This window comes from Amblyomma americanum, chromosome 11 (assembly GCF_052857255.1).
Source record: "Amblyomma americanum isolate KBUSLIRL-KWMA chromosome 11, ASM5285725v1, whole genome shotgun sequence".
NCBI lineage: Eukaryota > Metazoa > Arthropoda > Arachnida > Ixodida > Ixodidae > Amblyomma > Amblyomma americanum.
This window is the reverse complement of record NC_135507.1, coordinates 88,572,389-88,644,311: the sequence shown is the minus strand read 5'-3', so window position 1 is coordinate 88,644,311 and position 71,923 is coordinate 88,572,389. Positions and strand designations below refer to the sequence as shown.

Sequence of the window (71,923 nt, the reverse complement as noted above, 5' to 3'; positions counted from 1 at the left end):
CGAACGCCCGAGGTATGCGTCGCTCTCCACCAGCGAGGTCACGAGTTTGACGCTTCGCGCGCGCGCCGCCGTGGCTACACAGGGCAGCCCGAGTTCTTTCCTAGAAGGCGGCAGCTGGCAAAGTCGTCGCGCAACATGCGCCGTGCCACCGTCCCAGACGAAAGCGCCCACTAGGGACGCAAGCCGATTCGCGGTACGGCGCGACATCACAGCTACGCGGGCCACGTAGTGCGCAAAGGCGCGCGCGCGGCACTTTAGAACGGCTATCTTTGCCTCCATGAGGGGCTGAACTGCGCCGACGTCACTAGCGCACTCGTTCTGCGCGCGACAACTTCATCCCACGTCCGGGACGACACACCGCTCTGCTCGAAAAGGACCCCCAGCACCCGGACCCCGTCCACGAAAGGAATGGGCACCGGTAGGGGATCACTGAACGCTCCAAAACGAAGGGCCCGGCTTTCGCTGGCGTTGAGCTCGGCGCCGGACAGCGCCGCGTAAGTGTTAAACACGGCCAGGGAGCCCTCAAAACTCCGCGTGTCTCGGACCAAAATGGAAATATCGTCGGCATTGGCCGAGACGACGATCGTTTCCTGTCCTGTCATTGAAAAGCCGCGCATGCGTTCGTTGGAGGCAACGCTGCGCAGCAGAGGGTCCAAAGACAGGACAAACAGCGCCGGAGAGAGAGGGCATCCTGGTGCACGCCCCGTGTCACCGGAAAGGGAGCGGTGACCGTCCAAAAAGTTTTTTTTTCAAATCAAATCAAATTATCAAATAAACTTCAGAAGGCAGCTAGGCACCACACACCGCAGAGTCGAAGCATAACTCCAGAGGCACTCTAAGTAATTGCATTCAGTTCCCAAAAAAGTAGTCGTACAGCACAAATTTTTGCGTAGTCAGCTTGAAGATTTTATTGAAAACCACTCCTGCAGCCGTCAGCGACGAAGTGCTAAAGTTGTTCATCGAAATGTAGATCAAGTTGTAGAAAGCAATTAAATTTTAGCAAGGAATAGTGATTACTTTCGCTGCTCACTTTAATATATTCAAGTTGACACGTGCGTAAGAAAAGAACTTTTTTTTGCGATGTCAGTGCATGCACATTTATGATCTCTCCTGTTTCAAAACAAAAATGAACCTTGGTTTTGACGAAAAGAAGTGGCGCAGTAACTATCTCGCATATCTCGGTGGATACCCGAACAATGCTTTAAAGGAAGAGATAAACAAAGGAGGCAAAGAAGAAAGAGGTGCAGTAGTGGAGGTCTCCGGAATAATTTCGACAACCTGGAGACTTTAACGTGCACTACAACATCCTGCGATCTGGAGAGCTCGAGCCGAGTTGAGCGGACGCGCTTCACATGGGCTCTGTGAATTTCCTGTTTTATTCTACCAATTACCATTCATGGGGCCCAAAATTCCTACCTCACGCTTTCGTGAACACCCAAGGGACCTTTTACGAGGACTTCTTCACCCGTGAGTACGCTGTCTTTTGCACAAGCAGCTTACGAAGCCCTGAGGCGGAGTCGCCGCACTAAGCATGATCCCCCTCGGCGGCGCACGGCGGAGCGGCGTTCCACGTCAACGCATCATATGGCCGACGCCGCTGCTTTGCCATCCAGCCGCATCGAGTCGTGCTCGCTGCCGACGGCACCAGAGGGAGTACACAAACTGGCCGACATGGAAACTCAGGACTCTATACCCGGAATTTCTAACACACACACCGGAGGAGGGCCTATACCGCACGGGACGCCGCCAGACGACCGTACTCCAACTCGTATTCCAACTGGACGACACGAGACATGACTGAAGCCTGCCCGAAGGCCACGCCATTGTTCAGGAAGATCTATGCACGAAAAAAACTATTCGTTCGAACCCGACCACGGCGGCTGCGTTTTTATGGAGGAAAAACGCGAAGGCGCCCGTGTGCTGTGCGATGTCAGTGCACGTTAAAGATCCCCAGGTGGTCGAAATTATTCCGGAGCACTCCACTACGGCACCTATTCTTCCTTTCTTCTTTCACTCCCTCCTCTATCCCTTCCCTTACGGCGCGGTTCGGGTGTCCAAAGATATATGAGACAGATACTGCGCCATTTCCTTTCCCAAAAAAACTAATTATTATTATTATTATTATAATGGAGGCACAAGCACACAAACCTGTAGAAAGATCACGACCCACACGCCCCGTAACATTATCGAGGCTGCCGCATGATAATTACAAGACCGCATTACCTCTACGCGTAGCTGTGACGCTGCATATCAATTCCGGTAGGTCCCTACTTGCTGCTTTACAATTCAAGCCCAGCCGCCGATTAACCCACGACGCCAGGGTCAGATTCAAGCCGGAGTAAAGCATCGCTTTTCTGAGCAGCCCGGATCCGGACCTCACTGAACAGATATGCAACATCCAGGCAATAAATCTAGGAGGAAAGTAATATTCAATGAATGATTAAACAGCCTCACCAGACAACTCATGTAAAGGCATCATTACCGGCGCCTTACCGACACCAACAGAAGAAGAATTGCTAAACTGCACGGAAACATGTCCCCAACAAAGAAACGTCATTCACGCAAGGCCTTTCGGCACAAAGGGGGCATGTCTATATACCTTTGAATGCAAAGCAGTACCACGGTTTGTCTACCTCAGTGGCACAGAATACAGGTGCAAGCGATTCCTACCAGTGATGCAGGCCTGCGGATGCTGCCTGAAAACAGGAAACCGTGCTGACATTTGCCCCACTCCGCACGAGAAAAGGTGCTACAATTGAGGAATACGCAATCCTCCACTAGGATATGTCGATTGCAAGAAGCACTGCATCGTCTGCGACATATCCAACCACTCCACCATTGACACACTGTCTGGCAAGACAGAAAAATTACACCAAAAGAGGGAAAAAGACGGGAAAAACTGATGAAGCCGCAATCCGACGCAATCCTTAAGGAGAAATTGCTGTACAGAGCACACTTCTAGATGTGCAGAAGAAGCAACAGACTGCGCTTAAACACAAGACTGAGCATGAGCACAAGTATTATCGACCCATGAATGAGCATCGGCCCAAATTGAACCAAACCCGAGTCGACCGGCCGGGAGAACCGCAAAGATATAGCAACAGCACAACACCGTCGGTGAAAGAGAATTAGACGAACGGTCGAAGCAAGGGACTCGCCGTCCATCCAAAGAAACCTTGGAACCGGCGCACAGAAGAATGGTCATCCCTCCCACCGCTGAGGAAGCAGAACCCAGTGGTCACCCCTGCCGCCCGGACACCTTTGGAGCAGGCCATGGAGACCGAGAACCATTATCAGTCGCACAAACAAGATAACAGAAACCACACGGAAGAACACAGTGTGGACACCATGAGCGCCGCACTTAGTCTTTCGAGCCTAGTGGTACCAAGACGTACGCCACCGAGCCGCGGGCCTCTACTTCGAAAGCCAGTGAATCCGCAGCCCGCATCCGGAGAACTCAGGAGGTCAAAAGGGTGAGTGGCCCATCAAGCAGCCTCCACTAGTACAACTTATGCAACCCCTGACCCCTCTCTCACACCTCATGAGGGTGGGAGGGGGGAAGCAATACATACGTTCCGCTGAATTTCGATCAGAAATCACTAGCATAATCAACACTATAGCTGCTGAACTCGGAGCGATGCAGCAACAGCTCAGACAAGCTCAGGCACAGCTGATACAGTCAAAGACTGATAGGATAGAAGCTACGATCAACACACGCATGGAAAAACAAGAAGCCGGCATCAATAAGCTTTTTGAACTTGTACCGCTTGAGGAATTGCCTCTCAAGCAGCGCGCAGTTCAATACGCTGCCTGTCCTCATCCAGTATCTCCAAACCAGCAACATGGCACAGAACAATAGCACGCAAAAAAGTCGGCGGCGACGCCAGTCTACTACACCAACAGAAACAATTATATGGCAGTAGCCGCCGCGGTCGCTGAGTGGTTGTGGCGCTCGGCTGCTGGCCCGAAAGACGCGGGTTCGATCCCGGCCGCGGCGGTCGAATTTCGATGGAGGCGAAATTCTAGAGGCCCGTGTACTGTGCGATGTCAGTGCACGTTAATGAACCCCAGGTGGTCGAAATTTCCGGAGCCCTTCACTACGGCGTCCCTCATAGCCTGAGTCGCTTTGGAACGTTAAATCCTCATAAACCAAACTGTAAACCAATTTAGAGAATCGCCTAACTGCTAGCCTCAGCGGAGTAACACTCCAAACAGCTGAATACAGACACTAAACCATTGAATATGCCATGCTTAAAGAAATTAGGTTTCGAGCTGTTTATGTTGGACGAACACAAGTCACCCTAGAGCAGATGGCATCTAGCGTCTTGTGCTCGGCAGCAAAATTTGCCATTAAAGAAATTTTCTTTTCACTCGTGGTGAACCACCGAGCTTCGCTACACGCATTGTAGACGTTCAGGTTCACCGATCTGCAAGAACACAGGTTGCAATGAATGAATGCAACCTTCGCATGATAAGCTCATGATTATTTCACTCACGTAGGGGCTGAGGATTTTCGCTATGTCTTTTGCTCCTTAAATCAAATGGTTTTAAGCAGGAATCCACATGTCTCAAAAACTGAAAGTTAATGTGATGATCTTAGCAGCAGACACAATGTTTTAAAATGCGAATATGAGGCGAGGGTGGCGAAGAAATTTGCACTCCATCATGTCCACGAAGTTTCGGCCCCTCAGTGATAAAAGCACTCGACTGCTGAGCCAGACCACCCGGGATCGATCAAGTCGGCTGAAGCATCGTTTCGATGGAGCCAAAACTCGAAAGGCGCTTATGTGTTGTGCGATGTCAGTGTACGTTAAAGATCCACATGTGCTATAAATTATTCTGGAGCCCTCCACTACGGTAACTCTATTTCTTGTTTCCCTGCCACTTTCCTCCTTTCCCTTACGGTGCGGTTGGGGTGTCCACCGAGATGAGGCAATTACTGCACCGTTTCCTTTCCTCAAACAGCCTATTTTTGAAAGGCCAATTTTCATTGTACAGCGCACGGCTGTTTTTTTTTTTTTTGCTGTTCGTCGTCAACGGGGTAAAGCACAATGAAGAATAAAAATAAGATCTCCGCTTCGCCTAAATCCCAGGTTCCAATTTGACATTGATTAAAAATTCGATGCAGCGCCGCCAGTACACAATCATCATTGAAAGCAAGCAGTTAGGTGTTGAATTTGTTGAGCAAAAGCCTCCTACTGAACTATTAATATTTTGTGCGCTGGATGGATTGGCTAGCGGTACCTAATCAAGTAAGCTCTGGCTCTATTTGCGTTGAAAGCTTGTCACCTGTCCGCTTTGTTCAACGCGGCTTAAAAAAAACTTGTGTTGATGTTCGCCAACAGTTTGTTTTGCAATGAATTGTCTCGGCCTGATATATTATGAGCTTCCATTTATACCTTTTTTGTTCACATTGCTTGCTGGTCAGGCGTTCAAATAAAGTTCCATTTTTGTATTCAATAAACGTATGTAGCTATGGCTAGCCAGCCTGTCTTCGTAAACTTTATTTTTATAAACTCTTCCGGAACTTGTGGTCACTTAAGTTCACCTTGCAAATATGGTGCTATAGTTTCAAAGTGTCCGTGCGGTCGGTTGGGGATTCCTTGGCGCACCATTACGCAGATATCGGCGCGCTCTTCGCGTGACGTCCCTTCATCGCACATAATCCGTGACGCAGATTAGTGGCCCTTAAAACTAAGTTTTCCTTTAATGTCTTTTGCGCACACTGCTCTGCGACATGTTTGTACAAATCCTTTGGTCATCCTCCTGGACGAACATCCTCCTTTGTGAAGAAGTTAAGGGCCCGGCTCCGACCGAAGGGACCCCGGTTCACTTACGCTTGACAACCTCTCGAAGCAAAAGCTTTACTAGCCTAGCGGCGCCGATTTCGCTGCGTCTGCACGAATAACGTTGAACAGGTGGAGAGGAGCTCCGTAATAAACCTCGTGACGTACCACGTCACTCGCAGCAGCTGCAGTCGCGCGCTCCGCCGTCGTCGCGGCAGGAGAGGTAGGGGGTGGGCCTTGTGTCAACTGCTCATACTCGAGCAGCGCCGCGCCCATTCGCGAGCGCGGATGCGAGCGCATACGCTGCAGCAGCGAGCCGCCGTCCGGTGCGCGGTGAAGCCTGTCAATGTGATTCAGTGCACTGCGCGCTGCTTGGAGCTCCAGTGGCCACGCTCCTGCCTCGGGCAACGTTGCGGCGCACTGCTAGTTTTTGGGCAGGGCTAGACACACGTGCAGGGAGTTGCGGTGCTGGAGCTCGAGTTTCTTCCAGCACGGCTTGAACACCGTGACGAGCGGCAGCGCATAGAGCAGACAGGCCTGTCTGCAGATGAAGAGGATCACCGCCGCCGTGCACAAGCTCACGGCTCGAGGCCAGGGCATCTCCCATCAAGCCGCGCTGCGGCTATACAATGCCGCAGCTTTGGGGGCGTTGCTCTGTTGGAATTTAGAGATGGACTTGCAAAGAGGGGGAGGGAGGGATAGGCGGGAGTTGCGGTGATGAACGGTGAAGTCATGGAATGTGAGGAATAGGTAATGCGATGTTAGTCAGCGCCTTGATGTCTTCTCAAATCAAGTTTTGACATCGGTCATATTTCATGGCAGTTGACACTCGTGCATGTATTTCATTTATTTTCTTATTACACCGTACTTGTAGTGACAAGTAGCACCGTTTGCAATCCACTTTTGCAACATAACTTACGCTGGCTCTATAAAACACAATTAGACGGCTGCACCTCGCACTATCCGTAGACATTGCAATGGCATCCTGACGATGGTAAAATAAAAAAAGAACTGCATGAAAGTACACTCATTCTACATTCAGACCGAACACAGACCTTAGGAAGCGACCTTGCCCTACTTTGCTTTCGCCTACGAACAGCAGTTAAGGAGGCAACCCTGCGGAACCCTTTCCCCTCGTACACTGCAGGGAGGCCATGATGACAACGCTCGACGCAATGTTGCAGGACGCCACCGACGGGGACAACCTCGACGTCGTCGCCTACCTGGGGCCTTATTCTGAGTATGTGTCATAATAAAGAGCGTCATATTCTGCCACAGCGGCCGCACCTGATTGGTCGAAACGCCGGAAGCGGATGTCGGTTCGGTTGCGACTGTGAGCGGCGGCAGTATGCCAGTGCGTTGCGGTTGGCGCAGCGAAACGTCGAGCTTTCGCTATCCCTCTTTACAGACAAATGGAACGACACCAATGCGATAGAAGAAACATTCACCCATAAATTTATCTGCACATCGGATTCCACTGTAAAGGGGTAATATGAAAGGTGCCTTTTTTTTTTGCCCATTGGACTTGATTTGTATAGTTCAGATGCTCTTTTCTGCACTGTAAAGCGTGATCTCTAGGGCTTTGGCAGTGCCACGATACTTTTCTTTGCTTTATCCAACATTATCTAGAAACTTTGCTGAACGTATTTAGATAAGGGCAGTTTCAAAACTGCGAACCCAAAATTGTTTGCCTCCTTGGCGGTGGCGCTGCGGTCGCTTTGGGATGGGCGCGTCGTCTGCTACTTCCTGCTTGAGGAGCTTCAGCAGACGTTGGGTGACTCGCATGCTACAGAAACGTATTCATAATGAATACAAACGTAAATTGAGCCTTCGCCTCTTCTGTATTATTGAAACAAGACGGCTTTTTGGCATTTAAAACGATAACTTTAGCCAACACTTGGAAGACGCGTTGGCAAACAGCTTATCACATGTGTATTAGGTACGCATTCATGAAGTAAAGCTACCGTGCTCCCTTATCGATCACTTAACTTATAGAATATGACTCAACAACCGGGATGATCATATTTTGATCTCGACTGATTAAAATAGGGAAAGTGGCTGGAAAAAAAAGTGCTTATGGAGCAAGAAAAAAATAGAAAAAGCATTTAGTGTCTTTTTAAGCTTTTTGCCAGGTTTTCTTCATAGAGACTGAACTTTTAGTGATCTAATCAATGGAGAAAAGTTTGCAGTCTACTTTACACTACAGCATATTGCACACGCCAGGCACCCAAGCTAGGAGGGGGTACGTCGTTGTGTCTGTGATTTTGCCGCGTGGAACCGCGGAAAGAAGGGCTTTGAGTTTCGGCCGAAATCTATAGCCAAAAGCTCAAGCCCGAGCATCCTGGCCTCTCGTACCGCAGGCGTGGAGCGCACGCGAGCTTTGCAATACGTATACGTGCGCGGCTTGAAGCAGCCACGTTGGGCGCAGACGACGCAATGCCCAAGCCAGGGTAGATCAGTTGCCCCAAACTCTCCAATGACCAAGCGCAGCCAATCTGCCTAGCGCGGAGCAGATAAAACCATGAAAAATAACATGGTACTGTCAAAACCCTAGAGATGGCGATCGCGTCTCTTTGAGATGAAAGCTGCAAAGAAAGTGGGGCCGATTCCCGGGGGCCAGTTTTCACACTGCCCTTAACTAAAAACGTTCGTTTAGAGTGCAGTGCGGAGAAGAAACTCGATGTCATGCCCGGCTGCGCATTCGAGACGAGTAGCTCACCGACGATTGACACCAATATCGATCGACGTCGGCGCCACGCAGAATACGAGCCAGCTACACCGCGCGTCTGTGTTTGGACACCCATTCGCCACTGTGGACTGAGTGAAAACGTTGTCGCCGCAACTTCGCGTCGTACAATAATTATTCGCCTACTATGTCAACAGAACTCTGAACTTGTTCGTGAAGGAGTGACAAGATACGAGCGACGTCAGCCCCGAAGAGAAGTAGTGCATGTCGTTAGTGTAAACTCATTTTATGAGCGCTAATATAACCATGCGTTTGTATTCATGAATTTTATTCCAAGGCGAAAGCTTTATATATCCTATTAATTAAAAGCCAGTAGTGTGCATTGCGGCACAAACAATAGGAAAGCCATGGAGATGGCAAGAAGTGGAGAAAGAGAGAGAGAGAGAGAGACAAGTTTAGTTGCCACAGGTGTCGGGAATTAGGACAGGTGGGTCCTGTGTGGCCCCCAGGTGGAGGCTACGTCCTGGGCCGACGAAATGAGAGCAAGTTGATTGATCTTGTCGGGCTAGGTGAGGAGTTGGTCCCAGCTTTCCGCGCATAATGCTGCCAGGAGGGCCCGTTCCGTGGGGGCAGGATATTTTCCCATCCCCAAAATATGTGCACCTGAGCGGCGGGCTATCCGTGGTGGCAATTTCGGGATGTGGGCTCGTATTCCTCATCGGTGAGTAGTGATAGTCTTTAGTGTCTAAGAATTGAGTGAGTCGGCAATCTGCGGAGCAGGGTGGTCTGTGCTCGGTCGAGTTGGAAAACGGCGTCTCGTCTCGTTACGTAAATTGATGATGCCGGCAAAAGTCAGGGGGCTTCAGTGAGGGCGCTTGGATCCGTCGGGCTACAGCTCGGATTGTTAATCCCTGGGCAAGTCGCCCGGTCCTTTCTTTTGAAGACTATCCAGTGTGGGCGGGAACACAGATGAGGTTAATATTGTGGTCGGGAGAACAGCCGCGCAGGATGCGTGCGGCAGGAATCCCGATGCAACCTACCGTGTAATTTAGGATTTCTCGTACTGAGTCAGTGAGGGCTCTGCGTGTATGGTGGTCAGCGATGGCCAGCGCTATCGCTGTCTAACCCGCTGCGGTGGGGTAGGGGGCGCGCACCACGGCGGTGGAGATAAGGGTAGACCGCAGCGGTGGCCGAGTGGTTGAGCATCCGCCTCGCGTGCGGGTGGTGCGGAGTTCGATCCCCAGTGCCCCGCGTACCCACCGGTGATACAATGGGTACAAACTTTCCCCTGACCTGGTGCTCGGCTATAGTAAGGGCAGAAATGCTTGGGAGAGTGACTTCGACCCCACCTTGAGTAATCAAAAAAAAGAAAGGGCCACAAATGGGCTTCTACCGCGCGAGGCGGATTAAACGTTGTTCACGGCGGAACATATCGCTGATCCATCAGAGCAACTAACCGTTATAATAAGGGTAGACCGAAGCGTGGCCTTATCGTAGAGCATCCGCCTCGCATTCAGGAGGTGCTGGGTTCGATCCCCAGTGCCGCCGGGTACCCACCGGCTTTTTTATGGGTACAAGATTTCCCCCGGCCTGGTGCTCGGCTCTTCAGGGTGAGATGCTTGGTAAAAGGGTCTTGACAACAGTTGCTCTGACGGATCAGCGATAAGTTCCGCCGTCAACAACGTTAAATCCGCCTCGTGCCCATTTGTGGCCCTTTTTTTTATGAATGATACCTTCTAACCACGTTGGCCGAAGGGGCACCACCGTTCGCAGCTGGGCGAGCACTCGGCGCGCGAGGGGCGCAGCGGAGCGAACTCCCCTAAAGGAAGCCGAGCGCCAGGCCGGGGGCCGCTTGTACCCATTTTTATCGGTAGGTGTCCGGCGGTGGGTTTCGAATCAACCACTTCCCGCAGCCGTGACGGGCGCCCAACCAACTAAGCAACGGCTGCACACGGACCACGTAGGTTGTGACATCTTGCCTTGCCGCGTCGACGTGTGTTGCGTGTTCGTAGGCACGAAAGAAATCACCGAGTGATCGGGCTTTGTGTTGACTGCGCGCTTCGTGTTGGCCAGGGAGCGCGAACGTTCTTGGGTAGTGGTTTACCAACGAGGCGGCTGTGTAGTGCACCTGGCCAGAAGTGGAGAGGGAAGCGACTCGAGCAGCTTCGCAGCGGGGAAACATTACTGGAGAGGGCGTCGCAGTAGAAAGGCTCTTCAGCACTATTGGGAAATATGACTGCAGGAGGCGTCGTAAGAGAAATACATATCGCACAGCATGCGTCGAGTGGTAAAGTACCGGAAGGGGGCGGAGCGTCGGAGGCAGCAGATACCAGCATCAGACTACTTGCAGCATGTCTTAGTCACGCCAGCGCTTACGCGATAGGAGTCATAAGTGTCTTTGCGAAGGGTTTCTTGGCGGCGCGCTCGTCACCGTCTCTTCAGACACCTGTGTCGATGGTGTGTGTACGATGCAGTGTAATGGAACGGCGACCACATCAACGTCTGCGACCTGCGAGGCGACCGGGCCTACGGTTACAGGAGGACGAGGGCGCCCACGAAGGTCTGTACGTCACCGGCTCCAAGGCACAGGAGGCGATAAGTGCTGCGCGACTGCTGCAGAGGCGGGCTGCACCACAGGCGATCCCCGCCATGGTACGAGCGCGGAAAAGCTATTTTCGAACGGTTGAGGCGTTGAACTACGCAAGCGATAAGCAGACATGAAGCAACAGAAGCGTGCGGCAGTCGAGTTGCGGGAACGTGAGAAGGATTCAATCCGGCAACGTCGTGAAAACGATCCGCAGTTGCTACAGCGTGAAGCGGAAGCAATGCTGCATAGGCATGAACAGGATGTCCAGGTAAACCATTTGAACCGCGGGATTTCAGAACTTTCTAATTCATTCACGTGAGAAGAATGAAGTGGCTCCGAGAAATTTTCTGCCCACCACTCTTTTCGTTGATAAGCATGTGATCTTTTCTTGAATACGACGCAATACCGCAGCGGTTTCTATTGTGTGCTCATTCTTGCTCAAAGCCGCCGGTAAGCGGTTTTTGGTCATTTTTGACGTGAGAGGTAGCTAATTATATCCAGAATGATCGCAGGCATGTTCTGAGAATTCGACATTGCTCGAGATTGCGCAGTTACCTTCCAGGCTCAATCGGAGTTTCTTTGCCAACTTTAAATTCCCCGCGGCCGAGAGACGCGGGAATCGTGTCTTTCGTACTCGGCGTCTCCGCAGCGGCAAAAGCGAGAGTCGAACTCGCAAACTATTAGACACCTTTAGCATACCGTTAGGGTGGCTAGACTGGGGAGGTGTGAAGATCGCGCGCTTTCCCTCGGCCGCGCGTGACCCCTCTGCGCATCGATGCTGCCAGGGGGAATGCGGCGCTGCAGCTTGCGGCGCGGTTAGCTCAGCCGCTCAGCCCCGTCGGCCTTGCACACGCCGTTGCAGTTTTAGTCAGTTCAGTTTGTTTCGTCGCCTGTATTGGAGTGTCTATAGCAGTGTCTTTTTATGCGAGGGCGAGATGCCTTCAAGAGCAAAAGTGGAAGTGGCTGTAGGCCATCACAGCTATGCTGGCGCGGCTGATATATTACATTGGAGGCTATGTGGCTAAGAGGGGTGTTTTGACAGCTCATTGTGAAGCCTGCAGAAGTTCCAGGGACTCCGGAACAGGGGGGGGGGGGAGAGGGGGGCGGTTGCCCACAAGCATTACATCGAGAGGGCAGCGCCCCCTCCTAAGTCTCCAACTTCTTGCACTCAGATCAGATTTCTGACAAACACTTCAATTTCAGGACGTTATAAATGTAAAGCACAGTGAGGCTGAGCTCGTTCACTTCATGCCCAGCCTTAAAACGTTTAACTTCATTAACCTAAACCAATCATGTCCCAGCAGAAATTGTTAATTGACTCAACTCTGTTCATGAGCATTATTACCAGCAGTATGAACAAACTTTTTTAATGCAGTCGATAACTCCTCATCTGTACATCTTGATATATATATATAAATATATATATATATATATATATATATATATATATATATATATATATATATATATATATATATATATATATATATATATATATATATATATATATATATATATATAAGAGAAGTGGCCACTTCTACAAAGACACTTTTTTTTATCAACGTTTCGACCGCGGTTCGGTCTTCTTCAGGACTGTAGTCTTCAGGACTGTAGTTCTTCATGACTACAGTCCTGAAGAAGACCGCGACCGCACCACGGTCGAAGCGTTGATAAATAAAATTGTCTTTGTAAGTGCCCACTTCTCTTAAATCTTTATTCTGCGGAGCCAACGCAACCTACGTTCGTAATATATATATATATATATATATATATATATATATATATATATATATATATATATATATATATATATATATATATATATATATATATATATATATATATATATATATATATAGATATATATATATATTGTCAGGACTCGGTAGAACCCTGAGGAGAGCTGAAGGTAGAACGGTTTGCTGGTTAACCAGAAAAAGTCCCTGCGCACTTCAGCTTCTTCTTGCCTCGCGCTCGTAGACCAAGTCTTCATCTTTGGCGTCTTCTTGCATGCGGCATTTGCCCCCCTCCTCAGGAAGCATCGTCTCGATGGTAACAAAAGGAAGTAGGAGGTCAAGATCGGTCCGAGTAGTACGGCTTCATAAATACAGCATGGACGACGTCGACTTGTTGCTGGCGTCGCATGGATGTCGATAACCCGTCCGGCACCACCTCATACGTGACGTCGGTTAAACGTCGCAGCACAACATAGGGCCCGAAGTACCGCCGTAATAATTTTTCGGAGAGTCCACGACGGCGAATAGGCGTCCAGACCCACACTTTGTCGCCAGGTTCATACATGACATGTCTGTGGCGAAGATTGTAGCGTCGTGCGTCAGCCTCCTGCTGAGTTCTGATGCGCACACGTGATAGTTGGCGAGCTTCCTCTGCGCGCTGTGCGAATTCCTCGGCGTCCTGATCGACATCGTCGCCGTCGGCATTCGGGAGCAGCATGGCATCTAGCATAGTTGTCACTGGTCGGCCATGAAGAAGGCTGAAAGGCGTCATGCGAGTGGTGTCTTGTTGTGCCGTATTGTAGGCGAACGTGACGTAGGGAAGAATTTTGTCTCAATTCTTGTGGTCTACGTCCGCGTACATACAGAGCATGTCTGCGATTGTCTTATTGGGGCGTTCCGTCAATCCATTGGTTTGGGGATGATAGGCCGTCACTTTACGATGACTGGTACCGCTGCGGCGGAGAACGGTTTCCAAAAGCTCGGCCGTAAAGGCAGTTCCTCGGTCAGTTAGAATAAGTGCCGGAGCGCCATGCCTGAGGACAATGTTCTCAACGAAGAACCGAGCTGCTTCGGCGGAGGTACCCCTGGGCAGAGCCTTTGTCTCCGCGTAGCGAGTTAGCTAATCGGTGGCGACAATTATCCATTTATTCCCGGCAGTAGACGTCGGAAATGGTCTCTGTAGGTCCATGCCAATTGGCTTGAAAGGTGTCTTTGGCACTTGAAGAGGGTGGAGTAGACCGGATGGTTTTTCAGCGGGTGATTTACGACGTTAGCAGTCTACGCACGTCCGTACATAGTGCTTCACTGTCGCCGGTAGTTTCGGCCAGTAGTATCCGCGCTGTACTCTAGCCAACGTGCGGGTGTAGCCTGGGTGGCCGGTGGCTGGCTCGTCGTGACACGCTTGCAAGATTTCCGTGCGAAGAGCTGTTGCGACGACGAGTAGATGACTGTTCCCCACAGGACGGAAGTTCTTCTTGTAAATTACGTCGTTGCAAAGAATGAATGACGAGAGGCTGCGGGCGAAAATCTTAGGCACATCCGTAGCTCGCTTCTAAAGAAACCAATAAGAGGCAGCAATTCCTGGTCCTCTCTCTGCTGTTGGGCAAGAGTTGCGTCATCTATGACTCCTAAAAAAGCAGTGACTTCATCGGTCATTGTGGAGAGTCCGACTGGTGCTCGCGAAAGGCAGTCAGCATCCGCATGCTTCTTTCCGGATTTTTAAATAACCGTCATGTCGAACTCTTGTAACCGAAGGCTCCAACGCGCGAGTCTCCCTGAACGGTCCTTTAAGTTCGTCAGCCAACAGAGAGAGTGACGGTAGCTAACGACTTGAAAGGGGCGAGCGTACAAGTAAGGGCGGAATTTCATAACCGCCCATACAACTGGAAGGCATTCTTTTTCTGTTGCCGAGTAGTTCGCTTCAGCTTTAGACATAGTCCTGCTGGCATAAGCAATCACTTTTTCCACACTATCCTGGCGCTGCACCAATACAGCACCTAAACCCACATTGCTTGCATCGGTATGAAGCAGAGTGGGGGCGTCGTCATCAAAGTGCGCCAGGACAGGTGGCGTCTGTAGGTGTCTCCGGAGTTCATTAAAAGCTTGGTGCTCTTCTTCACCCCAGCGAAAGACAGCGTTGTCGCGTGTCAGAGAAGTTAATGGCCAGGCAATTTGTAAGAAGCCAGCAATAAATCGACGGTAATAGGCGCAAAGCCCCAGGAAGCGCCTAAGCGTCTTTTTGTCCGTAGGTGTTGGGAACTTGGCGACTGCGGAGAGCTTTTCGGGATCAGGCTGGACACCTTCTTGGCTAAGAACGTGTCCTAAGAATTGCAGCTCCTCATAACCAAAGTGGCACTTCTCGGGTTTTAGTGTGAGGCCCGCAGATCGTATGGCCTGAAAAACAGCTACCAAACGGCATAGATGCTCCTCGAAGGTTGCCGAAAACACGATCACGTTGTCAAGATACACCAGGCATGTTTGCCACTTGAGTCCTGAGAGCACAGTGTCCATCAGCCTCTGAAATGTTGCTGGTGCCGAGCATAAACCGAATGGAAGAACCTTAAACTCATACAATCCGTCAGGAGTGATTAATGCTGTCTTCTCCCGATCCCTCTAATCTACTTCAATTTGCCAATATCCACTTTTCAAATCTATTGACGAGAAGTAACGTGCATTTTGTAGCCGATCAAGGGAATCATCGATGCCAGGGAGGAGGTACTCGTCTTTTTTGTACACTTGATTGAGCTTGCGGTAGTCAATTCAAAATCGCAAGCTGCCGTCCTTATTTTAACAAGTACCACGGTGGAAGCCCAGAGACTCTGTGACGGCTGGATAACGTCGTCTCGAAGCATTTCGGCCACCTGACGCTGAATAGCCTCGCGCTCTTTCGGAGCCACACGGTAAGGGTTTTGTCGAATCGGGCGAATCGCGTCATCCGTGATAATGCAATTTTTGGTCAAAGGTGTTTGGCCAACCCGCGATTCTGAAGCAAAACAGTCTCGAAAGTGATCTATGAGATCCAAAAAACATTCCCATTCTGAAGACGACAGATTTGGGCTCACATCGACTATGGGTGCGGGCGCCTTGCTCACTGATCCTTCCAGTTACAGCACGAAATAGTCTTGGTCACTTGGAACGCTATCGAAGAAGGCCACAGTTGTGCCTTTCGGAATTTGCTGTAGCTCGTCGCTGAAGTTTTTCTGCAGCACTTCGGCGTGCCCATTGGTCAAACTGACTAGTCCTCGAGCTAGAAACACCTCGGCTGAGTAGCAGGGTGACGGCCCGTTCGGCGACGCCATCGCCGGTATGCGCCACGTCGCACTTCAACAAGAGAGCACGATCGCAGAGGTAATGTCACCCCCTCATTGACAACTCGTAAGGGCATCAGTGGTACTTGCGCATAACCAAGGTCTCCATGATTTTTGGTGAAGGCAACGACATTGTCCCGAAAGCTGATCACATCCCCATGAAGGCGCAGACAGTCCATGCCCAAGATGAGGTCTTTGCAACAGTCTGAGAGGATAACGAAGCTGCCAATGAACACTGAGTTTCCAATCTCTATGCGGGCAGTGCACTTCCCTGTCGGTGCCAGTAGCTGACCCCCAGCACTTCTTATTACTGGCCCAGTCCATTCGGTTTTTACTTTGCGCAGCTTGTCAGCCAGTTTTTGACTAATGACCGAAAAATCCGCCCCGGTATCCACCAGAGCGTGTACCTCCAGCCCATCAATATAAACGGCGAGGTCAGCGCTAGCAACGTCGTCTGAGTTGCTCGCCTCTCTCGGCATTTGCGGCGGAAGTGCGGTAAGGTCGGCGCTGTCATTTTCGTCGTCGAGGCTGCTTATCTGGTCCGGCATGTTCGGCGCTAATATAGGCGGCATTTTCCGTGGTAGATCGGCAGCGTCAATGTGAAAAGAGGCGTCACAGTCATGGGTTGCGGTCGGCAGTTGCGGCGGTAGTGAGGGCTTTGAAACTTTTCGACTGGTTGCAACCTCCCCTCGCGAGGTTGCGGCGGTTAGTTTCCCCGGCGAGGGCTCGGGGTCCGTCGTCCGCTAACGTCAGCATCGCCACGACGCGTCGGTGAAGAATAACGCCGTGGAGATGGGGAGCGGCGGCGGAAGCCCGGTGAGTCGGCTTCCCTGCTGAGCGGCGGGTCCTCGAGTTGGGCACGGCCAGCGTCGAATTGGCGTCGAGCAGAACCAGGCGGAAAGGCCTGCCCCTCTTGGCGGTAGAGGCAGTACCGATACACATGGCCAGGTTGCCCGCAGAAGAAGCAGAGTGGTCGGCTGTCATAAGAGCACCACAGGTCAGTTCGGCGCGGCTGAGGGCGGTCGGAACGTGCCCACTGAAGCTCCTGGAAGAACCGCGTCTGCTGACGGCTCGCTGAGCTCGGTGGGGCGTGGTCTGGCGACGGACGACGAAGGACTTCCGCATAGCTCGCGGGTTGCGGCTCCGGCTAATAGTAAGGCGCCGTGTTGACGGCCGTGATGCTGTTGGGTTGGCACACGTGGTATGGTTCGCAAACGGCTGCCGCGCTGTCAACTGGATGAGACTCGTGGTATGGTGCAGACGGTGACAGAGCATGCCGGAGCTCTTTCCTAACGGCTGCTGCGACGGCCTCTGGTGACTGAACGCTCGTAGCAGTAATTCGCTGCAGCTCCTCAAGGACGTTTTCTCGAATGAGGTCTCGAAGAGTGTTCCCATTGGTTGCAGTGAGTGCCGCCGCAGTCGGTGGAACACCGGTGAAGGGTCGGTCGTACTGGCGGCACCGTTCTTGGAGGGCTCGCTCTATAGCTGTAGCGTCCTTGACGAACTCACTGGCGGTTTGAGGTGGGTTGCGCACCAAGCCGGCAAACACCTGCTCCTTGACGTCATGCATGAGATGTCGTAGCTTCCTTTGCTCAGTCATATCGGAGTCGGCACGGCGAAAAAGTCGAGCCATGTCTTCCGCAAACATAGCTACGCTTTCATTTGGCTTCAAGCAGGCGCAGCGCATTCTCTCGTCGATCAGTAGTGGCAAAAGTGTTCACCAGCTGGCGGCGGAAGTCATTCCATGTGGTCAAGCTGGCCTCGTGATTTTCATACTAAGTTCTAGCAGTATCCTGAAGTGCAAAATAAACATTGCAAAGCTTCTCGTCCGCGCTCCACTGGTTGAACTTGGCCACTTGTTCAAACTGGTCGAGCCAGTCTTCCACATCTTCAAACGCGTTCCCGCGGAAGCACTCCGGTACCTTGGGGTTGTGAAGAGTCACCGACGTAGGGGTGGGAGGTGCCATGGCTTGGAAGACCCGGCGAACTTTGACGTTTGAAGAGTCGCCCGGTAGATGGTTGTACTCCGGGGAAAGGCCTAGACGTCGGCGGCTAGCGCGATGGACAGGCGTGTCGATGTCCGGGACTCGCTGCAAACTGCCGGAAGGAGTCCTGTGCATACCCAGCACGCTCCACCAGTATCAGGGCTCGGTAGAACCCCGAGGAGAGCTGAAGGTAAAACGGTTTACTGGTTAACCAGAAAAAGTCCCTGCGCACTTCAGCTTCTTCTTGCCTCGCGCTCGTAGACCAAGTCTTCATCTTTGGCGTCTTCTTGCATGCGGCAATATATATATATATATATATATATATATAGTTGCCCATTTTAATTCAGGTTTTTATGCATTACAAATAAATACACTTTTGAACAGCGAAATATAAAAATATTAACAAAAAGCAAATAAAATTAATTAAACAATTAAACAAAAGACGGAATAAACATACAAACAACTAAAAAGCTCAAAAACCTGGTCCCCACTCGAAAAAAAACTTCCGGAGTCCCAGCAGAACAACATGTCTCTATGACAAAGGCAACGTACCCAAAGAACTTCCAGCTGAGGCAACTAATGAGTTGGACCTTGGGGGCCCTTTACAACCGTCAATATCATTCCATTCAGCTGAAGCGGCGGCAGAGATTCTACAGTCAATTGGTGATGTGCCAAAAATTGGTTGTTCTGAGCATTCTGTTGCGCTGACAGCATCAGTTGTACGCTTTTATTGCCTCGAGGATTCACTTTTCGCTTAAGGGTATGAGGATAGTGAGAAGGAAACGGAAATCACTTAAACCTTTTGTGTTGTAGATAAAATTCTGCAAATGTCGCCCCCCCCCCCCAGGTGAAAATTTAATAGATCTGCTTTCTAATGGCTTCATCTGGTCCCAGAAGGAAGCCGTAGACCTGGTTTGCTGCTGGTTTAAATGGTCTCTGTAAGGCACCCAATGGTGTTTTGCTTGGATCTACTGGTCCCAGGAGGAAGCCTTCTGGTTTTGAGCTGGGGTCTGCTGGTACCAGAAGGTAGCCAATTCTGGTTTTCTGCTTGTTGAAATGGGGCCTTCAATTGTAAATAAACAATTTCATAGCCAGATGTGTTGCATCACTGTCTAGAATCATCGGAAATTGCTTGCATGAGCGTCAAGATGGCATACATGCTACATGTTCGCAAGCGGCGACAAAAACTGGTTTGTACGTTGGGGCACCTTCAGCCAATGCGATTGCAGTAGCGAGGTCCTACGGCACGCATTACAGCGTGCTATTCTCGCCGTAGTGGCCGCGTTTCGATGGCGGCGCAACGCACACAGTCACTGCATGCTAAATGAACCCAGGTGGTTGAAATCACTCCGAAACCTTCCACTACGGCGTCGCTCACATACTGGGTAACGTCTCGAAATGCGCATGCACACCCGCCGTGGTGACTCAGTGGTTAGAGCGCTCGGCTACTGATCCGGATCGAGTACCCGTGTCCGAACCCGACCGCGGCGGCTGCGTTTTTATGGACGACAAACGCTAAGGCGCCCGTGTGCTGCGCGATGTCAGTGCACGTTAAAGATCCCCGAGTGGTCGAAATTATTCCGGAGGCCTACACTGCTGCGCCTCTTCCTTCCTTTCTTCTTTCACTCTCTCCTTTATCACTTCCCTTACGGCGCGGTTCAGGTGTCCGCCGATATATGAGCCAGATATTCCTTTCCACAAAAAGCAATTATTATTATTATTATTATGAACATGCACAAAACGCGCTTCAGTCCAGTTACGCAATTGGGATTGCGAAGCAGCACAATTCATAGGAATAATGATGCGAGTTGACGAAACATTATTTTATGGTAAAGATTCATTCTTTGGGACTCGCAGAAAACGCGCGGTAAGCGAAACAGGCTCATTTTCGCCTCAGTGACAAAAATTTAGCCTACGCGCAGCGCCCATTTCGCCTGCACACCTTACCGCGCCTCTGCCATCAGCGCCGCCACACGGCATCGGCTCGCTGCGGGGCCATGCTTCCCCGGCCGGCTTTCACACCTGCCCACGCTAGCCACCTTAATACCGTGTTGATGTTCGGAAGCACGCCCATCACATTGCGGCCGCGCTGATTGGTCCCGATGCGGCGGCAGACGAACGCGGCTGCCTAATGCCCCTCAATGAAACAAAGGTAGCGCAAAGCTTTGAACTTTCCGGCTTCCCTCCTGTCCTAGCGCGCCGCCGGATAATCGAACCTCCCATTGGCGGAGGCGCTGTGGCCACGTGTTAGCGCGCGCTTTTTTGCTCCGCAGCAGACGCCGGCGCCATTCCCGGGGCAGGAGCTGCGCTTCGTTTTCTTTGTGTGTAGCAGTTTTGGCGGGAAGTGTTTTTCCATCTTTTTTTTCGCGTTGCGGCGATGCCGAGCTTCTGTTGCGCGTATGGATGCAACAACCGAGGAGGGAGGGAAAAAATTTTTTGCAATTCCGTCCGGAAAACGCAACGCGGTTCGCCGAAAGGTTTGGCTGCACAGGATCGGCCGGGCACACTTCGACAATGTGCTGGATCCGCGACTTTGTGAGGTGAGTGGCCGTTCTTCAGTTGTCAGTCGTGTTTTTTTTTTTCGGGTGATTTGGTGCGAAGCGCGAGCGACTGCAGCCTTTCTTCGCAGTAAATGCGGTTTGGCATTTGGATTCGTTCGCTCGTAGACCACGAAAGCTGTGCTTCTTGTTGTCTTATGCCCACCGTGCCAGTTCTGCTAGAATCTGCTGGTGCACCTTTGATGTTGCGCGCATTCGTGGCGTGTCGACGTGGTTGCAGTCAGACTCGTTCGCAGGCTCGACTCGAAAGTTACGCTTCATATCGTTTGAGCCCACATGTTTACGTGGCTCGCGTTGGAGGTCTAGCTTCCATCTTGCGCACTGCTGCAGGAATTTTTGTTGCAGTTGGACTCCTTCGCTTACGATCCCCATACCAAAGAGGCGGTTCTCGCAGTTTGATACCCGCTGTACACGCTGCTCGCAATATAGGTCTAGCTTTGATGTTGCGCGCATTGCTTGCCGTATTTGTGTCGTTACAGGTGGAATCCATCGCTCACGAATTCGATAGTAAAAGGGCGGTTCTCGCTGTTTGAGCCTACGCTGTTCATACTGCTCGCGGTGCAGGTCTATCTCTCATGTTGGGCGCATCGCTGGGCGTATTTGTTTTGCTGCAGTTGGGCTCCGTCGCTCACGAACTCGACGCCAAAGGGGTGTTTATCGCTGTTGAAGCCCCCGCTGTTCATGCTGCTCGCTATTCAGATCTAGCTTCCAGGTTGCGCGCATTGCTGAACGTATTTGTCAGGCAGGCTTCATACCAAAATCGGGCATTACTATGCCTAGGCACAGTAAGGCAGCTATCGCCCGAATACTCGATATCTGTGTGGATAATAATTGAGAATGCAAGCGAGGACCTCCGTTAAACATAATTGTAGACATTTTGGGTTCAAGGCCGTCGTCGCTGCCGCGAATTCGTGCAAAAATCACGCTGCGTGGGACTTTGTGATGGGATAGGTGGTGTCAAATGAATCACCAACGCAGGGGTGCGCGCTGATATTGACGATTTCCAACGTCCGACTTCGGCAAAGTTCTTGTGGCCTTCTGTGGGGTCTGCTGACGTGTCAACACTTGTGCATGTTTAAGTTATGATAGCTCACGCTCTCTATATATTTTTCGTGCTTTGTATTGTTCCTCGCAAGGTTGTGTCATACAAAATCTTACTTTATTCGTCTTAGGATCACTTCACCGAAGACCAGTTTCGGAGCCAAGTCCTTCGGAATTACGGTATTAAGAAATTAAGGCCAGATGCAGTACCAAGCCTTTTTGTGCGTCAAACGCGGCCCACACCCAGGAAGCCTCCAGCTAAGCGTAAGATGATCGTGGTTTAGTTATTTATTCCTCATCTAAAAATATATAATGCTAACAATGTGCTTTGGAGCAGAATTGCCAGCAGAAAAAAAAAGTTGTGTGCCCCAGCATTGTTAGCTTTCGTGTCATATAGTCATTATTGCAAAACGGTGTGATATGTAATACCGTGGTAACTCGCGTGTAAATCTTGAACTCTACTCTCAGCACTACTGGTCTCGTTAGGGAACCTTAGCACAAAAGGCTAAGAACTTCAGTTCGGAGTAGCAGACGTCCGTTCTCTTCTTTGCGACTCTCCATCTTTGCCAGGTGGAGTCATGAGCAAAAGTACCGAACAAGCTCCAATTAAGTCCGGCCCCGCAGCAGGTCTTGCACCGGGAGAACATGCTGATGGTGAGTTATGCTATGCTCTGGCACTCTGAAATGCTAGATATGCGTCGTATCATGGCGAGCACATTTCGTTCTGGTTTTCAGATGAAATTCCATCATCTAAGCCCACCGTGCGCACCTCGCCTGGACCAGGACCTGTCGGCAGCTCCAGAGAGCTCCAGCTGTGTGTATTATACTTGCATGCAGGTACATACTTCGTGTGAACGGACGCCATAGCTTAATGTCTCGCCTTATTTTTTGCAGGTGCCACTCATGGCACGCAGCCAGGCTCACAGCAGGGTAGGACGCCGCGAAAGCACGCATTTATATTTGAAGCGCCAGTTAAACTTCTTTGCCCTCCTACCGATGGGAACGGGGTTAGCAGTACGAAGAGTACTTCAGGTCTTCGTCCGGCGACACGTTGCCGGTTGGGGCAGCAATTCCAACTTCTCAAAGCAAAACTTATTTATTAACGACGGGATGAAATACAAGGTGGTGATGACAAGGCAGTTTAAAGGAAAGGCTGATAAAAAAAAAGGCTGTTAAAAACGGCCGAGCTTGAGACTCGGCGCGCTCGTCCAACACGTTGTTTTCCACGGGTTTTAACCCCTTCGATAATTGGGCGGAGCTTTAGTAAATAAGCTCTCGGCCAATTTGAACCAATCGCAAAGCAATTGCATCGCATGTACAAGTGGGCGGAGCCCAGGGCTCACAGGTCCGCGCCCAGTGGACCCCGCTCCTCCTGAAACGTGCAGGACACGTGACCCCGCATACGCAGCTCGCTGCATGCGCATTCAACGTATAACTTTCCATGTAACTCATGTGAGTACTGCCCCTGGCGCCATAAGACGACGTCAGTCCGCAATCTCACGTCTCAATTTCTTGCAGCTGCTACTGTCTACACGCAGAACTGCTGTCAGGATTGTAAGGGTCAAATGGACCACATATTTCAGTTTCGAAGCAGAACTTTTTTTTTCGTACTCGTACTCGCTCTCTACGACAGGTGGACTAAGCGAAGACCCCGAACCAAATGGAGCCTTTTCCGGTTTCGCAGTGCATTGCTCACAAGCTGAACACGCCGATGGTGAGTTTGCCACACTTCTATGAGCGGGCTGTGCCTTGTTTCATGGCGTATGCCCTGCATGTGGCCCACAGATTTTGTGCCGTTGCACAGTGCATTCCGTGGACCTCAGGTGGACCATTTCCAACCAGCAACCGTATGGAGCTCAAGCCGTGAGTTCTATTTCTGTGTCACCTACTTTCTTCGAAATAATGCATTCAATTGTTGCGTTTCTATTCTTTGCAGCAGCCAACGCAGTCGTACAAACCAGCTGTCAGCCAGGTAAAGGACGGCGGTACTAAAGATTTTACTTTTAAGCAACAGTTGTTTTAAATTGCCATCACTTTCAATGTTCGTCTTTCATAGGTGGCGGCTGTACTCTGTACGCTCAAGATATTTCTTCCTCGTGTAGTGTCCCATCTTCCAATGACCAAGATACGAGCTATCAAACTGAAGGTAATCTGTTTGTATTCACGTTCCCCAGGACATTTTTTCTAAATACTGCTGTTCCCCATTTCTCCACCAGGGCGATGCTCTAACTGTCTCGTTAATGAACAAACCATCATCGGTCTTCAGACCGAGATCAGGGACCTGAAAGCAAGGCTACAAAGCACAAAACGGCAGATGTTCCTCTCACGACGACAAAAAAAAAACAAAATGTTGAAGGAGAAGGCCGCACTGAAGAATCGATTGAAGCGGTTCCTTGCCCCTGACCAGCTGAGGTCTATGGAACAGAAGACCATGAAGGGAACACGGTGGACAGAGGCAACTATTGTAAAAGGCCTAAAAATACGGCTTTCCAGCGGGTCAAGAGGCTACAATGTTGTCAGGGAAATAGGTGCACCACGGCCGGTAGAGAGAACCCTTCAGAGGCATCTTGAGGGGTTCAAGCTCTCGCCCGGAATACTTCATGACATCCTCCGTGCACTTCCAGCCAAGGTGTGTTCACGAACCGCGACTGACTAGTTTTTTTCCATGTGCTTTTGGTGATGACAGTAGAAGCATAATGCTAATAATGATGTTTTCGAAAATTAGTAGGTTGTCATGTGGAAGGGAAATTTAAAATCTCAGGCTGTTTTCAGTGGTAGGAAGTGTGTATTGAGACCAAGCGTCAAATGCTCGGGGGCGCGCGCTAAAATTTATACGCTTTTCCCACAAACACCTCCGCAGCGGCTTATTTTTGACGGTTTTCAATCACGAATAACCAAACTTATTTCCGGTGTGTCTCGTAATTTCTTTCAGGTGGACAGCATGCAGAATCATGAGCACCACGCATTCCTGATGATCGATGAAATACAGATCACACCTGGCCTTGCTTTTGACCAGACGACAGGCACTGTGATCGGAAAGCCCACTGTTCCTTTGAGTGATGGGTCGCTTCCACCGTACACGATGGCTACGCACGCACTTGTTTTTATGCTGGGAGGCGTGACCACCCGGTGGAAGCAAACAGTAGCGTACCACTTTTCGGGAAATTCCTTTTGCAGTGCTAGTGTCAAAAGTATTATTTTTGATATCGTTCGTGCTTGTGAGCAAATTGGAATAATTGTCGATGGTGTTGTTAGTGATATGGGAGGCAGCGACCAAGGCTTGTGGAAGCAGTTCGGGATTGTTGTTGGCAAGCATTCTAGATGCAGAGTGTCTTGTGAACACCCTTGTGACCCCAAACGGAGTTTCTATTTCATGGCAGACACTGCACATTTGCTTAAGAATTTGCGGAATCATCTGACTCGTGGGCAGTCCTTTTTGCTGCCAGAAAATATTGTCCAAAAGAACCAGTTGCCATCCAACGAAGTGCACCTTGAGCATGTAAAGCAACTAGTAGAGCTTGACTCAAAACTTCAGCTAAACATCGCCCCACACCTTAAGCCAGCTTGTTTGGATCCAGGCCATTTCGAAAAAATGAAGGTGGGATTGGCCTTTTCGTTATTTAACCATGACACTGCAGCTGCTTTGCGCATTTTAGTGGATCGAGGGGACTTGCCAAGGGATGCACTCACAACTGCTTGTTTTTTGAAGTGGTGTTCAAATGGTTTAAAGTCATGACATCTAGAACTACGAAACTCGCCATAAGCAAGTTTGATGAGCAAAAGTATGATGACTTAGTTGTGTTCCTACAAGAAGTAATTGTTCTCTTCGAGCGTATCCTCATAGGTGATCCGAAGAAACATGTCTGGAAGCCAGTCCAGACTAGCATCATCTTGTCAACAACAGTTGCACTAGAACTTCAGCACTACTACTTGAACACAAAAGGATTTATTTGTGTTCTTTTAAGCCGTTTTGGCCTTGACACGCTAGAAAACCTTTTTTCTACATTGAGGTCAAAAAACCCAGTTCCGAGGCCCCTTGAGCTTCGCTCTGCACTTAGAGCGGCAACAATGGCGCAGTTCCTGAAACCAAGCAAGAATGGTAGCTATGCTCCCGACACAGGATTTTGTCTTGTTGGTTTAAGTAAAGAAAATGAGGACCCTACCTCTACTGGAGAAGCTGAAGCCACCCTTCCTCACGACATCTTATTACTAAGCATGCCAGAGCAAGAATCATTGCAATACTTAGCTGGATACGTAGTCAAGAACGTGCAGAAGAATGTATCTACCTATTCAGTGCGCATGGAAGCGATAACATGCCACAAAACTAGCAAGCTGACGCAGCTGAAATGTTATTGAGATACGATGCGGCTGGCCTTACCATCAACAGCTGTTGTGCAGTTCTTAGAAACAGTTGAGGGCCTTTTTCGAGCAAACAGTAACGCTCTTATTAAGAATCACATCGCTATTTCGCAACTAGAAGCTTCTCTTTCAGAAAGTGTAATGACTGCTAACTGCTTTCCCGATGGTCACAAGGTTGCTAGCAGAATACTGCGAGTGTTTTTACGAACAAGGATGCATATACTTCTAAGGAAGGAAAATCAGCGTGCAGATGAAAATGCAACCACAATAAAGCGTGGCAGCCGAAGTGTCGGAAAAAAAGTTGCTACTAGCAACGTAAGATAAGCAAGTTGTTCCAGTTAGAGTAAACTGTATGAGAACATTTTTTCTTCTTCAATGTGAGCACACTGTCGACATTATGCGCGATTAATTGCCTTTTCGTTGTTTTTTATGTTTGTCGGAAAGGAGTGATGCAATGCCCGTTGCACTGAGCAGCTAAATACTTCGTCGTGCATTTTTGAAAATTTTCTTACATATTGCGTGGCCATTCCATCTGAAAGTGGTTTCATTGTGACGCTTGTTCTGTTTTCTGAGCGACAAAATATTCTTGTAACGAGCTGAATGGCTTGTAATTATTCGCCGTTACCATGCTTAGTTTCTTCTTGTGCACTTTTGTCCATTTTCTCGGTGTTGTTATTGCAGTGTATTAAAGAAAATAAACTGTTTTATTTTGTACAAAATATGCTGCAAGAGAGGCACTTTGTGGCTCGGACTGAGCTCTAAACAGGCAGTAAGCTCATGCACCTAGCCATGACACGGCCTGCATCCTTATCAGAGCAAGCATAAAGCATCTGTTGGCGTTAGGGTGACAGTTAATTTTTCTTCAAAGCCGCATGTAAGAATTAAAGAATTTTATTGTAAATTGATGCGCGCAAAAATCTTTTTTGTGTGTTTGAGCAGCTGCCGATTGAAAAATCGCCGAGGAAATTGCCAGTACAAATATGGGACGGAACTACGCGCGTGGTTTATTATGGCAGATGCTCATTCACTCAGCCACTGCATATTTTCAGACTTAACACATTGGTTACGCTTGTACAGCACTGTCTGCGGTTTCGAGATATAGGGAGCTCACGCATCTTTCAACGCGCGCGGAATGATATTGGCATGAAAGTGAATTCAAAGCAGTAGCACCGCCGCGGTGGCCGAGTGGTTATGGCGCTCGGCTGCTGACTTCAAAGACGGGGCTCGATCCCGGCCGTGGCGGTCGCGTTTCGATCGAGGCGAAATGGCAAAGGCCCGTGCACTGTGCGATGTCAGTGCACGTAAAGGTACCCCAGGTAGTCGAAATTATCTTGAGCCTTCCACTAGGGCGTCCTTCATAGCCTGAGTCGCTCTGGCACGTTAAACCCCGTGAACAAACATCAAAGCAGAAGTGTGCACCCAGGTTTTGGTCACGGACCATATATGATTTAAATAACGTGATATAGATCATTCTTTTCTTCAGAAACATATAGCAGTGATAAATTATTTCGCGTATATGGGAATGCGAAGGTTGGAACCTAACAACATGCGATGTACTGCTTTGTAATCACATGTTTGCTTATTACCATAACAAACCTTGCAAGAACATGTTTCTCATAATTGTCCGAAACGTATAGTTGCTTAAAGCAGGTGAGCTTATGAAAGTTTGGAGTCGAGGCATTGCCAATGTTTCAGCAGAAATATGGGAGACTTACCCCATTCTATTTCCTCCAATTTTCTCCTTGTTTTTATATTTTCACTTCAAGCAACTTCCTATACGAACCAACGTGTTTGCTGTAGAGAGAACTGAATAAATTCGACTCTAGATTTTTCAGCATATGAGTTTTTTTTTCCTTTTGCACGATACTTCGACCGAAAGCGATTAATTAACTGCGGCAGTCAAGGTGACTGCGCGTTAGGCATGGAGGTTACAAGAGGGAAGGCAATGTTCTCTTACAAGCCATTATTGCATATGCTGGCCCGAGATGATAATCACCTAAACAAGCAGCATTCGAATGACTCATGTGGTGCTGTAGTTGCTCGTGAAACAGCGTTTAAATGCCTTTTTTTGGTTGCTCTTAATCAACGCAAACCATTAACCCTATATCAGAATTCTGATCACAATCGTGTTACAGTGCGCAACCATAGGGCATCGTATTCGCCTATTTACGAGCAAACATTACGTGGCTACCATCAGTCGGATATTTTTAACGGTAGCCTGCGAGGTGTCCGAGGCATATTAACTCCGAAATAATCTCCAACCTTTCCTGCACTAAAATAATTAAAATTGAGACGAGTAATCACCTACACACTGAATAGCACAGCCCGTTGCACGAGCGAACGCGCCTTTGAGATAATATATTTAGGAGCATTAAACCGCTATCCGTTCAAATAAAGCCTAGGCCGCACATCCAGTCGCACGTCGTCCACTTCCTCTTGGCGGAGTTAAATTTTTAATAAGATTGGGCAAAAGATGCCGGTTGAAAAACACGACTCCGAGATATTCACTATAGTGCCGCGAGCTCGCTTGCTCACTCCACTTCCACCGTGTGCACCGTGATCAAAGCGATCGCAGTACAAAAAGTTCATATAAAGTAGTGCGACTTGGGTCGGGGCAGTTATTTGGGTAAGTAATTTTTTTATCTCCCATGCCATGCGGCCGAATCAGCGGCAGAAAATGAAAAGTTCATTCGGGCGCGCTGTCCACTGCACGCCAAAGCGCGAGCGTTGGGAACACAACGCGCTGAGTATATTCACAATAGTGCCGGGAACTCGCTCGCGCACGCCACTTCCAACGTATCCTCCGCAATCAAAGCGATCGCAGGACAAAAAGTTTCGATAAAGCAGCGCAGCGTAGGTCGCAGCAGTTATTTCAGTAACTTATTTTTCGTTCTTCCATGTTATCATGCCGTTTCGACCGAAGCCAAAGCAAAAAACGCAACACAAAATTCATTCGGGCGCGCGTAGGCGCGTGGTGTGCTGCGCGCCAAAAGGCGAGCATTGGGAGCGTCTGCTAGCATCCCCCGGCCTAGGTGCAGCCACCGTCGGCGCCCGGGAGGAGCCGAGAGGAGGAGCGCCGGCATAGGAGGAGGAGAAGGAGATGTCGTTACTTTTGTCAATTGAGGGGCTTTACGGCTGCCGGGTACGCGGCGCCAGATGGCGCCCTCCAAGCGGTCTACGCGTGCGCAGTGACGAGGCGCGTACTCGCGGTACTCCGGTAATCGTGGCACGTACGCGGTATGGTAAAGGTGTCTTAACATCTGCGCGGATGGTTATCGCGTCTCAGATGGCTAAATAACAAACCGCTTGTTTCACCCTGACATGCTCAAGATAGGGCGCCATTGCTCTCTTGGATGCTGCCCCAAACAAAATGGAGCAATGCTTATTTTCCCGCGAGATGCGGATCGAGGACGCAGCCGCTGGTTGGTTCAGGCGTCCGCGACTACCGGGGGTGAAGGCCGCGGGGTGAAGGCCAACTGGGATGTTTTTCTTGAACTGGCGGAGGGCTTCTCCGATTCCTTCGCCGGGGGAGCTGGCAAGAGTCGTGGCATGGGGTTTGCTAATGCATGCCCATAATATATGATCTTGCCTGGCGTGCGCCCAGTCACTGCTGTTCGGGCATGCAGGGTCATATTCACCGTTTGTGATCTTACATAATCGTAGAGGCTAAGAATTGCCTTTGTTTGTAGGCGTCAGAGTGTTGTGCATGCGCCCTGTCCAAATCGGGGTGAGCGGTGGTATACGTGCATCTTAGCTCGGAATAAATTTTTGTAATCTCCCCTTACGAGCGAGGCGCCTCGGCGGAGGCGTCCATTCCCGAGAGGTCTCCAGAGGTCGAGGTTGGTTATACCTCGGGATGAACGGTCGACCCCCTCGTTTCCGGAGTTACCGGCGTGAGCCTGAACGAATACGAGATTGATTTTGTGGCCGAGAGTCTGGCTGTGCAGAATTCACATTGCGAGCGCGTTTACCGAGTGTTTGGCGAAATTTTGAATGGCGCTGTTAGAGTCGCTTAGAATAGTTTTGGTGCCAGGATCCGCGACGGCCAGAGCGGTAGCTACTTCCTCTGCCTCACGTATAGAGCTAGCGTGAAAGGCTGTGAAGTTAACGAGGGCTGATTTTGAAGTGGCCATACATGCCACGTATGTTCCGCGTTTGATGTGTTGAGCTGCATCCACGTATACGTGCGGTTCGTTTTCGTACTGTTTCTCAAGGGCCTGAGCCCTTGCTTTCCTGCGGGCGTCGTGTCTGCCCGGCAACATGTTCTTGGTTACTGGTTCCACGACAAGTCTACTGGAAGTGTCGACTGATAAATGTGATGTTGCACACACCTCTTCAACGGGTAGGATGAGGAATTTATCGAGAACTGGTCGTCCCGCAACAGTGCGCGACAAGCGGGTCACTTGTGCCGTCTTATGGGCTTCGATTAGCTCATCGAGCGTGTTAAAAATTCCAAACTGCAGCAGTCGATCTAAGTTTGCGTGTGCCGGCAGGCCAAGGGCAGCCTTGTATGCTGTCCCAGTGATGCTATTGAGTGGCTGTTGTCATGCCCCTGCGGCGGGTGGCTAATGTGCCTCACGACAGCGCCTACCTCATGCGCCGTGACGCGTAGCCGGCGGATCGTTTCCATGTTGTGAGTATTAAGGCGAAAGCTTCACTATGCTATGTTGACAAGGTAGTGTCCGTAAAAACATCTCCGCAGCATTTGTGGGGAACTGAGAAGAGGTAGCGTCAAACAAGTGGTTGTAATCGAAAGAGGTTCATGTGAGGATGCTGTGCAAGGAAAAGTTTTCGAATTCAGATGAATGGTTAATCAGTTAGAGCCAGAAATGTCCGAAAAGTCGGCGTGTCCAGAGCAAAAGTGGCGCCAAACTTGATGACGCCGTAATTGTGGGATTACGTGCGTGGCGCCAAATGCGTGGCGCCAAATCTGCACACCCGAAATGGATACTGAGGTGAAACGAGAGAAAATGCGCAGTTAGTCGAAATCCAATCAATTAATTAACGAATAATGAAAAGTGTTAAGTGTGAATAAAGGGAAATTAAGGTGAATTCATGGTGTAGCGGTGCGGCGCGGAGCGATGCCACGCCAAACGTGAAATGAGTATACAGCCCCATCCGCTACGACGCTTCGCTCCTACACCATTGGCGGTTTGCTGAAGTGACGTCACGATCACGTGATACACGCGGACGACTGCGCACCAAAAGAGCAACATGAAATGAGTATACGGCCTATTCCGCTTCGGCACGCCGCTTGTACGCCAGTCGCTCTCTCGCTGTTGCCGCGTGCAGGTCCAGTGTTCGCTCGCTGATGCCGTGGTGATTGATTGGGCGTTGTGTGGACGTGTGGCATCATGTGTAAGCCCTCTGTGTCATCGCATAGTGCAGCTTCAACGTCCAGACCACATGTGAAGCGAAAGCGTGCGAAGGAGCGTCAGAAACAGAATACCGAAGCGAAGCGTTTGAAACGTGCTTTGGAAGGTGGAGTCGACCGACAACAACGGAAGTAAAGTCATCAGTCTCCTGGAACTCGTCGGCAGAGGAACACAGAAGCACGATGGTTGCCGAGGAGGCGTCAATGCTTTATCATTACTCCAATACGGGTTAGCTCTGTTATCTCGAGTTTTATTCTGAATCAACATGCCAGGAACCCATATAGTTTCTATCGGGGGTATTGAATGGTTGTTAGTGTCCAATTTGATGGGTTACCGAGGATCGGGTGCTGCCTGTGAGGCTTGTTTGTTCCTGATAACTGGTGGTTGTAGTGGTTTTATAATAAAATAATATAAAAAGGAAGGAAAAGATTTTTGCTAGCCCCGGCATCTGCCATCGATACTGAGGCACCTGAGCTGGAGCAGCTGGAATAAGAGTTCCGATTTAGCCAGAGAGAAAGAGTGCACCGTGTCGATAGCTCTTTGTAATGGCTCTGCAATGTCCACATCGGATGCGGATTTGGTCCAGATGGCGATGTCGTCGGCGCATATAGAATGATATATGTGGGATAGCATCTAACAGACGTGGGAGGCCATTCATAGTTTTCTCAAATAGGAAAGGTGAAAGTACAGCGCCTTACGTGGTTCCTCTAATACTTGGTGTAATTTTTAAAGCGAAAGCTTGACTGGCTGCGAAGTTCCGTGTCGCCGTGGCGGTGCTCCGAGGAAGCGCATGACGTCACAACGCGCGCCTCGCCGCGGAGCCGAACCGGTCTGGCCGGCTGGCGCACTCGGCGCGAAATAGGCAACGTGCTCCAAGTCTCAGTCAGTGCGGTCAGAGTGAGCCGAAGCCGTTGAACGCGTCGGCAGTCTAGAGCAGTTGGAGTATAGAGGGTCTCGCTTTGGCCGACGTGACGTCGCCGTGCAGTGCGCGCACGCACGTTACGCCAGAGTATAAACGCGCCTTGACAGAGCCTGTCTATAGACTGACTATAAGATTTGTGTTGCCTACTGACGGTAATCTAGGGTTTTTCTGTAGAGAACTTAAATACTTCACAGACAGAAATCTAAAAACAGTCCATAGACTGTCTGAAGAAATGTTTGTAAGGGCTGACGTCCCGCCGGCACCCTGGTCCTTTTTAGTTCCTGTTATTCCAGCTTGGTAGCTTCTTCGGTATCCTTGGCTACCGCAGGACCTGGTAGAGTCGGCCCGTCCGCCTGATCTCTAGTAATTAACGTCCTATTGGCTGCCTTCGTTCGTCCCATTTGCGCTTTACGTGGACGTGTTCGGCCGCTTCATAACGCGATAGTGTTAAAGGCCCCGTTCCCCAGAAAATCCGGTGTTGGAGTTGTCGGCATCGGCTTTGTGAGCCAAGGATGTCGAGAATGGCTAAGGCAGGTGGTCCTCGGAGAGAAACCTAGGAGACAGGTGGGCCACCTATCTTCCGTGACCTTGCGGCGTCATCGCAACCTGCCCACCGGCAAATGATCAAGCTGCCCACCGCGGCTGGTGGCTGCTGAATGAATGACTGGTCGCTCGGGAAGAGCAACCTGGGTCGCCCAAGGCCCAGCGCTGGCACCACTTGCCTTCGCAGGGCAGCGGCGCATCGCTTAACAGCAACACCACTGCGCCAGAAGTGTTATGAGGACTCCCAAGGATTTATGATTGTAAAGTACAGAGTGAACTTCTGGTTTCGGTTGGTTTATGGGGGTTTAACGCCCCAAAGCGACTCACGCCATGAAGGACACCGTAGTGAAAGAATCCGCGAATTTCGACCACCTGCGGTTCTTTAACGTGCACTGACACCGCACGGTACATGGGCCTCCCGAATTTCGCCTCCATCAAAATTCAACAACCGCGGCCGGGATCGAATCCGCGTCTTTCGGGTCAGCAGACAAGCGCCATAGCCACAGAGCCACCGCGGGGGCTGAGAGTTAACTTCTGTACATATCCGAAATAAACCACTACGCTATAGTGCCAGGCCCTTGAGGCGGAGCTTAATTGTCCCCTCCCATTTTTTCCCCATTCATTTAGTTTTTACACTCACATGTCCAGATGTTGTTTGAGGGAAGTTGCAAGCTTCTAATCACCGTTTTTCTATCGCTGGAGCGTCTCGTATATCCCACGCCACTGGTCGCCTGCCTTGCTATTCATCGTTTCTATTGTTTGTTACCTTTTCATTCAACGGGTCCACGTAGAAAGACGAGACCCCCTTTGATCACATACCACGCCGACAAATCAACGCCGGGTTTTCCTCTGGCCGGAACCTTTAGCGCCGTCTCGTTAATAAGCAAATATCGAAATCCTATTTACTGGAATGATATGTAATTACCGTTATTGAAGAAGTGTTCGTATGACCGGCTGCAATGTCTCGAGCCTATATATTATCAAATACATAAAGGGAAGTTTATTGACACACCAAACCAAATCTACACAATCAAAACCCGTCTGCACCTGACAACAACTAGTGTAACAAGCTAATCACCTAACATCGGGTGATCACTCAGCACATATTTAACGTTAATAAGTTCTGTTACAATGACGCGGCACTGTACAAAACAATCATCTCTCCCCCGGGGGGTGGGGGGAGGGGCCAAAGGGGGTGAGCACTTTCAGGGCCACCCCTCAGAACAGCTAAAACAAACCTACAAACAAATCACAATCTAACTGCACAACAATCAGAAACGAGGAGGGGGGGGGGGCTGCCTAATACCGTAGCATCAGCATAGCCAGTCGGCCCTCCCGTACGACAAAAAAACGAGTGTGCCAGCGCCGCAGAAACAGCGCCTCTCCATCCGCTGCATGCCGGTCAGGCAGTTATTGCCAGATGAGGAGACGCAAAATCCGCAACGCCGGGTGCAATGCCCTCGCCGGCTGCCGCCGGGCTTCGGCCAGACAGCGCCGACGCCGCAATACAAACATAGCGCAGAAAAAACAATTTTGCCAAACTGGCTGCGTGGTTGGCGGACACCTGGCCCTGCACGAACATAAAACATGCGGTTAACCAATCGCCACATTGTCCGCGCGATGGGACACAAGAAAATACGGCACGCCCTATCGTGCGCTCCACATTGCGCGCACTGGGCACAGGGCACATTGCTTCACGATGCGAGTCATTCTCGTGTGGGGAGAACGCCCCATCTCCTGCTCCACTCAAAGTCGCGGACCTCAGGAGGGAGGCGTCTTGTACGCCACGTACGCCGCTTGCGTACCGCGGTGTGCCTCTTGTCGCCGGTACCAAGGCGCGCGCACGCGACCATCTCGCTGAGCTGAGATGCAGGCACCTCGCTCTCGCTCAAGCCAACCTCTGGTAGATCAGAGGCTACAGACAGCCTAAACCCCGCTGCTGCTCTGTAGAAGGCCAAAGGCCTCTCTGCTTGCAGGCCTGTATGTCGATCCGGGGTGAAAACACGACGCGCCGTGCTCATCCAATAGAGCATGAGCGAACGCCCGAGGTATGCGTCGCTCTCCACCAGCGAGGTAACGAGTTTGGCGCTGAGCGCGCGCGCCACCGTGGCTACACAGGGCAGCCCGAGTCCTCCCCTAGAAGGCGGCAGCTGGCAAAGTCGTCGGGCGACCTGTGCCGTGCAACCTTCCCAGACGAAGGCGCCCACGAGGGACGCAAGCCGATTCGCGGTACGGCGCGGCATCACTGCTACGCGGGCCACATAGTGCGCAAAGGTGCACGCGCGGCCCTTTACAACGGGTATCTTTGCCTCCATGGAGAGGCCGAACTGCGCCGACGTCGCTAGCGCACTCGCCGTGCGCGCGACAACTTCATCCCATGTCCGGGACGACACACCGCTCTGCTAGAAAAGGACCTCAGGACCCGGATCCCGTCCACGAAAGGAATGGGCACCGGTATGGGATCCCTGAAGGCTCCAAAACGAAGGGCCCGGCTTTTGCTGGCGTTGAGCTCAGCGCCGGACAGCGCCGCGTAAGTGTTAAACACGGACAGGCAGCCCTCAATACTCCTGGTGTCTCGGAGGAAAATGGAAATACCGTCGGCATAGGCCGAGACGACGATCGTTTCCTGTCCGGTCAATGCAAAGGCGCGGATGTGTTCGTTGGAGGCAACGCTGTACAGCATAGGGTCCAAAGACAGGACGAACAGCGCTGGAGAGACAGGGCATCCCCGGCGAACGCCTTGTGTCACCGGAAAGGGAGCGGTGACCGACTCGTTCACCAAGAGTTCGCTCGTAAGGCCCGAGTATAACAAGGCAGTGCGCTCAATGAAGATGCCAGGCAGCCCAAAACAGTTCAGAACGGAGAACAGGTAGCGATGCTCTACCTTGTCAAAAGCCTTAGCTTGGTCTAGGGATACAAAAAACCCGCTAGTCATTTTCGTGCGTGCTTATGCGAACACATCGCGCGTGAGCGTGAGCGACGCAAAGATCGAGCGACCAGCCACAGCGCACGCCTGGAAGGGGCTACCGAGGTTTGGCAAAGCGTTTTTCTTTCAAATCAAATCAAAAATACACTTCAGAAGGCACCACACACCGCACAGTCGACGCATAACTCCCGAGGCACTCCACGTTATTGCATTCAGTGGCCAAAAGAGTAGTACAGCACAAATTTTTGCTAAGTCAGCTTAAAGATTTTATTGAAAAGCATGCCTGCAGCCGCAAGCGACGCCGTGCAAAAGTCGTTGCCAGTAAGAATTTGAAGAAAGACGTTTTCCACATCTTTGTTGAACGTGTTTGTTGAAATTCTTACTGGCAAGACGGGGGACTCTAACACTTTCATTCTAAACATATATAGCCCGCCTAGGCAACGAAAGACTAGGTTTAGGGCCAGTATTGGAAAAGCCTTGAAGATAGCGGGGAAACAACCCCTGATAATCGTGGGGGACTTTAATGCATGCCACCCTAAGTGGGGGTATGACCGAGAACAAATTAAGGGGAGAATGTTATGGGAGGATTATCACAATTTGGGATTAACTCTCATGACAAATCCGGAGCTCTCAACGATGTAATAGTGTGTGCAAAGACACGTCCCCATACCTTACGTTCAGCAAGAACGTAGGGGAATGGGAGTGAGGAAATGCTGGGCAAAACCTTGGAAGTGATCACTTTGTACTGATAGTCAGGGCGGATTTGAAAGGTAATTTTAGGCCCAGGAAGAAGGCCCCATTGTATGTGACAAAGTGGGATAGCTTCAGGGAGATTAGAAGCAACAGAGATGATGAGTACGAAATTCTGGACCATGAGCTCTGGTGTGAAATTCTCAAGCACGATGTTAAGGGCGCCACTAAGAAAATTGAGAAAGCTAGCGCCCCGGGTGTTGCAGACAGTCGGCTGCTGCATATGTGGGAGTCCAAGCAGAGCATGGGGCGCCGTATGAAGAGGCAAGGCAGGCGGAATCGCAATCTGAAAAGGCGCTTGGCCAGACTCAACAAAGAGATTGAAGACTACGCATTCAAGCTGTGCGCACAGCAATGGTACAGTAATTGTGGAGAAATGGAAAGGGGCATGAATCTTCCTAGGACTTGGAACTTGTTAAGACACTTGCTTGACCCGGAGAAATCCAAAGGTCAGGCGAGGGTAAACATGGCCAAAGTTAGACATGCGTGTGGGGATCTTAGTGATCAGGCATTCATGAAAAAATTGGTGGAGACATATATAGGAGATACCAGCTCGGTACAGCTACCAGACTACGAGGGGGAGGAAAATTTGGCATTGGATTCGGATTTCACTGAGGCGGAGTCGAGGGCCGAAATAGACTAAAAGTTAGGTCGGCACCGGTGCCCGATGGCATTACTAACAAAATTCCAAGAAAACTATATGATAGCCCTATTAGGGATATCATTAGATTTATGAATTTATACTGGATGGAGGGGAGAATCCCGGATCAGAGGAAAATGGCGAAGGTGATACTAATTCCTAAGCCAGGAAAGAAACCTGGAATAGGTAATCTTCGGCCAATCTCATTGACCTCGTGCATCGGGAAATTGATAGAACATGTAGTGCAGACTAGGCTGTCTAGGTTTATGGAGAGGAAGGGGCTATGGCCGGACGAAATGTTCGGTTTCAGGCCGCATCTTAGCACGCAGGATGTTATGCTGCTCCTGAAGCATGACATTGTTGAATCTAAGACAAAGGATGCGAAGGTGATTTTAGGGCTGGATCTAAAGAACGCCTCCGATAATGTTAAACACTCGGCGGTTCTAGAGGGGCTGAATGAGGTAGGAGTAGGTGTGAGAGCCTACAACTACATCAGGGATTTCTTGCGAGAAAGGAGAGCCGAGGTAGTGTTTCAGGAGAACACTTCGGAGATGATCCAGCCACTACTGTTTAATATGGCCACGAGGAAGTTGCCAGGGCAGCTAAAGGCGCTTGATAACCCGAATCTTAAATTCAGCTTGTATGCAGATTACATTAATTTGTTGATAGATAAGGGCAGTGATGGAGAGATTGAACAAACTCTCCAGGCGGCAGCCGACTGTATTGTAACATACGCGGCGGAAAGGGGGCTGGAGTGCTCTCCGGAAAAGTCTGAATTATTCGTATACAAGGACAGGGCACTTAGAAATAAGCCGCCTTCAAAAATTCCAATTCTGGTAGGTGGGGTGTAGGTTCCGGAGGTGGACACGATTAAGATCCTGGGCTTACACCTGCAGGCGAATGGCCAGAATACTGTTACCAGCAAAAAGTTGAAAGGCTACGCCATGCAGACTTTGGGTCTCCTTAGGAGAATCTCAAGTAAGAAAGGGGGTCTTAGAGAGAAAATGTTGATTAAATTGGTTCAGACCTTTATTTCAAGTAGGGTGAGCTATGCGACGCCTTACTTGAAGTTAAAGGCGGCAGAAAGGGGGAAAATTTATGCACTTATGAGAAAGTGCATCAAGAGGGCTCTGGGGCTGCCTATGACGGCGTCCACGGAGAGATTGTTGGCTATGGGAATGCATAATACTTTGGTGGAACTGATTGAAGCGGTAAATGTCCCGCAGTTAGAAAGAATCAGCAGCACAAGGGTGGGGAGGGCAATTTTGAAAAAAGCGGGGCTGAATCCGGAGAGGGGGAGGGGCAGCCAGGCCACCATAGGATGGAAGGCGCGAGAGTGCCTGAGAGTTCCCCCCTCTGCCGGGAAACATGCACCCAGAATATAACAAAGAGAGAAGGCAGAAAAGGGCGGAGGCGCTGGAACGCATATATTCAAAGAAGCCGAGGGAGCAGGTCGCATTTGTGGATGCGGCGGGCGGAAAGAGAGGAGAAGGCACCTTAGCACCTGGGAATCTTTACATGCACTGACATCGCAGAGCACACGGGCGCCTTAGCGCTTCGCCGCCTTCGAAACGCGGCCGCCGCGGTCGGGTTCAAACCCGGGAACTCCGGATCAGTAGCCGAGCGGCCTAACCACTGAGCCGGCGCGGCGGGTTCTGTGTGCTCCCCTTGACCCATTGGCGCTTCACGTGGCCGTGTTCTGCCGCTTTTAACGCGACAGTGTTAAGGGCCACGTCCCCCAGAAAATCCGGTGTTCGCGTTGTGTAAGAAGAATGACGGGAATGGCTATGGCAGGTGGTCCTCAAAGAGAAATCTAAGAGGCTGGTGGGCCAGCTATGTCATGTGACCTGCCGGCGTCATTGCAACCTCGTCACCGGCAAATCAGCAAGCTGCCCACCGCGGACCGTTGCAGTTATCTGAATGATTGGTCGCTCGGAAAGAGCATCCTGGGTCGCGCAAGGCCCGCAGTTGAAGCACCTGCAATTGCAGGGCAGTGGCGCATCGCTTAACCGCTGCACCACAGCACAAGTAGCGGCGCGAGGAGTCCCAAGGATTTATGATTTTGAAGTACAGAGGACCTTCTGGTTCGGTTTGGTTTGGTTTATGGGAGTTTACCGTCCCAAAGCGACTCAGGCCGTGTGGGACGCCGTAGCGAAGGGCTACGCAAATTTCGACCACTTTCGGTTCTTTAACGCGCACTGACACCGCACAGTACACGGGCCTCTAGAATTTCGCCTCCATCGAAATTAGACCGCCGCGGTCGGGATTGAACCGGCGCCTTTCGGGTCAGCAGACAAGCGCCATAACCACTTAGCCACCGCGGGGGCTGAGAGTGAACTTCTGTACATGCGCGGAATAAATCGCTACGCTATCGCGTCGTGCCCTTGAAGCCGAGCTTAATTGTCCCCTCCCGTTTTTTCAAATATATGATCATTTCCATGCAGGCAATTCGTTTGTTTTATATACTCACATGTCCTGATGTCGTTTGAGTCAAGTTGCAAGCATCTAATTACTGCATTTCTATTGTTTATTCACTTTTCATTGAACATGTCCACGTACAAAGACGAAACCCTCTTTGTGAACACACCACGGCAACGAGTGAACACGGGGTTCTCCACTGATCGAAACCTTCACCGCTGTCCCGTAAGTATAGCAAATATCGGTAGCCTATATACGGCAATGATATACAACCCTTATACAAATTACGCTTGCCGCCACCTGCAATGCTTTGCGCATATGCCTATGTATTATCAAATACTCGACAGGAAACCAGCCCCCGCTAATAGAGCCGATGCACAACTGCCAATGCACTCCATGATAATGTGTTCAGTGGCCAAAAAAAATAATTGTTTAGCAGAAATTAACAGTAAGTTAGCTTAGAGATTTTATTGAAAAGCAATCCTCAAGCCTTCGATGTGGCTTTGCTACAGTCGTTGCATCGCAATGTTGATCAAGTTTTAGCAAGCAATTAAGATTTGAGAATAGCGGTTACTTTTGTTTCAATTTCGGCTCACGCGGGTAGCTCCGGAAACGAGGGGGTCGATCATTCATCCCGATGTTTAACCAACCGGGGGACGGGAGACCTCTCGGAAATTGACGCCTCCGCCAAGGCGCTTCGCTCGTAAGGGGAGATTACCAAATTTTATTTTGAGCTAAGATGCACGTATACCACCCCTCACCCCGATTTGGACAGGGCGCATGCACGACACTCTGACGCCTACAAACAAAGGCGATTGTTAGCCTCTACGATTCTGTAAGTTCACAAACTGTGAATATAACCCCGCATGCCCGAACTGCGGTGACTGGACGCACGCCACGCAGAACCATATATTATGTGCATGCATTAGCAAACCACATGCGACGACTCTTGCCAGCTCCCCAAGCGCAGGAATCGGACAAGCTCTTCGACACTTCAAGAAAAACAACCCACTTGGCCTTCACCCCTTGAGCTCAACCGGTCGCCCCCGACTGGGGCCCCCCTAAGCTCGCTTCAGCCCCAACTAATACATTTCATTTTGTGACAACAAAGTTGTAGCCACCACCACACCCCATCCCCGCCGCGGCGTCTAGGTTGTTGTTGCGACAGCTGGAAGAAATAAAAGTATAGTGCATGGGCCTGCCCAGTGCCTCAATCTGAGCTATAATCACTGCCACGTGCAGACAGTGGCAGAGGTAAAAGAAATGTGAGAGCTCCGAAGAACCAGTGCAAAAAGTATAACGGACCAGAAAGAAAGAGGACCGACTAGTTTGCGCCGGTTCTTCTGATATCATGGCTAATCAACCAGCCGAACAACAAGTTTTGCTGAGATGTGAGAGGAAAGATTAAAAGAAACCACGGGCGACGCAACAACCGCGTCATCTGAAGCGACGACGACGGTTTAGCAACAGATACACCCGGTTACTAGGAGTCCTTGCCACATGGGAGTAGCTTCCTGGCCTTAAGGGGCTGGGAGCTAGGGGCTCTTGCAGTGCATTGCTGTTGTTGTATTGCGACTGAAGGAAGAATGGAGAGCAAAGTGCACGGGACTGCCCACTGGCTCAAGCTGAGCCACAATCGCTTCCACGTGCAGACAGTAGGAGAGTTTAAAGAGATAGGAGAGGAAAGATTGAAAGACGAGACGCGCGAGAAGTTAGCTGTGGTTCAATCCGGCTGAACCCAGTAAGAAGAGCGAAAGCTCTCCTAAAGACCTAAATTTTGGGTGCGTGTTTTCTTGTTTGTAATGATGCGTAAGGCATTATTATAAATTTATTCGCACCTGGAATTCTCCTGGGGCCGATAAATAATTTATTACCGCTTTTATTTCTCGTGCTGTTTCGGTTTCCACAGCCGGATGAGGACTGTGACGTTAACGTGCACTTACAGGTCAGGTGAGACATGAAAAAACTGCATTATAAACGCCGCTTCCCCATTAATTGTAATTTCAGCTCTCGAGGAAGGCTCGCTTCAGCACTGCAGAAAATTAAATAGACGAAGCACCGATTATGTGGACATTTTCCCATGCCTCACGGGACACAGAAGTACTCTTTGAAGTCACAGCCATCGTTCGGCTGTTGAAACTGAAACCGAAACAGCACGACAGGAAAAATTCGACTATAAATTATTTAGCGGTCGTAGGCAATATCACAAGGTGATTAATGTGTCTTCCACATCATTGTAGGGAAGAAAACCTGCCACCAAATTAAGTGTTTTTTACTTCTTTAAGGTAATCACACGAAGGTAAGCACACGCCACACATTTTTATATAGCGAATGGCGCGTCGCGCAATTTGTCACCTGATTCGACAGTTGCGAAGCGAGCGAGTGCCGCCGGCTCAACGCCCACATCTGCGGCGAGGCGTTGATAGTCGCGTGGCATAACATCCGAGGGAACGTTTTACGGCGAAATAAAGCCTTTCTTGGCTCATGAGGGGCGTGGATGAAGTTGTACACGGAAGCTGCATATGGATGTTCTCTGCACGAGTTGTCAATCATGAGTTGTGTGGTAAATAAAACAAAAATGTAAAAGTTGATTGAGCAGCAGTTCTCAAGCAACGTATATGTAATGAGATAAACCAGAAATTAAGCATAAAAACAAAAAATAAAAATAAAACAAAATGAAAATAAAATGAAGAAATAGAAATAAGCAATCAATAAGAATAGAAACTGTAAAACAAAAAAAATTGCAGAAATAACAGAAAATTAAAAATTAAGGCAGAATGGCAATAGGGAAAGGCTTTCGCATTTGCGCTCTTAGGCAGACCTATTTTTTCTTGCGGGGAGTAGCGGACGCCTGAACCAACCAACGACTGCGTCCTCGTTTCACATCTTACAGGAAAATAAGCATTGCTCCATTTTGTTTGGGGCTGCATCCAAAAGGGCAATGGCGTGCTATCTTGCGCATGTCAAGGTGAAACAAGCCGTCTACGTTATTCAGCCATAGGAGACACAATAACCATCCGCGCAGATATTAGAGTTATAGCATATCGTTACCGTGTTTACGTTACCGTTTACCGTGTTACCGGACGCCGGATTTTCCAGTTAGCGCGGCGCGCGCCAGAAGACGTTTTAGCGTAAGGTCTCTCCCGTAACAAGTTACCGTAGGGCTAAAACGAGTGATGATGATGGCAGATGCCCAGCTTTTAATGATAAAAAAACGGATACGTTGCAATCATTTCTATGAAGTGAAATACTACACTTTAATAATCTTTTTCTCTGCATATAAAGACGTACCGACTACACTTCAGCTAGCAGCCGACTCAGCAGCTTTTCAAATGTGCCCGTGAAGCTAGACACTTTTGCCTACCCTGGCCAGTAGACAATTTCACTACGTAGACCTCAGTAAGCTTGCAGACAGCGCAAATTGCGTTGCGAGCGCTGTAAAAAAAGCACAACTACGACACCTGTTAGCCGTGCCGCACCGTCGCTTCTTTTTGTGTTTGGATGTGAACACTGTGGCGCCATCTAGTGGCAGGAAGTTAAAGCGCGCCAACTCCCGGCAGGAGAAACTTTTTATTTTCTGTAATTACTGAACAATATACCCAGAGAACTACCAGTCTTTTTTTCCGAGGAAACAAATCATGAACATATAGAAAACTGTTCAATCGGGCAATAAACTGGAGAGCTGCAGTGTAGTCGTTGCTATCTGGATATGTGCACGACATATAGCCAGGCTTAACTGCTCAAAAATCTGCAAATAACCTCAAAAACATGGCCTAGTTGTTATTTAAACCTCAACGTACGAGTGAGGCTTTCCGATTGTTTGTGCCGCGATGCACACTACTGGCTTTTAATCAATAGGATATATAAAGCTTTCGCCTTGGAATAAAATGCATGAATACAAACCCATGGTTATATTAGCGCTCATAGAATGGATTTCGACTGACGACATGCAATACCTCTCTCGTCGTTCGTATATTGTCACTCCTTCACGAAAAGCTTCACGTTCCTGTTTAAGGCGAATGATATTGTACGACACGAAGTCGCCACGACAATGTTCTCACTCAGTCCACGGTGGCGGGTGTCCAAACACAGACTCGGTGTAGCTGGCTCGTATTCTGCGTGGCGTCCACGTCGATTGTTGTGACAATTGTCGGTGAGCTACTCGTCTCGAATGCGCAGCCGGGCATGACATGGAGTTTCTTCTGCGCACTTCACTCTAAACCAGGTTTTTAGTTCAGGACAGTGTGAAAACTGGCCCCCGGGAATCGGCCCCACTTCCGTTGCCGCTTTCATCTGAAAAACCTCAAAGAGACGCGAGCGCCATCTGTAGGGTTTTGACAGTACCACGTTAGATTTCTTGGTTTTATCTGCGCCGCCGCTATGCAGATTGGCTGCGCATGGTCATTGGAGAGTTTGGGGCAACTTATTACTTTTTTCAAGAGCCACTTTCCCTACTTTAATGAGTCGAGATGAAAATAGGACCATCCCGGTTTTTGAGGCATTTTCTGTAAGTTAAGTGTTCGATACTGGGATCACGTTAGCTTTATTTCTTGAATGCGTATATGATACGCATGTTATAAGCTGTTTGCCAATGAGTCTTCCAAGTGCCCGGATAATGTTATCGTTATAAATGTCATTAAGCCGTCTTGTTTCAATAATGCGAAGGAGACGAAGGCTCAACTTACGTTTGTATTCATTATCAATACGTTTCTGTAGCACACTAGTCACCCAATGTCTGCTGACGCTCATCAAGCTGGAAGCAGCAGACGACGCGCCCATCCCAAAGCGACCGCAGCGCCACCGCCAAGGCGGCAACCGTTCTGGGTTCGCAGTTTTCTAACTGCCGTTATCTATGAACGTTCAGCAACGTTTCTGGATAAAGTGGGATAAGAGAAAGCAAGCTATCGTGGCACTACCAAAACCCTAGAGATGGAGCTTTACAAATCAAGTCCAATGGGCAAAAAACGCACCTTTCATATTACCCCTTTACGATAAAATCAGATAGGCAACTACACTGGTGGGTGAATGTTTCTTCTCTCGCATTGGTCTCGTTCCATTTGTTGGTAATGAGAAATAGCGAAGCTCGACGTTTCGCTGCGGCAACCGCAACGCAGTGACATGCATTCCGCCGCTCACAGTCAGAACGGAACCGACATCCGCTTCCGGCGTTTCGACCAATCTAGTGAGGCCGCTGTGGCAGATTATGACGCTTTTTATTATGACACAAACTCAGAATACGGCCCCAGGTAGGCGGCGACGTGGAGGTTGTCCCCGTCGGTAACGTCCTGCAACATTGCGTCGAGCGTTGTCATCATGGCCTCCCTGCTGTGTACGAGGGGAAAGGGTTTTACAGGGTTGCTTCTCCTTAACTGCTGCTTGTAGGCGAAGGCAAATTAGGGCAAGATTGCTTCCGATGGTCTGTGTTCGTTGACAACGTAGATGGAGTGTACTTACATGCAGTTCTTTTTTATTTTACCCTCGTCAGGGCGCTTTTGTAATGTCTACGGCAAATGCGAAGTGCAGCCGTCTAATTGTGTTTTATAGAGCAAGCGTAAGTCGTCTCACAAGAGTGGATTGCAAACGGTGCTACTTGTTACTACCAGTAAGCAGCAATAAGAAAATAATTGAAATACATTTACACCTGTCAACTGCCCTGAAATATGACCGATCTCGATTTTGATTTGAGAAGACATCAAGGCGCTGACTAACGTCGCATTACATATTCCTCACATTCCATGACATCACCCTTTATCACTGCAACTCCCGCCTATCCCTCCCTCTCCCTCACAAGTCCCTCTCTAAGCTCCAACAGAGCACGTGGTGCCATTTACAGGCGCTTACACGTTCCTCTCTCCTGCCCGGCTTGCCCTTACCGGTGCCAATTCTCACCGGAATGCCCGCTCTGCAGCCACCGCCGAGCAGACTATGTTCACAGTCTTTATTCACATCCGGCACTTTCGGCCCCCGCATCCGGGCGCTTGAACAGGCCGCAGCTGTGGGAGGAATTTTTGGCCATTTCGGAGCCGTATATTCAACTACGGCTGACGACCTGGACAGCGGAAGTCGCTACCAGGCATGACACGTAGGCCGCGACCGGCAGCCGGAAGGCCGCCCACGGAGTGGCAGCATCATAATATTCTTTTCTTTTTGGCCTTCGCTAAATTAAGTTTTTCACAACCACCTATTCAAGCAAAAGCGGTTCGGAGGAAAGCCCCGCATCGGCGCATCTGTGAAATCCAGATTCGTGGAATGGGTGTAGTGACGTAGTAAAGCAGGTTCGGTGCAAAAAAAAAAAAATTGGCTGCGGCTTAGCTCAGCTATCCTTAGTAATGCAAGCGAAAGCAAGGATTACACGTGAAGTCCCTTCAAAAGGTTTTCGAGGCCGAAGCACAGTCCGACAGACGGACCACGTGGGTCCTTGTGCATTCCGCACTGCGAGAACTCACTTCTGCAGCGGCTCGCCAGTCTCCGCCTCTTCTGCTAACAAGGCTCGCCGCTGTCTTCCTTCGGCATCTTTTATCTTGCCGTCTAGTCAGGCGAAGCTCCCGCGCACCATTGCCTTCGGCTGGCCGTTTATGGCATTTACGTTCGCCATCCATTGCTAAATCCCTCGCACGGTTGGCAGTGTCAACAGGGTCATCAGAATCGGCCCGATGTCAGCGAGCACGCAATCTCGAGGACGTCGGCTCCGGCTGACTTGCTTCGTCCATATCGAGACACTGAATAGGCAGCGCGCAGCCGATGTGACGATGGCGGAGCGCGCGACTGCAGCTTCTGCGAGTCACGTGGTGCGTCACGTGGTTACTTACGCAGCTACGCTCTGCCTGTTCAAGGTCATTCGTGCAGACGCAGCGAAATCGGCACCACTAGGCTAGTAAAGCTTTTGCTTCAAAAGTTGTGAAGCGGATGCGAACCGGAGTCCCTTCGGTCGGAAGCCGGGCCCTCTACTTCTTCACAATAGAGGATGTTCGTTCAGGAGGATAACCAAAGGACCTGTACAATCATGTCGCACAGCAGTGTGCGCAAAAGACATTAAATAATAATAATAATAATTGGTTTTTGGGGGGAAAGTAAATGGCGCAGTATCTGTCTCATATATCGTTGGTCACCTGAACCGCGCCGTAAGGGAAGGGATGAAGGAGGGAGTGAAAGAAGAAAGACAAAAAGGTGCCGTAGTGGAGGGCTCCGGCATAATTTCGACCCCCCGGGGATCTTTAACGTGCACTGACATCGCACAGCACACGGGCGCCTTAGCGTTTCGCCTCCATAAAAACGCAGCCGCCGCGGTCGGGTTCGAACCCGGGAACTCCTGATCAGTAGTCGAGCGCCCTAACCACTGAGCCACCGCGGCGGGGCAAGACGTTAAAGGAAAACTTACTTTTAAGGGCCTCTAATCAGCGTCACAGATGATTATGTGCGATAACGTGTAATAGGCAGGCTGTGTTGTCACGTGGAAAGCGTGCCGATATATGCGTAATGGTGCGCCAAGGAATGCCTAACCGACCGCACGGAAACTTCAAAACTATCCCGCCATATTTGCAAGGTAACCTTAAGTGATCCCAAGTTTCGGAAGAGATCATAAAAATAAAGTTTATGAAGAGAGGCTGGTTAGCCATAGTTATATACGCTTATTAAAAACAGAAAGGGAAGTTCATTTGACCCTGAGGACAGCAATCAATCCGTACAAAAAGGGTACGCGAGCTCATAATATATATGGACGAGGCAATTAGTTACAAAACCAACTGGTGGCTAAAACCAACACGAGAATTCAAGCTCGTGTTCATACACAAATAGCCGAACCCGAAAGCTAGGACACCTGTACCGCAAATCGAGCCGGTGCTTACGTGATTAGGTACCGCTAGCTATTGCATTCAGCGCATAAAAAATTTATGGGTCAAGTAAGAGGCTTCTGCTCAACAAGTTCAACGTATAAGTGGAACCCTTGCTTGCTATCAATGCTAATGGTGTACTGGCGACGTTGCATCGAAGTTTTAATCAATGACATATTAGGATCTGAGATTTAGGCGTAGCGAGATATTTTTACTCTTCATTTTGCTTTACGCTGTTGACGACGAACCGCAAAAAAAAAACTGCTGTGTGCTGTACAACAAAAATTGGTCTTTGAAAAGTAGGCTTTTAAGGAAAGGAAATTGTGCAGTAATTGTCTCATGTCGGAGGACACCCCAACCGCACCGCAGGGGAAAGAGGAAAGTGATAGTAAAAGTAGAAATGAAGAGCTGTCGTAGTGGAGGGCTCCGGAATAATTTAGTCCACTTGTGGATCTTTAACATGCACTGACATCGCACAGCACACGAGCGCCTTTCGAATTTCGGATACTATACCTGATGCCTGATTTATTATCTGCAGCGGGTCCTTTGAGCTAAGATAATAATAATAATATTTGGCTTTTGTGCAAAATAAATGGTTAGGCGCTCGACTACTGATCCGGAGTTCCCGGGTTCGAACCCGACCGCGGCGGCTGCGTTTTTATGGAGGAAAAACGCTAAGGCGCCCGTGTGCTGTGCGATGTCAGTGCACGTTAAAGATCCCCCGGTGGTCGAAATTATTCCGGAGCCCTCCACTATGGCACCTAATTCTTCCTTTCTTCTTTCATTCCCTCCTTTATCCCTTCCCTTACGGCGCGGTTCAGGTGTCCAACGAATATATGAGACAGATACTGCGCCATTTCCTTTCCCCAAAAAACCAATTATTATTATTATTATTATTAAATAAATGGCGTAGTATCTGTCTCGTATATCGTTGGACACCTGATCCACGCCGTAAGAGAAAGGAGGAAGGAGGGAGTGAAAGAAGAAAGAGGTGGCGTAGTGGAGGGCTTCGGCATAATTTCGACCACCTGGGAATCTAACGTGCACTGACATCGCACGGCGCCTAGGGCGCTTTAGCGTTTTGCCTCCATAAAAACGCAGCTGCCGCGGTTTGTTCGAACCCGGGAGCTCCTGATCAGTAGCCGAGCGCTCTAACCACTGAGCCACCGCGGCGGGGGGACCTAATGTGCCCCGGGCCGATCGCGGAGGAGGTGCAATACCGGGCCGACCCTTGCCAGAGTACTTCAAGCCAAGCACTCCGCCATATTCTAAAAATAAGTTTAACAGGACCTAAGACGTTAAACTTATTTTTGAAATATGGCGGTGTGCTTGGCTTGAAGCACTCAGGCACGGGTCGACCCGGTATTGCACTGCCTCCGGGATCGACCCGGGGCATATTAGCGCGGCGCGTCTTTTTTTTTCACTCTTTGCTCTTCTTTCGTTTACCCCTCCTACTTTCAGCACGCGGCAGCGAGCGTGGCTCGGCTTGAGCCAGTAGGCAGGCCCGTGCTCTTTCCTTTCCCTTCTTCCTCTCAGAAACATCAGTCAGTCCGAGAATCGGCTCCATCGGAACGCTGCCTCATCCGACTGGATTGATCCCGGGCACTCTGGCGCAGTAGCATATACAGCCACGGCGCGAAAGTGAACGCTGAACAACATATGACAGCGTATGGCAGCGGAACAGCTTTGTCACAATTCTGCCATGCACATTTTGCGGATTATTCTTTGCCTGTCCCATCCTTCCAGCAAGCCGTAGTGCTTTTTTATGTCCTCCCGTCTGTTATTCCTTCAATTGCTGTTGAATGAGCTGGGCCTTCCGTACCGAACATCAATCCGGGCTCTCAAGAAGATGGTCTTCTGCATCCAATTCCCCGTACTCGTATTTTAGGGCCGCCTGTATATCTCTGGCCTTCCTGGCAGCCCCTTCTGCAGTGGGAAATGGGATGCCCTACGAAGACACCACCTACATAAATTTCCGAAATTGCAAGTTCCCGAAGTATTCACAGCGAACCAGCAAAGGGCGAAAAGCACCCGTCCAGCATTCCATGCTTTAAGCAGAAGCCTATCTTGTGATCAGCTGCCAAGCAGCATACTTTTCAAGTCTCAACAACATATGAGGCCTGCGTCACTCTTTGCACAGCACTGATTGTTGGACCCAATGCGCTGACGCACAAAGCAGCCAATCACTGTTTTGGCGCAGAACAACGCGCGGACTTAGACGTTCAGCTCGCGACAGGACAACGTCCTCTCTTGCTTAACTTTCGCCAATTCTTCTCGTTGATCTTTGATAGCGTGCAGTTATTTTTGTACCTGAAGCGTGTCTTCAGCACCTCTCTCTTCCGAATTCGGTTGAACAGCTCTTTCTTGACTTCTGTCGTCGCGGTACGCTAGAGGTAACCCTCGGTGTTCATTCTTTCCGACGAGCTTTTCGCTGAGGCCACCGTCGAACTCTTCTTTAGGGTCATCGCTTTCGTTCCCGCAGCCGCCATTCTTCAGTGAGGAACGACCGCCGGGGTCCGAGAGTTCGCCCTCTTCGGGCAGGGATGAAGACAGTGCGCTGTTCTCGTTTTCAGCATCGCCGTCTGAGAAGTAGCTCTTCCGAAATGTCTTCTTCGACAGCTGGCCTTTGCGAGGTTTAGCGCCTCTTTTGCAGTCAACCATCCCGTGGTCTTTGCCGTAACTGGCTGAAGGAGACATGAAGCTTTACTCGGGCTGTAACTTCTCCGGTGGACTCTCCAAGTCAGACCTATTCCCTTTGGCGATCATGAGTGGGTGCTCGCCCGAGTCGTCGGGGCAGTTGCTCTCCTGATATCTGGAGTCATACGCTACGCTGCTTTCACCCTTCGCCATACTGCGCTCACTGGGACGCACCTACAATTGCGTCGAGGGTCAGCCTTTCATGGAGCACTGTTTGCTCAGATGGTACTTTTGTTGCTATGGCTACGCTGTCGCTAGAGACACTCAACAAGCAAAGTAGATGATTTGTGCCTCGGGTGGTTGGTTACACTGTCCATCCACTGCCCTTAAACTGGCCAACAACGTCTTCTGCAGAATCTTTGTCTTCTTCTTCGATACTGCGTAGGCCACGGCAGGACACCATATTCATTGTGCAGATTTCCAATAGTCGAAATGAATGAAGGATTGATTTACAAAGCGACAAAGTAAATACTACAATACGAAGAGTAAATACAATAAGAAATGTAAATGCAGCTATCGTCTAGAGAAGCACTGTCAAACATGGGCATTGATACACTTTTTAATAACGATTCTTGATCAGAGCATATGGTTCAGGTCTCCGGGATGCTCAGTAGCGCCACTGACGGGTCGGTGCCGCGGCTAGCCAGATCCCCCTGGTAGGCATCTGCCGTGCCATAACTGAGAGCACACTCACTGGCCAAGAAGTTCGTTTCCTTTCAGCGTCTGCTTTTGTTGCAACAGCAACCTTGTTTTGTCTCTGCAATAGAGCGCATTGCAGACGCGACTACAACTACTAGTCCGAATTCGTCGCCGGTAAAGTAAGAAATTGGCAATGAAAGAAGCACCTGCCATAAGCTATGAAACACTCCGAGAGCATAGAAAGCATGTGATGTTGCATTTCAGAAATTTTCCTCTTTTGCAGGAAAATTTTGGCTGAAAGAGAAGTGAGAAACTTCATGAGTTTGCAGAGAATTTCAAGTATTCGAAAAGAAACGAGCGGAAATTTTTTGTCGTAAGATGCTTTCGGATGAAGATAAACATCACGACCAGGACATAACACAAACCCAACTAGGAACTCAGAAAAAAGGAGAGAGCGGCGCAATGGATGCCAGAGTGGAGCAGGTTACCTTACGGCCTATACGTTTGCTCGTAGTATAGCAGTTGCTTCCGCTGCTACTTGGCAAAGAATTTAAGCTATTAAAAATTAGAAATAAATAAATCTAAGATGGAAGTTCACGAAAACAATTAGTTGGCATTAATTGCACGTAAGTAGACTTAAGTGTCATACCTAATGTTTGCACCCTGTTGCTTCAACACTGTCTGCTGCAGGCTTTCTGCTATGTCTAACCATGGCGAGAACGCAAAATGTAGCGGCATAAACGCGACAATCATCCCACGCCCCTGTACAGCGTTTAAAAATCCGACGGGCGTCAGCACAAAGCACCAACCCGGCTGTTGATGAAAAATCGCATGGCTACAAATGCATTCGTGCGCTGATTTCTCTCTGAATTCAGCGCTCAATTCTCTGAAGTTTCCCATTAGTACAAAATTATCCTCAGTTCATGTCACGTGCCACAGAAAGGGGAAGATGCTTGCGTTTGCTCCTGGGCGCATGTTTTATCTTCGATCCCTGAGTGTGCTGAGATGAACCCTGAGAAGCGGCGCAGACTGACGATCTCGGAAATCCGGCAACTATGTCCGGCAACTATGACATCATTAACTGTATTGCAAGGAAACTTAATCAATACATTAGCCATAATTTACAAATAATGATATACAATGGAGCCAGAGCCGCCGCTGTGGCTCAGTAGTTATGGCGCTCGGCTGTTGATCAGAAAGAAGCGGGTTCGATCCCGGCCTCAGCGATGGAATTTGGATGGTGGCAAAATGCTTGAAGCCCGTGTACTGTACGATATCAGTAGACGTTAAAGAAGCCCAGGTGGTTGAAATTTCCGGACCCCTTCACTACAGCGTCCCTCATAGCCTTAGTGGCTTTGGGAGATTAAACCCCCCTAAACAAAACACTGTGGGAATTTTTGTTGAAGAAATATTAAGCGGAAAATAACGAACAATAACAGTTGAGCACACAGTGCACAGAACTGGACCAGTTCTTGCTAAGAATGACTATAAATTAGGTTACGAAAAATGGAGATCGCACACAAGTTCGGAATATAGCGGAGGCGCAAAAAGTGAACGCGAAATGCACGCAGTGCGCGCAAATAATAAACTAAACAAAAGAGTGATAAGTTCTTCTGACAGTTCTCAAGTCACTTTGTCAATCATAGCAATAAGAGGAAAGATGCCGTATTTTAGTCGGATAACTTTGCCATAATATTGCTATGCACTCCTTGAGGATGTTACCTGAGCTGTCTCAACTCTCTTACTATAGCCTCAGGGCCTTATTCTAGCCTACGAATATTTTTGGTCCGAAGCGTGTTTTCGGGTTAAAAGCCTCTCTCTTCCGAATGTGGCTGAACAGCTCTTCCTTGCGTCCGGTCATCGTCATATGCGCGGGGCACGCCTGGTCCTGAGCTTTACCGACGAACTTTTCCTTGAGGCCGCCGTCAAACTCTTCTATAGGGTCGCTGCCGGCTTTCACCAAGGAACCACCACCAGAGTCCGACACTTTGCCTCCCTCAGGCTGGGATGAGGACTAGTGTGCTGCTCTTGTTTTCAGGCTCTCCATCCGAGGAGCGGTTCTTCCGAACTGTCTTCTTCGACTGCTGGTCTTTGCGAGATTCGGTGTCTCCTTTACCGTCGACGGTCCAGTCGTCGTCACTTAACTGTCTGAACGAGGCCTTAATCTTTCCTCGGGCTGTAACGTCAGCGGCGGACTCTCCGACTCAGAACTTTTCCTTTTGACGACCATGAGCAGCTGCTCTTCCAAGTCCTCGGGGCAGTCACTTTCCTGATTTGATGGCCCCCGCACTACGCTGTTTCCGCGCTTCACCATGCTGCGCTAGGGGACTAACCTGAAATGACGTCGGGGGTCAGTCTTTCGTTGCGCAGTGTTAGTGGTTGATGTTGCCTTGTTGATATCTCATGCTGTCGATAAGGCACTAAGAAAACGCAACGAATGATCTCCCGCTAAGCAGCTTGCCTTGGACACTCGATTGCATTCCATTCACTGTCCATCCACTACTCGCTGTCCTTTTACTCACCAAACCAGAGAGATGTGGTCCTGCCGGAGAGAACTTCTTTTTCTTCGTCCTCTTAAGACATGGCACATACCCACATGGGGGGATTGGCCGGGGAGAACCTTCTTCTTCTTGTTCTTCTTTACCTCAGTAAACATAGCACATACTCACACGGGAGAATTGGCCAAGGCGTAGTGGCATAAACAAAGAAAATTCCATTGGATATTATGACAAACCTATAACACCAAGCGTGAATTTTGAAAAATAAATCAATAAACACGGCACAAGAATATTTAAAGTTAAATAACAGACATAATTTTGACAGAAAAGAAGAGCTCGATGAATATTAAAGGAATTAGCAAATCAACCTAGCAGTTGCAATTATGTAATCATGGAGAATCCCACAAACTGAACCCAATGTAAATCCTTTGACGCTTGCACCAAACGATAATAACACTGGCAGATTTAACGGGATCCCTAACCTGGAGAGAGGGACCTCCACGTAAATCTTTCTCTGAAGTGCGAACTTTGGACAGTAGAGGAGAGAATGGTCTACAGAATCAACCTCCCCGCATGCTTCAAATAGGTTTTTCGGTGTCAACCCACACCAGCTTAGATATAAATTCAAACTGGGAATCCTGCACCACAACCGCGTCATTGCTACCTCACACAGCCCGGTTTTACACGAACGGACGTTCCAATTATATGGTAAGTGCTGATAATCAGTAGCAGGGTATAAAAAATTACAGAAGGCACATGAGACATCCGTGTCCAACATTCAACAACAAAACTTTGAGAAAATTGAAAAAATACTAAGCTAATGGTATAGAAATTTTGAAGGTAATATATCTTTCTTCCGATGGAGAAAAATTTTTCTTTTACAGTGTTTTCATTCCTCGCACTGAGCTGCTAAGAGCGGCATAGAAAATCAATGGGGAACACTTTTTGACGACAGCAAAAAAAAATGCAAGCTTGAATATGGGAGACCTGCAAATGTATTGTCTGTTATAATCAAAGCTTAAAATTGTATAAAAAATTGCGCTGATAAGCTTTTCCGCTTCAAAAGTACTTTTGTCCAGAATTATTGGGTATGCTACGTACCTTGCATGCGGAACAAGTGTTTTGTTTTATAGCTATTATATTTTTGTTTTCAATTTTTAAAACCTTGAAACTTTTGCAAAGTAGCAGCAGAAGCAACTGTTGCACTTCGAGAATGCGGCCGTGGGGGAAGGCGTGCCGCCCTTGCACCCATTGCGCCGCTCTCCCTTTTCTTTTTGAGTTCAAGATGGGTTTTCGCTCTGCCCTGGCCGTGATGTTTATCTTCATACGAAAGCATCTTAGGAGAAAAAATTCCGCTCATTTTCTTGCTAATACTTAAGATTCCCTGAAGACTCATAAAGCTTTCCACTCTTTATTCAGCCAAATATCCTCAATAGATACATTTCCTGAAAGTGGAAAATATCCCCCTTGCAGCATCACTGCTTTGTTGTGATCTCGGCGTGTTTAGTAGCTGATCACTGGCTCTTCTTCTACGGTCAATTTCTTACTTTAGGGACAATTCGGACAAGTAGTTGTAGTGGTGATTGCAACGCTCTATATTGCAGACACAAATCAAGTGAGGTTGCTGTTGCGACAAGGGCAGATGTTTTCAGGAATCGAATGCGTCGACCGATGAGTTCACCCTCTGTTGGGTTTGCTGTTGTCCTTTTTATGACACGGCAGATACGTACGAGGTGGACTCGGGCAGGGTGTCGTAACCACGCGGAGTGAACAACGCCCGAGCTGAGCAGCTGCACCAATCCGTCGCTTTTGGTTAGGGTTTTGGATTGGATTAGATTTAGGGCTTATCCCTTTATAACGGGTGATAGGGCTGATGACGGTGCTCCTACAGAGCACCCCGCATACCTGAACCATTACCTCGAAGCGAGCATCATTATTAAAAAGGTCTAGTAAAGAACAGCTCTGGCAGTTTTTATCTACATGTTTGCCGTATTTACTTTTGTATTGTTGTGTTCACTCTTTGTATTGTAGTATTAAGTTTGTCGCTTTGTAAATCAGTCCTTCGTTCATTTCGATTATTGCAAATCTGTAGGATGAATACTGCCTCGTGCCGCTCCCTACGCAGTATGGAAGAAGAAGACAAAGATTTCGCAGAAGAAGAAGCTGCCTCGGCTATGGTTCTGTCCTATGTGCGCATTCCTTCGTTTTTGTCATTTTAGGGGCAGTGGACGGACAGTGTAAGCAACCACCCGATGCACAAATCCTCTACTTTGCTTGATGAGTGTCTATAGCGACAGCGTGGCCATAGCAACGAAAAGACCATCTGAGCAAACAGTGCTCCATGAAAGGCTGACCCTCGACGCCATTGCAGGTGCGTCCCCGTGTGCGCAGTATGGTTAAGGGCGAAAGCAGCTTACCGTATGAGTCCATAAATCAGGAGAGCAACTGCCCCGACGACTCGGGCGGCAGCCGCTCATGGTCGCCAGAGGGAAGAGGTCTGACTCGGAGAGTCCACCGGAAAAGTTACACCCCGAGGAAAGCTTCAGGTTTCCTTCGGCTAGTTACGCCGAAGACAACTGGATGGTTGACTGTAAAGGAGGCGCTAAGCCTCGCAAAGGCCAGCTGTCGAAGAAGACAGTTCGGAAGAGCTACTTCTCAGACGGTGGTGCTGAAAACAAGAGCAGCGCACTGTCCCCATCCCTGCCCGAAGAGGGCGAACTCTCGAACCCCGGCGGTGGTTCCTCACAGAAGTATGGCGGCTGCGGGAGCGAAAGCGACGACCCTAAAGAAGAATTCGACGGTGGCCTCAGCGAAAACCTCGACAGTAAGAATGAACACCGAGGGTCGCCTCTAGCGTACCGCGACGACAGAAGTCAAGAAAGAGCTGTTAAACCGCATTCGGAAGAGAGAGGTGCAGAAGACATGCTTCGAGTCGAAAAATGAGAGCACGCTAGCAAAGTTCAACGACAAGAATTGGCGAAGGTGAACAAGGAGATGTCGTTGTCATGTTGTCGCAAGTTGAACGTCTCAGTCCGCGCGGTATTCTGCGCCAAAACTGTGATTGGCTGCTTTGTGCGTCAGCGCATTGGGTCCAACAATCAGTGCTGTGTAGGGAGTGACGCAGGCCTCATATGTTGTTGAGACTTGAAAAGTATGCTGCTTGGCAGCTGATCACAAGATAGGCTTCTGCTTAAAGCATGGAATGCTGGACGGGTGCTTTTCGCCCTTTGCTGGTTCGCTGTGAATACTTCGGGAACTTGCAATTTCGGAAATTTATGTAGGTGGTGTCTTCGTAGGGCATCCCATTTCCCACTGCAGAAGGGGCTGCCAGGAAGGCCAGAGATATACAGGCTGCCCTAAAATACGAGTGCGGGGAATTGGATGTTGAAGACCATCTTCTTGAGAGCCCGGTGTTACGTTTCGCCTACGACGCGCGGTATAGCCGGCGCGGATGCAACGGACGCCGGGGCTTCGTTCAAAGTGGCGGTCATTTTGGGCCCGTTCAGTGCTGCCGTAACGCCTCCCGCCAAGCGCGTCCAGGCACGTTTCAATACCACGTGTCGTCGTGTGTGCGTGTGTGTGTGTGTGTGTGCATGTTGGTGCCCACGCTTGTCAAAGCGCGGCAGCCGGGGAGAGGAGCTCCCCAACTGGGAGGCGAGGAGGTCTTACCGGCGCCGGCCCGGCGGACGCGTCACTTCACGTCTCAACATGTCCGTGCGTCGCCGTCTCGTGCGACTCATCCCAAGCCGTTCCTTCTTGCCCTCGACTCCGAGGGTATAAAAGCCGCTGCCCCGGACGCCCAAGAGGGACTTCGATTTCCTCCTTCGAGTAACGTGGTCGCCCTGACCGGCTGCTCTTTTGCGATGCCAGAATAAACAAGTTGTTCTGTTGCCAGTCGACTCATCCTTTGCCGGGACCTTCGGATGTTCCCAGCTGTGCCCCAGGCCGCCAGGCCAACGCTACCCTTGGGGCTTGCAACCCATTTGCAACAACTGGTTGCCAGCGGTGGGATCCCGACAACGGAGGCCAGCAGCGAAGATATGCGGTCAACTGTATGCTGAGCAGCACAACGACCATCCGGGAGCAGTGCAACGAGCCCTGTGTGATGACTGGTTGCCTGCAGCGGAACGACTGCGCTGAATTCTTGGCTGCGAGGTTTGGTGAGTGCGGGACTTTCTTCTTCTGAGTTTTGCCAGGCTTTTGTTAGTGTCAGAAACAGAGCTGGTAATTGTGTTGTCGTTGCTGCCGGGTTAGTTTGCGGCAAGACAATAGTAGGCAGTAGAGAAAGCAGCATTCGGAGCAGCCGTGGATTTGAAGTCGTTGCGCAAACCGAAATTGCTGGAGCTTGCAAGAGAGTTGGGTCTGGATGTCTCAGACAAACTCAGAAAACCAGAACTGCTAAGGGCTATTCTTGAGTTGGAGGCTGAGGATGACGAGCTGTCGGAATGCCTTGAGACCATTGAGGAGAGAAAGCAAAAAGAGGAGCGCGAACGTAAAGAGCAAAAATAGAAAGACGAGCGCGAACGTAAAGAGCAAAAAGAGGAGCGCGAACGTAAAGAGCAAGAAGAGAAAGACGAACGCGAACGTAAAGAGCAAAAAGAGAAAGACGAGCGCGAACGTAAAGAACAAAAAGAGAAAGAAGAGCGCGACCGTCAACACGCTTTGGAAATGAAGCGTCTTGAGGTAGAGATGGAACGCGCTCGTAATGGAAGTCAGGCACACGGTGCAGAACGAGTATCGTTCAAAATGACTGACCTGATGCGGCCGTTTAAGCTTGGAGAGGACATTGGTTTGTTCCTGGTTAACTTTGAGCGAACGTGCGAGAAGCAGGTGTTCTCTCGGGAAACGTGGCCACAGCGCTTGCTCACTTTGTTACCCGGCGAGGCGGCCGACGTAGTCGCTCGCTTGAAGAGAGAGGAGGCAGAGGATTTCGACCAAGTGAAATCGAGTCTGCTAAAAAAGTACAGGCTGTCAGCGGAGGCGTTCCGTCGGAAGTTTCGGGAAAATGAAAAAGGCAGAAGCGAGTCATATACAGAGTTTGCCTACAGGCTTTTGTCAAACATGCAGGAGTGGCTCAAAGAAGAGAAAGCGTTTGGTGACCACGAGAAAATTCTGCAGTGTTTCGGGCTAGAACAGTTTTATAGTCGGTTACCTGAGAACGTGCGGTACTGGGTCTTGGATAGGCCAGACGTTAGTACAGTGGCTAAAGCCGCCGAGCTAGCCGAGGAGTTTGTGACGCGTCGGGCTCGCGGAGCTAAGGACGGTCAAAAGGGTGAATTTGGCACCAAGTCTGAGAGGCCGAAGTTCACACCCATGAGAGCAAGGGGGGACACACGTAGTGCGGATGCGAGTGAAAGCAGTCCGACCAAACGTAAGGAGACGGCGGCAGCCGAAGCCGAACGCAGAAAGCGGTTCGAGAGGAGGCAAGCGCGCGTGTGTTATACGTGCCAGAAGCCGGATCACTTTTCGGCGCAGTGTCCAGAAACAAAAAGAAAAGTCGTGTGTTTGTCATTATGTAGCACTGACGAGAACATGAAGCTTCTCGAGCCTTACATGCGAGACTTCCTCGTGAACGGGAAAGAGTGCCGACTGCTTCGTGATTCTGCAGCTACAATAGATGTAGTTCACCCCTCTTACGTAGAACCCGATATGTTCACGGGCGAGTGCGCATGGATCAAGCAAGCCGTGGAAGCTCATAGCGTGTGTCTGCCCGTAGCAAAAGTGCTTATTGAAGGACCTTTCGGAGCACTTGAGACGGAGGCCGTAGTGTCATCTATGCTGCCCCCCCCCCCCCCAGTACCCGTACCTATTTTCGAACAGGTCCGATCACCTCATGCGCGAGAAGGGGCTTTTGTTTGGTGAGGCTAGCGTTCAGGCCTTACCCAGATCGAGAGTTCGGGAGCTCGCTGCAAAGGCGCTAGTTGCGGGGCCGACGTTGTCGAACAATGAAAAAGGGTCGGAGGCGCAGCAAGCTGATATTCCGAGCACGTCCGAACTGAATAAAACTGAGCCTGTAGCGTTGAAGGCACCAGGTACTGGAGAGGAAATGCCCGACACGGGAAAGTTAGAAGAGCTTCCGGTTGAGCTTCCGGGACTAGGCTCAGTGACGAACAGGGAAGACACTGATCAGGTCATTAGTGACTTAATCATTAAAGCACCGCTATCGGCTGAGCAGAAAACCGAACTACACCAACTCTTACAAGAGTTTCAAGGTCAGTTCTCTGAGATGCCTGGTAGGACTTCTGTCCTTACTCATGATATAGAACTTACCTCCCCAGAGCCAGTACGATCCAAGGCGTACCGGGTGTCACCCCGCCAGCGCGATATTATGGAGGCTGAGGTAAAGAAAATGCTACAGCTCGGTGTTATTGAGGCGGCTGAGAGTGATTATACCTCCCCTTTGATTTTAGTTGAGGTACCGGGCAAGAAACCTCGTCCTTGCGTCGACTACCGCAGGCTTAATTCCATCACTAAGGATCAAATTTATCCGATCCCTAACATCGAGGAGCGCCTTGAGAAAGTTAGTAGCGCTCAGTTTATTTCCACCCTAGATCTTGTCAGGGGTTATTGGCAGGTTCCACTTACAGAAGAGGCTAGTAGGTATGCGGCGTTCATTTCACCAATCGGAACATTCCGTCCTAAAGTTTTGAGTTTTGGTTTGAAGAACGCGCCATACTGCTTTTCAAGCCTCATGGACAAAGTGTTGCGGGGACAGGAAGAATTCGCTTTACCGTATTTAGACGACGTAGCGATATTCTCCGCATCCTGGTCTGAGCATATGGCACACTTGCGGGCAGTGCTAACCCGCCTGCGCGAAGCGGGCTTGACAGTCAAGGCTCCCAAGTGCCAATTAGCACAGGCCGAGGTTGTCTACCTCGGTCACGTGATTGGACAGGGTCGTCGCCGCCCCTCTGAAATAAAGGTGGCCGCTGTGCGAGACTTCCCGCAACCGCGCACGAAGACCGATATTCGGTCGTTCTTAGGTGTCGCCGGCTACTATCAGAGGTACATCCCCAGGTACTCCGATATCGCGGCTCCCCTGACGGATGCTCTAAGAAAAACAGAGCCCCAAACAGTCGTCTGGGGCGAGACAACGGAAAGAGCTTTCAGCGCCCTAAAGAGCGCCCTAACAAGCCAGCCTGTGCTACGATCGCCAGACTACACAAAAGGGTTCGTTGTTCAGTGCGATGCTAGTGAGCGAGGCATGGGCGTTGTACTGTGCCAAAGGGAAAATGGAGAAGTGGAACACCCCGTCCTGTATGCTAGTCGTAAGCTGACCTGTCGTGAGCAGGCGTACAGCGCCACCGAGAAAGAGTGTGCGTGTCTCGTGTGGGCCGTTCGGAAATTGTCATGCTACCTAGCCGGCTCGAGGTTTATCATTGAGACGGATCACTGCCCTCTCCAATGGCTGCAGACCATCTCTCCCAAAAATGGCCGCCTCCTGCGCTGGAGCCTCGCTTTGCACCAATATTTCTTTGAGGTGCGTTACAAAAAGGGGAGTCTCAACGGTAACGCCGATGGCTTAAGTCGAGGCCCCTAACGTGGGAATCCGCCTCAAAGTTGTTTGCTACTGATGTTTTCTTCCGGAATCAGGATTTTTAACATATTGCTTTTGTTTATTGTTTCAAAGTGATGACGTGCTTTCTAGTGCAATTTTCCAATTTGTGGACGCGTTCTGAGTGCTGCTTGACTACTGTAAGGAACTAGGCAGTAGTATAAAAGGGGAAAGAGCCTGGCAGAGCTTAGTGAGGGTTGTCTCGTGCTTGCTGACTGAGCGGTTGCGTTTCGGCGTAGTTCTAACGCTTGCTGGGAACGAGCACAAAAATGGCAACTCTCCCGAAGTCACTTTGCAGTGCCCTGTGTGAATCTGAACCTGAGAACGAGGCCTTCTCTGTGCGCTGCGCTCATGCAACGCCGAGGGACGACCGATTTCGATTACGAGCATCATCGAGCGACATCCCTCTGGACAGCGGATGCAGTCCCCTGACCATCGGGATCTCCTTCTCCCGGCGGGGCGGTCTGTTACGTTTCGCCTACGACGCGCGGTATAGCCGGCGCGGATGCAACGGACGCCGGGGCTTCGTTCAAAGTGGCGGTCATTTTGGGCCCGTTCAGTGCTGTCGTAACGCCTCCCGCCAAGCGCGTCCAGGCAGGTTTCAATGCCACGTGTCGTCGTGTGTGCGTGTGTGTGTGTGTGTGCATGTTGGTGCCCACGCTTGTCAAAGCGCGGCAGCCGGGGAGAGGAGCTCCCCAACTGGGAGGCGAGGAGGTCTGACCGGCGCCGGCCCGGCGGACGCGTCACTTCACGTCTCAACATGTCCGTGCGTCGCCGTCTCGAGCGACTCATCCCAAGCCGTTCCTTCTTGCCCTCGACTCCGAGGGTATAAAAGCCGCTGCCCCGGACGCCAAAGAGGGACTTCGATTTCCTCCTTCGAGTAACGTGGTCGCCCTGACGGGCTGCTCTTTTGCGATGCCAGAATAAACAAGTTGTTTTGTTGCCAGTCGACTCATCCTTTGCCGGGACCTTCGGATGTTCCCAGCTGTGCCCCAGGCCGCCAGGCCAACGCTACCCTTGGGGCTTGCAACCCATTTGCAACACCGGATTAATGTTCGGTACGGAAGGCCCAGCTCAATCAACAGCAATTGAAGGAATAGCAGACCGGAGGACATAAAAAAATTGTGCGGCTTGCAGGAGGGATGGGACAGCTAAAGAATAATCCCCAAAATGAGAATATCAGGATTTGGCAAAGCTGTCCAGCTGCCATACGATGTCATATGTTGTTCAGTTTATTAATTGCACGCACTGCGTGTATTTTGCGTTCACTTTTCGCGCCGTGGCTGTATATGCTACTAGTAGCGGACATAGTGCCCGGGATCAATTCAGCCGGCTCAGGCAGCGTTTCGACGGAGCCGAATCTCGAACTGACAGACTGATGTTTCTGAAAGGAAGAATGAAAAGGAAAGAGCACGGGCCTGCCTACTGGCTCAAGCCGAATGAATGAATGAATGAATGAAAAACTTTATTGTATAAGGGTTATTTCTCGCAGCGTAGGTGGAGCCCTCAGTCCAGGGCCCCAGCGGCCTTTGCAGTCTTGCGAGCCCTGTCGATCAGCTTGAGCTGCTCTTCAGGCTTCGCGCTGGACAGCGCAGCCTCCCACTGCTCCGGTGTAGGTGTGTTGTTTATCGGCGCTGCCTGCATTTTCTGACAGGCCCATGTAACGTGGTAAAGCGTTGCGTGTTCACCGCATAGCGGGCATTTGTTTTCATAAGTGGATGGATAGATTTTGCTGAGTAAACTCAGATTGGGGTATGTATTAGTCTGTAGTTGTCTCCAGGCAACCGACTCAAGCCGAGCCACGCTCGCTGCCGCGTGCTGAAAGTGTGAGGGTTAAAGGATAGTAGAGCAAGGAGTGAACGAAAAGACGCGCCGAGCTATGCCCCAGGCCGATCGCAGAAGCAGTGCAATACCGGGCCGACCCGTGCCAGAGTGCTTCAAGCCAAGCACACCGCAATATTCCAAAAACAAGTATAACTTCTTCGGTCCAAGGACCCGCTGCAGATATTATTAATTAATAATAATTGGTCTTTAAGGGAAAGGAAATGCGCAGTATCTGTCTCATATATCGTTGGACACCTGAACCGCGCCGTAATGAAATGGGTAAAGGAGGGAGTGAAAGAAGAAAGGAAGAGAGAGGTGCCGTAGTGGAGGGCTCCGGAATAATTTCGACCACCTAGGGATGTTTACCGTGCACTGACATCGCACAGCACACGGGCGCCTTAGCGTTTTGCCTCCATAAAAACGCAGCCGCCGCGGTCGGGTTCGAACCCGAGAACACTGGATCAGTTAGGGCGCTCGACTACTGATCCGGAGTTCCCGGGTTCGAACCCGACCGCGGCGGCTGCGTTTTTATGGAGGAAAAACGCTAAGGCGCCCGTGTGCTGTGCGATGTCAGTGCACGTTAAAGATCCCCAGGTGGTCGAAATTATTCCGGAGCCCTCCACTACGGCACCTATTCTTCCTTTCTTTCACTCCCTCCTTTATCCCTTCCCTTACGGCGCGGTTCAGGTGTCCAAAGATATATGAGACAGATACTGCGCCATTTCCTTTCCCCAAAAACCAATTATTATTATTTAATGTCTTTTGCCCACACTGCTGTGCAGCCTGCCTGTGCAAATCCTCTGTTTATCCTCCTGAACGAACATCCTCATTTGTGAAGAAGTAGAGGGCCCGGCTCCCGACCAAAGGGACCCCGGTTCACTTCCGCTTGACAACCTTTGGAAGCAAAGTCTGTACTAGCCTAGCGGCACCGATTTCGCTGCGTCTGCAGGAATGACATTGAACAAAATGAGCGGAACTGCGTATGTAACACGTGACGTACCACGTGACTCGCAGCAGCTGCAGTCACGCGCTCCGCAGTCGTCGCGGCGGCTGCGCGCTGCCTATCCATTGTCTCGCTATGGACGAAGCGAGTGAGCCGGAGCCGACGTCTTCGAGAGTGCGTACTCGCAGACTTCGGGCCAAGCGTGATCACCCGGTCGCCGTTGCCAACCGTGCGAGGGATTTATCAATTGATAGTGAGCGTAAACGCCCTAAATGTCCAGCCGAAAGCAACGAAGGGCGCGGGCTTCGCCTGGCTCGACGGCGAGCGAAAAATGCCGAATGAAGGCAGCGATGAGCCTTGTTACAAGCCGAGGCGGAGACTGGCGAGCCGCTGGAAGTGAGTTCTCGTAGTGTGGAATGCACAACGACCCACGTGGTCCGTCTGTGTGTCAGACTTTGCTTCGGCCACGAAAACCTTAGGAAGGGACTTCACGTGTAATCCTTGCTTTCGCTTGCATTACTAGTGTTAGCAGACCTAAGCCGCAGCCATTTTTTTTATTTGCAGCGAACCTACTTTTCCACGTCTCTACACCCATTCCACGAATCTAGATTTCCCAGCCGCGCGGAGGCGTGGTTTTTCCAGAAAACGGGACCATAAGCGCTTTTGTTTGGCGAAAAACTTAATTTAGAGAAGCCAAAAAAGCAAAGAAAATTATGCTGCCAATCCGTCGGTGCCCTTCCGGCTGCCGGTCGTGGCCTCCATGTCATGCCTGGCGGCGACATCCGCTGTCCAGGTCGTCAGGCGTAGTTGAATATTCGGCGCCGAACTTGCAAAAGCCGCCTCCCACAGCTGCAGACTGTTCAAGTGCCAGGAGGCGGGGGCCGAAAGTCCCGGACATGAATAAAGAATGTGAGCATAGCCTGCTCGGGGGTGGCTGCGGAGCGTGCATTCCGGGGAGAATTGGCACCGGGGTGAGTAAGGGCGAGGCGGGCAGGGGAGTGGAAAGTGTGGGCGCCTGTAAATGGCGCCACGTGCTCTGTTGGAGCTTAGAGAGGGACTTGTGAGGGGGAGGGAGGGATAGACGGGAGTTGTGGTACGCAAGGCGATGTCATGGAATGTGAGGAATAGGTAATACAGCGTTAGTCACCGCCTTGATGTCTTCCCAAATTGAGGATTGTCATCGGTCATATTTCATGGCATTTGACAGCTGTATTTGTAATTGACACCACTGTTCACCACCTATTGTGGACTTGCCCAGGAACTTCGCTGGTGCGCGCTCGCGTTCTGCAAGAGGCAGGCCTGTCCTCCAACAATGACTCTAATTTCAACTTGTGTATAACGAAAAATATTTATGCTCGAGGATTATGTGACTTTTTACACCTTACTGGACTCCATGCCTTTTCGTAACGTATTAACGTAATAACGTACATTAATGACATCACCTTTTATGCCGTGCGGCACATTTATCGTCCTAAATAAATAAATAATAATTGTATTTCATTTATTTTCCTATTGCTGCTTACTAGTAGTAACAAGTAGCACCGTTTGTAATCCACACTTGTGAGATAACTTACGCTGGCTCTATAAAACACAATTAGACGGCTGCACCTCGCACTTGCCGTAGACATCGCAATGGCACCCTGACGAGGGTAAAATAACAAAGAACTCCATGTAAGTACACTCGATCTACGTTGTCACCTAACACAGATCATCGGACGCGATGTGGTCCTACTTTGCCTACGCCTACAGACAGCTGTTAAGCAGCCAACCCTGTGAAACCCTTTCACCTCGTACGCAGCAGGGAGGCCATGATGACAACGCTCGTCGCAATGTTGTAGGGCGTCACCGACGGGGACAACCTCGACATCGTCGCCTACCTGGGGCCGTATTCTGATTTTGTGTCATAATAGAGAGCGTCATAATCTGCCGCAGCGGCCGCACCTGATTGGTCGAAACGCCGCAAGCAGATGTCGGTTAGGTTGCGACTGTGAGCGGCGGCATGGATGTCACTGCGTTGCGGTTGCAGCAGCGAAACGTCGAGCTTCGCTATTTCTCTTTACCAACAAATGGAACGAGACCAATGCGAGAGAAGAAACATTCACCCACAAGTTTAGTTTCCCATCTGATTTTATTGTAAAGGGGTAATATGTGTCACAGATTAAGCGGATGTCAAAATAAACTTATGAAGGAAACAGGGTGAAGAAGACAACGTGGATTAACCGAAGAATAAAGAAGGAAAAAAAGCATTCGGTGAGGTAACGAGAGATGATTAGTGAAGATGCATTCAGTGAGGTCGAGATATGTTTGATGGAGAAGAGAATTAAGGAGAAGACGACGACAAGGCTTACGTGGACCAACGCCAAGGCTTTAAAAGGGCGAGTGAGAGCGAGGCACAGAGGGGAACAGCAGAAAAGCGGAGGCTCCGGCGGGTTAGGGACGCATCGGCTGGAAGAGAGCGACGCCGGCTATTGCTCTGGTGAGCTCGCGTTCTAGGGTTCCGCATCCTGGACTTCCTGCCGTGCCTGAGCCCGTTCCGGAGAGTCAACGGAGGACGCTACCACCTGCCACGCCCAGGGGTGTGTCCAGCGTCGTTGCCACCCATCCGGGTGGTGCCCCCAACGCCAACAACACCGGCATCACCTCCACGGGCGCTTGGACCTGGGGCTTGTACGACGCAGCCAGCGACGCCGCCAGCGACGCCAGCCCAAGCACGCCAAACGCCGCCTTGACGCAGGCTACGGGATCATATAACGCCGCAGCCGCACCGACCCAACCGTGCGCACGAACGCCGACCGCTAATAGTAGAACGCTAGTAGCAGACGCTGGTAGCAGTGTGCCCGGGTCATGTGCATTTATAGTCTGTGTTTTTTGTTTTTTTTGTTAGTTTTGTGTTCTGGTGTGTGTGTCACGTAGGGGGCATTGAATGTGCCTTTGTGTGTACTCCTGTCGCCTAGTCCAATCTTTTGGTCTGAGTGTTATTCGGGGAGATCCGTGACAATATGAAAGGGGTCTTTTTATCCCATTGGACTTGATTTGTATAGACCTCCTGCATGTTTGTAAACAAACGAGGTGGCGCTGCAGTCGCTAGCGGGCTCGTGGTAGGCAAAAGGCCAGGGAATGTCGTTGCGGAGAGGCGTTGAGCGCGGGTTTTCTAGGCTTGTAGGCGCGTTTTCAGTTTCTGCGAATCACAGCAATGGTTGATGTTTACAGCTTAGTAATTTCTTGAAGTACACCAGCTCGCGATGGCCACGTGCGGCGTATTCAGAGAAATAGTTCGCGACTGTGTATTGTATATATGGTTAGTAGTAAAGAGAAAGCGTTTCTGGCGTTGATTTTTACACTAGGCATTGAAAAAATAGGAAGTTTTTGACACTTTGCTCTAGCCAGAATGATTTTACTTCGGGACAGTAGGGAGAGGATGTGCTGGCGATCTTTCGGCGGAGCAGACGTGCGCTCACCGCTGCTGACATACGTAGGTGTCGTGCTGTGCGAAAAGTGGGGACAGCGTCGTGCCCCCATTCTCCTCTAGCTGTCCCGCTTAAGCGCTGTTTTTATCCGCAGGATCACGCACCAGCCAGGCCGACTTCTCCCCTTGTTAAACTGGTCGATTTGGTGAAATTTTTTGATTTCTGGAAATATTTTCTTTCTTAGCCCTGGGGTGTGGTGGTGGTGGTAGTGGTTTTATTAAAAACAATAGTAAAAAGGAAGGAAAAGATTTTTGCTAGCCCCGGCATCTGCCATCGATACTGAAGCACCTGAGCTGGGGCAGCGGAAATAAAGGATAGCAGGCAGAATGGAGAAATGAAATGAAAGAGTTGAGGGGACATGAAGAGAGGATAGAGGAGGAGTAATATGTACAAACATATTACTTCTCCCCCTATCCTCTCTTCCTGTCCCCTCACCGTGACGAAAAATTATAGCATAATATCCAGTAGAAATTTATAAAGTACGCTTTAGAGATGCGTGGTCGTCGAAAATTGTGAGGTAATTTCTTTGAGGCTTTCTTTGAGTTCAGGGCCGCATTTCTTTGACCAAAGCGCAAGCGAAGAGGCCGAAAACGAGGATATAAACGTTAAGGTTTTTTTTTCTGACCTTTCACATTTTCTGCGATTGGCATCCCTCACACCTTCGTAATTTCGTAACGCATGAAAATAGAATGATTCTATTTGTCGCAAACGATTTCTGAGAGATTGAGAAGTGTAATAAATCTCTCGATTTTTTTTCCTACACGTACAGTATTATGTTCGTTATTTTTGTAAGAAACGGTTTCATGTAACTGCATGCATAAGTACATGATCATCTAAAAAAAGAATAGCGTCATACGCAGAACAGGGCTTTGTGAACATGCTGGCAAAAAAAATTTGCGCACATTAAACTCAATTATTTAAGACCTTGAGGTGACTTGACAAGGGTGGTAATTATAATTACCCAAGAACTGCACCAGGTATAGCTAAAAATAAAAGGCATTACTGAAACTAGCGAAGCAATTTCATATTTGCACCAAATTTAGTTTCATATCGCGTGCATAAATAACGAAAATACTTGCCGCGCCCCCTCTCAATCTCGACATGTCTGTTTTTAGCACGCCTGCGGCTAATTCTTTCCAAACAAGCTTCGCGGTCATGGACTGCATCATGAAACATGTCACATGCATGATGCAATGAAAAAGCATGTGGCTTTTAGCACACTTAAAGTACGCTATTCTAAGCACGCCAACGTGACCGCGCATGAACTTACCAGATTTCTTTCTACTCGAATCAAATAATTACGTCTGTCATATTAAGAAACACTTTCAAGTAAATATCAAATGCCATAAAACGTGCCATTAAAACATGCTGTGTTATTAACAAAAGAACGCATTCCTTGGGGGCGAGAGAACCTGCCGGCGGGGGCCCCGTGCACACCGGCTCAAGGTGATAAATGCGTGCGCAGCTACATACGTGCTTTTTTTCCTTGCGCAGTTATAAGCGTACTATGCTGATGTTCAGGTGAATGAACGCAGTAACTTACATGCTATTAAGTGCATTGAGTGGCAGTGCCGATCGACTCCCAGATTTCGCGCTTTAGTACCGCGGCCCATTCCCCGTTAGCCAGTTTACTAATGCGGTATTTATCGCGAGAAGCCTATCGGGGATAATTTAAATTTCTTTTTATCCTACTACGTGGATCGAACAGTGACGCAGCTGATCAATACATGCTGCTTCTGCAGTGCGCAGGCATGATATGCAGCCGCCGGTAGCTGCAGCAGCTGCGGTAGGCACCGGCTGGCGGTAGCTGTTTTGCCTACCATGCGAAAGTCGCTGCTGACATCAGCGCCACCGCATCTTCGTTACGTAGCGGGCTGAAGGATGTCTATAGTTCAGATACTGTTTTCTGTACTGTAAAGCGCCATCTCTAGGGTTTTGGCAGTGCCACGCTAGTTTTCTTTGTTTTATCCAACGTTAAACAAGAAACGTTGCTTTGGGATGGGCGCGTCGTCTGCTACTTCCAGCTTGAGGAGCGTCAGCAGACGTTGGGTAACTCGCGTGCTACAGAAACATATTGATAATGAATTTCAAACATAAGTTGAGCCTTCGTCTCTCTTGTATTATTGAAACAAGACGGCTTAGAGGCATTTATAACTATAACATTAGCTGGGCCCGTGGAAGACGCGTTGGCAAACACCTAATGACATGCGTATTAGATACTCATTCAAGAATTAAAGCTACCGTACTCCCAGTGTCGATCACTTAACTTATAGAAAAGGCCTCGACAACCGGGATGATCGTATTTTCATCTCGACTCATTAAAATAGGGAAAGTGGCTGAAGAAAACAGTAAAAAGTTCTTATGCCGCAAGGAAATATAGTAAAAGCATTTAGTCTCTTTTTTAAGCTTTTTACCAGGTTTTGTTTATAGACACTCAACTTTTAGCGATCTAATCAATACAGAAAAGTTCACAGTCTACTTCGCGGAACCGCATATTACACACGCGAGGAAACCAAGCTACGAGGGGGTAAGCGGTACATCGTTGTGTCTCTGATTTTGCCGAGCGTAACCTCGGAAGGAAGGGCATTCAGTTTCGGCCGAGATCTACAGCCAAAAGCTCAAGCCCGAGCATCCTGGCCTCTCGTACCGGAGGCGTGGAGCGCACGCGAGTTTTGCAATACGTGTACGTACGCGGTTTGAAGCAGCCACGCTGGGCGCAGGCGACGTGAGGCGCGAGCCAGGGTAGACCAGTTGCCGCAAACTCTCCAATGACCAAGCGCAGCCAATCTACCTAGCGGCGGCAAAGATAAATCCAAGAAATCTAACGTGGTACTGTCAAAACCCTATAGATGGCGATCGCGTCTCTTTGAGATGAAAGCGGCAACGGAAGAAGGGCCGACCCCAGGGGCAAGTTTTCGCTCTTTCCTTAACTAAAAACGTTGGTTTAAAGTGCAGTGCGCAGAAGAAACTCGATGCCATTCCCGGCTGCGCATTTGAGACGAGTAGCTCACCGACGATTGACGCCACAATCGACGTCGACGTCACACAGAACACGGGCCAGCTACACCGAATCTGTGTTTGGACACCCATTTGCCACCGTGGACTGAGTGAAAACATTGTCGCCACAACGTCGCGTCGTAGAAATATTATTCGCCTACTAGGTCAACAGGACAAGTTTTTCGTGAAGGAGTGACATGGTAGGAGCGACGTCAGCCTCGAAGAGTAGTGCATGTCGTCAGCCGAAGGCCATTTTATGAGCGCTAATATAACCATGGGTTTGTCACCATCTATTTTATTCCACGGAGAAAACTTTATATATCCTATTAATTAAAATCCAGTAGTGTGCATCGTGGCTTGTCACATATATTAAGGAGCCTAAATTAAATTTTAAAGGAAAAGGGTGTGGAGAAGACGACGCAAATTAACCGAAGAATAAAGAAGAGGAAGAAAAAGCATTCGTTGAGGCCGAGGGGAAGAACGTTCCCAAAGGTAGTGTAAATGTGTATCTGGGCACACCACAGCTGTTACAATGAGGAGGAAAGGTGGGGTGAAAGCATGAGAGAATGTAGGGTGAAATAAAACAGTCCGTCTGTAATTGTCGCCATGTGGCGCTGGATAAGGGCGACAAGGTACTGCAGGGTGGTGCTAACATCATGCGGCTGAGTTTGTAGAATGTGGTGATTTGATGATATATATATATATATATATATATATATATATATATATATATATATATATATATATATATATATATATATATATATATATATATATATATATATATATATATATATATATATATATATATATATAAAGGACTCACGGGACCTCTTGCGCAGGGCTGGGTGCCTGATCGTCCGGGGTCTGGAAGGACAGTTCTCGGGCCAGCGCATGAACGCGCTCATTACCGGAGATCGAGGCATGCCCAGGGATCCTTCACAGAGTAACCGTTCCTTCGACATAGGTAGCTGTGGCAAGAGTACGGTATGTGGCCGGCGACGCCACGCCCTGTAGGTAGTGGCGGTAGGCGGCCTGGAATCTGTGCAAGTTTTGGTTATGTTTTTGTCAATGGTGGAGTGGGCCAGAGCAAGTACGATGCCGGTACGGGATTCCGATATATGTCATCCTACGTGCGCAAAAAAATCATGTAAGGTGTTGGGCTTGTTGGGGTGGGAATGGGTGGATTGAGACGGAGCTGCCGCAGTAAGCATTGTCCTGTTTCTGTGCGATTCAGGGGGCCTAATTGGTTGGTGCGTTGAACCTCTATTAATTCGATCACGGTATTGTGGGCACCAGTGAAGCGGAGACGTTTCGTGCTAACCATCCGTGGAAGACGTAGGGCGGAGGTGACAGCCATGCGTATTAGGATATCTGCCTGTTATGTTTGGTGCTTAGTGAGTATGTGATAGGGGAGGTGGTATGTAATGCGGCTAATAATTAATGCATTTGCTATAATGAGGGTCTTGCGTTCAGAGAGCCCATGATTGCAGGCTGCCCCCTGCTTGATTAGTGCAGCCACCTATTTGGTCTGTGTTTACAAGAGCTGAAGGGTGGCGGTTGCGTCGAGGTGGTTTTTGATGAGAAGGCCGAGAATCTTCACCAGAGATACAATGGGCACTGGATTCCCGTACATGCGCTGTTCAAGGGGTGGGGGGGGGAGGGTGTATCCCCAGTGCGTGTGACGTGCATTAAAATCACCCACCACAAGGAGCTTCGAGGAAATAAAGGAGCCAGGAGGGTCGGAATAACTCTGCCTTTATCTTTGGGATTGCTCTATAGTTAAGAATAGGGAGGCCATATTTTTCCCCGGGAGAGCTGAGCTCTATCACGCTTAACTGAGTGCCCTTGCTG

The 71,923-nt window shown here is 49.8% G+C and overlaps 1 protein-coding gene across 1 annotated transcript; it reads left to right on the top strand.

Moving 5' to 3' along the window:
• Window positions 1-22,332: 22,332 nt before the first annotated feature.
• On the top strand, window positions 22,333-50,042 carry LOC144109791 (uncharacterized). Its single transcript, XM_077642581.1, has 5 exons — window positions 22,333-22,341; window positions 23,473-23,550; window positions 23,954-24,316; window positions 24,620-24,995; window positions 49,909-50,042. Exons 1-5 carry the CDS (start codon window positions 22,333-22,335, stop codon window positions 50,040-50,042), a joined length of 960 nt encoding a protein of 319 aa, XP_077498707.1.
• The last annotated feature ends 21,881 nt before the right edge of the window (window positions 50,043-71,923 follow it).

Bases quoted from the DNA above. Each gene is read 5' to 3' on its own strand.
- LOC144109791 (XM_077642581.1), top strand. The intron at 23,551-23,953 runs GTGAGTTCTATT...ATCGGTCTTCAG, and splicing joins AACCGTATGGAGCTCAAGCC to ACCGAGATCAGGGACCTGAA. The intron at 24,317-24,619 runs GTGTGTTCACGA...AATTTCTTTCAG, and splicing joins TCCGTGCACTTCCAGCCAAG to GTGGACAGCATGCAGAATCA.